The sequence below is a fragment of the Phaseolus vulgaris genome, chromosome 2, assembly GCF_000499845.2.
Source record: "Phaseolus vulgaris cultivar G19833 chromosome 2, P. vulgaris v2.0, whole genome shotgun sequence".
Lineage (NCBI taxonomy): Eukaryota > Viridiplantae > Streptophyta > Magnoliopsida > Fabales > Fabaceae > Phaseolus > Phaseolus vulgaris.
In genome coordinates this window covers 29,875,110-29,947,198 of record NC_023758.2, presented here as the reverse complement: position 1 = coordinate 29,947,198, position 72,089 = coordinate 29,875,110, and the positions used below count along the sequence as shown (strand labels likewise).

At 32.1% G+C, this 72,089-nt stretch overlaps 5 protein-coding genes and 1 non-coding gene across 8 annotated transcripts; 2 read left to right on the top strand and 4 right to left on the bottom strand.

The window, feature by feature from the left end:
• Positions 1-22,267: 22,267 nt before the first annotated feature.
• LOC137811326 (mitochondrial uncoupling protein 5) lies at positions 22,268-23,926 on the bottom strand. Its single transcript, XM_068613019.1, has one exon. The coding sequence runs from the start codon at positions 23,379-23,381 to the stop codon at positions 22,431-22,433; it is 951 nt and encodes a 316-aa protein (XP_068469120.1). The 5' UTR covers positions 23,382-23,926; the 3' UTR covers positions 22,268-22,430.
• Positions 23,927-36,291: 12,365 nt separating this feature from the next.
• Positions 36,292-37,477, bottom strand: LOC137809346 (uncharacterized). The gene has a single exon (XM_068610471.1). The coding sequence runs from the start codon at positions 37,060-37,062 to the stop codon at positions 36,292-36,294; it is 771 nt and encodes a 256-aa protein (XP_068466572.1). The 5' UTR covers positions 37,063-37,477.
• Positions 37,478-38,502: 1,025 nt separating this feature from the next.
• On the bottom strand, positions 38,503-38,584 carry TRNAS-GCU (transfer RNA serine (anticodon GCU)). Its single transcript has one exon. It is a non-coding gene; the product is annotated as a tRNA-Ser (tRNA).
• Positions 38,585-49,916: 11,332 nt separating this feature from the next.
• On the top strand, positions 49,917-58,546 carry LOC137811325 (ubiquitin carboxyl-terminal hydrolase 17). Its single transcript, XM_068613018.1, has 12 exons — positions 49,917-50,816; positions 51,706-51,842; positions 51,921-52,636; positions 52,745-52,833; positions 53,220-53,305; positions 53,396-53,558; positions 53,641-53,755; positions 53,870-54,027; positions 56,511-56,595; positions 56,714-56,926; positions 57,608-57,669; positions 57,785-58,546. The coding sequence occupies exons 1-12, from the start codon at positions 50,521-50,523 to the stop codon at positions 58,440-58,442; spliced, it is 2,778 nt and encodes a 925-aa protein (XP_068469119.1). The 5' UTR covers positions 49,917-50,520; the 3' UTR covers positions 58,443-58,546.
• Positions 58,547-59,164: 618 nt separating this feature from the next.
• LOC137809345 (transcription factor bHLH131) lies at positions 59,165-60,513 on the bottom strand. The gene is given in 3 exon segments (XM_068610470.1): positions 59,165-59,655; positions 60,035-60,354; positions 60,456-60,513. Coding segments are annotated over 3 exon segments (783 nt in total). The 3' UTR covers positions 59,165-59,250.
• A 3,073-nt stretch (positions 60,514-63,586) lies between these two features.
• LOC137811324 (GPI ethanolamine phosphate transferase 2) lies at positions 63,587-71,844 on the top strand. 3 transcript variants are annotated; one of them, XM_068613016.1, is made up of 18 exons: positions 63,587-63,820; positions 63,904-64,000; positions 64,256-64,300; positions 64,401-64,568; positions 64,685-64,769; positions 64,858-64,964; positions 65,171-65,251; positions 66,454-66,506; positions 66,586-66,688; positions 67,978-68,121; positions 68,499-68,595; positions 68,747-68,972; positions 69,065-69,158; positions 69,247-70,224; positions 70,756-70,848; positions 70,975-71,258; positions 71,434-71,564; positions 71,758-71,844. In XM_068613016.1, the coding sequence occupies exons 1-18, from the start codon at positions 63,696-63,698 to the stop codon at positions 71,763-71,765; spliced, it is 2,919 nt and encodes a 972-aa protein (XP_068469117.1). In that variant the 5' UTR covers positions 63,587-63,695; the 3' UTR covers positions 71,766-71,844. The 3 variants fall into 3 exon arrangements, 2 of the variants coding, with proteins under 2 accessions (XP_068469117.1, XP_068469118.1); XR_011081050.1 differs by lacking the exon at positions 71,758-71,844 and having other exon boundaries at positions 63,599-63,820; positions 71,006-71,258; positions 71,434-71,614; XM_068613017.1 differs by lacking the exons at positions 63,587-63,820; positions 63,904-64,000; positions 64,256-64,300; positions 64,401-64,568; positions 71,758-71,844 and having other exon boundaries at positions 64,863-64,964; positions 71,434-71,614.
• The last annotated feature ends 245 nt before the right edge of the window (positions 71,845-72,089 follow it).

The following is a 72,089-nucleotide window of genomic DNA, read 5'->3' as shown; positions in this document are numbered from 1 at the left end:
AATGTGGAGATTAAGGAAGTTAGAGTACAAGTTCCTTTAACTAGTACCTCTACTTCAAGTATTGTTGTTCCTAATGTAGTTGAATCACTCAACGATGAAGAAGAACAACAAATTAATGATCATGAAGTTAACAATGAACCTGTAGTAGAACAACCACAAGAAATAGTATTAAGAAGATCTTAAAGAGAAAGAAAGTCTGCTATTTCGAATGATTATGTGGTTTATCTACAAGAATCAGAAAATGACTTAGGTATTGATAATGATCCAGTTTCATTTTCAGAGGCCATCAATGATGATAATTCTGATAAGTGGTTAGATGCCATGAAAGATGAGCTTAAATCAATGGCACAAAATGATGTATGGGACCTTATAGAATTGCCAGAAGGATGCAAGAAAGTCGGGTGTAAATAGGTCTTTAAGACTAAACGTGACTCTCATGGCAATATCGAACGTTACAAGGCCCGACTTGTTGCCAAAGGTTTTACTCAAAAGGATGGCATTGATTATAAGGAAACATTTTCACCTGTTTCTAAGAAAGATTCCTTTAGAATTATCATGGCATTAGTAGCTCATTATGATCTTGAGTTGCATCAGATGGATGTCAAAACTGCCTTTTTGAATGGGGACTTAGAAGAGGATGTTTATATGGACCAACTAGTGGGGTTCATTGAAGAAGGAAAGGAACACATGGTGTGTAAACTTAAGAAATCAATATACGGGCTTAAACAAGCTTCTAGACAATGGTATCTTAAGTTCAATGATACTATTGTGTCCTTGTGATCGTTTATATTCCTGATTCTGTATGTTGATGATATCTTGCTTGCAACTAATGATCTTGGTCTATTAAGTGAGACTAAGAGGTTTCTCTCTAATAACTTTGAGATGAAAGATATGGGTGACGCATACTATGTGATAAGAATAGAAATATTTTTGTGATAGATAACAAGGACTGTTAGGTTTGTCTCAGAAAGCATATATAAATAAAGTTTTAGAGAGATTCAGAATGGATAAATGTTCAACATCTCTTGTTCCAATACAGAAAGGAGACAAATTTAGTCTCATCCAATGTCCAAAGAATGATTTGGAACGGAAACAGATGGAGAATATACCTTGTGCATCTATTGTTGGGAGTTTAATGTATGTTCAAACTTGTACATGACTAGATATTAGTTTTGCAGTTGGTATGCTAGGTAGATACCAGAGTAATCCAGGATTGGATCATTGAAAAGCTGCAAAGAAAGTTTTAAGATACTTGCAAGGAACGAAGGATCACATGCTTACTTATAAAAGATCTAATCATCTTGAGGTGATTGGATATACAGATTCAGATTTTGTTGGCTGCGTGGATACAGGAAAGTCTACATTTGGTTATGTGTATCTTTTAGCCGGAGGAGCGATTTCATGGAAAAGTACGAAGCAGACAGTCATTTTTGCATCCACCATGGAGGCTGAATTTGTGGCATGCTTTGAGGCCACAGTTCAGGCTAATTGGTTGCAGAATTTTGTTTCAGGACTTGGAATTGTTGACAGTATTGCCAAGCCGCTGAGAATTTATTGTGATAACTCCGTAGCCGTCTTCTTTTCTAAAAACGACAAGTATTCCAAAGGTGCTAAACATATGGAATTGAAATACTTTGTCGTTAAAGAAGAAGTTCAGAAACATAGAGTGTCAATAGAACATATTAACACTGATCTTATGATTGCTGACCCTTTACCAAAAGGGTTATTGCCCAAAACATTTACTGGTCATGTTGTAAATATGGGCATTAGGTCTACTAGTGAATGATGAATGTTGTTATTAATGCTTATTTGACACTCTGAGCTCATTCGTAAATAAAGTTTCTGAAATTCATTAAGGGAATTCGGTATGAAATTTACAAAAGATTTTTCAGAGGATTAAATTTCATTAAGGGAATTCGGTATGAAAAAAATAAGTGTTTAATAGCCAAATTATGTTGAATGGATTGTTAAAAAAGTTACCTTTTTTTACTTATGTTGTTTAAATAATTTTAATATTTATAATTCTAATTTGACTAAATAGATATATTAGTATATTTTGAATGTTTTATTTAACGATTGTAATTCAATATTTGGTGACAATTAACAATTTAAAATAGAATGTGTTGGAGTAATGTGAGAGGCAGTTACTACACCAAGGTGGTAATTGGTTTAGTTAAAGTTTAGTTTGTGTATTGAAGTAATTGATTAAAAAATATATCAAGTTTTACTAATTTCTAAATCACTTTATTAGATACATGTTTGCACGATTCAATTAATTAAATAATTAATATAAACGGTAATTACATAATTATGAATTAAATTAACTGTTTGTATATTTTAATTAATGAAAATGGATAGATATTTAATGTATATTTTATATTTTATAAGAATTAGCTACATTTTCTTTAAATTAAAGGGTTAAATACGTAAAATTGGTTTTCATCTCTATTTATACCTCCCGAATATTTGTAGTAAAGAAATCAGTTAAAATTATCTCAATAGTTTACTTACTACAAATATCCAAGATATATAAAGTTTGAACTAGGAATGAAAACCATTTTCGTGTAAAATTATAGAAAAAAAAACATATTTAATTCTTAATTATTGATTTATACAAAAAAAAATATTGATTTATCTCATCTTTAATACAATTAAAAAAAAATCTAATCTTAGTATAAAAATTAAAGGTTAATTACATTTAATGTTAATTTTTTATTAATAAACACATCATAGTTATTAAAAACCAAACATGTGCTAGTTAAATAAAACTAATAAAATTAAATTTTTTGTTGTAAGAGTGTAATTTTTCTTCTTATTGTATTAAATTATGCAAATACTTGTACACTCTATTTATCATATTAATTAAATCATTAATATAAATCTTAATTATATAATTATGAATTAAATTAATTATTTGTATATTATTAATGAAAATGGATAATTACTTAAAGTATAATTTTAGAAGAGTTACCTTCATGATATTTTAATTAAATGATTTAAGTAACTGACCCTTATCAGTTAAATTAAGAAAAGATTTATGTTGAATTTACGAATTAACTTTTCTAAAAGTTAATCTTAAAAAATATTTTCTATTAGAGAAGTTTTTCTTGTTTATAAATCATGATATAATTCTATAAATGATTAAAAAAAATTGGTCTATAAATAAATTATTTTGGGACTTTTACACAAGTTTTCTAAAAATTAAAGAAAATAATTGATCATTTAACATATTAATTTATTTAATAAAAGTTGCATGACATTTTTATCACAATAAAAAAAATAAAAAAGTCGGAAACATAACTAAAAGTATTTAAGAGAAATATGATTTTATGAAAATGCTAATTTTAAAAGATATTTAGATTAACCTCTTTCTAGTTACATACAATAAATATATATATATATGAAATTTAAAATATATACATATATAGCAAAATAAAATATCAAAAAAAAAAACTCTTTCAAGATTAATTTAAACTCTCGTATAACATATATGATCATCACAAATTTTAAAACCAACACAAAATAGAAATTAGGGTAAATTAACATTTTTAAAAATTTTAATAAAACTTTGAATTTAAAAGAGTGTAATTACAAGCATATCAATCATCATTATACATCCTTAATTCACACGGTACTATATAGCCAAGTGTCTACAATGATCTCAGGTTTCACATCAGTCATGCAAGAAATCTACTAACACCAACATATAGACAACTTGACTTTACTTTTGAAAAACCAGTATATTAAAATTAGACTCAAAGACCCGCACCTATCATATTATCATGTTCTTATCACAACACAATCTCCCATTTAAGAAATTCGTCCTCATATGACACAGGTAAATCCACATGATTTGCTCTTATTCAGTTCTTTCAAATCTCAAACTCAGTCATATGAACCTCATTCGACCCTCATTACCTAATACTCTTTATCTATATGATTTCAATATACTAGTAGAGTCAAGATCGTCCATTTCATATAGTCTCACAAAAGCAATACACTCTCCTAACAATCTCGACACAGTATTTTCTTTCCTAAAAATACTAGATCTTGATCACATTTTCGCTTGATTCACCAATCATTTTACACGTCATACATTCATGAAAGGTCAAATATTTAACTTGTAAATATATGAATAAATATTCATTAAAATTAGCACACACAAAACCATTGTACAATAGCTAAACAAACAAAAAACGAAAAGAAGTTTTGTTTAGTTTAAGTGAAATTTGGCCTCACTTGAACGAGAATCCCCTCGTTTGAGAGAAAATAGACCTAGAGCAACCCAAAATTTCACTCCATTTTGTTTAAGCGAGAATCCTCCTGTTTGAGCGAAAATGAACCCGAAAAAAGGTAATTGTATTATCATATTCTAACTTGAGCGAGAATTTTTCACTTGAGCAAAACTATTAGAATAAAAATTCATAAAACTGAGATTTTTCAAAATTTCATCTCAAAACCAATACTCAAACTTGTATTTTATAAAACATATAAAATCAGAATGATATTACCTTGATTAGAGATGGACTGACACTCTTATTAAACTCCTATATCAACCTATATAACTATAAATTCATGATTTTTAAACTAGATTCATTTAAATTCAAATTCAAACAACTAACATTCATCAATGCATATACTTCAATTTATTCACACTACAATTCAAACACTTTTAAGCATTTATTCCCATCACCATTAACATGTTATCTACCAAATCTATCATCTCTATACTTTCTCATTTAATTTCAATCAAAACACTATAATTTAATTGACAACAAACTTCGTAAGAAAATTTAAAACTTGTGACCACGTCACCTTCACATCCAGATTTTCTAACATAAGATTCTATTGAAAAGTAAAACTAGTTTTCCTTACTTGATTGTAGAAGTAAGTATGCTCACAAAGAGCTCTAACTCCTAAAGACAAAACAAATATAGCTTGACCTACATCATAAAGTCCTGATTAATTATCTAAACATATCATTAGGAATCTGAACTAAGAGAGACTAATTCTACAACTATAACCACCACATGCAAACAAAACTCATACAAATACTAAAACCAAAAGTGACTCGAAAGAAAAAAGAGCAAAAATGAACTTATTCTAACTAAAATTCATAATTTTGCTTTAGTGTCAAAAGTCTATTGATGACCTCTGATCGTTAGTTTCATGAAGGAAGTAGTAGAATCTTAAAGTAAAAATAAAAGAGAAAAAAAATAACTTTCAAAGAGATTGTGATTATATTGAAATAGATCTTGAATAACAATTTTTTTTATTTATATATACTTTAATAATAAAATATTCAGTGTTATTTTAATTATATCAATGTTATTCTTAAATATTTTTTTTATCTTTACATTCAAAATAATTAATTATATTAATATATAAATAAATAAATACTAAAAACAAAAATTTAATTAGTGGTTCAAATTTTTTTGAATCATAGCATTTATCAAGCTTATGTCTTAAAAAATCAAAGATAATTAAATAAAATTTGGGATTTTAAGTGGACTGTTGTTTCTATCAATCCATTATTTAATAAATAATATATTATTTTTTTACCTTTTCATATACCTTCAAATAAAAGTTGATTTTGGAGGATCTTGAATAACGTTAAGATTAAAGAAGTTGTCTCCTGTGTTAATATTCAAGTTGGCAGCTCTTATTTATGAAAATGTGATTTTCTTAATTTAGATTCAAAATGTTATATATATATTACCGGTATTGGGCGAGGCTGGAACCCGCCTGGCTGCCCGATGTCCAGTCAACTTAGCCGAGAGACCGAGAGGTCAAGACCTTTAGAAACTTGGCCGAGCGACCGAGAGGCCAAGGCCTTTAGAGATTTGGCCGAGAGACCGAGAGGCCAAGGCCTTTGGAGACTTGGCCGAGAGACCGAGACCTTAGAAGACTTAACTGAGACGGTCGAAGACCACAGGTATTTGGCCGATGGCCGACCCTCACCATGAGAATCTGGTCGATGGCCGAACCCCATTACAATTAACGCTCAAACCAAGATCAGCAAAGCTAATCCATCATCAAGAATTAGGTAATGCAACCCTAAGCGGTATCCACCTCGATAAACGGGCCCAACAAGGTAGGCCCATTAGAATAATATAAATAGCACGCATTCCAAGGAGTAAGGTATGTCATTTATTACTGTTCACCTACCTGAGAGCTTGGTGAACCAACTAAGGGTTGCACCCTTCAAGGATGTGGGGAACACTCGGCACAAGACGGCGTCGTCCGAGGTGTAGAGACTCATACTAGGAGGGGCCTTTCCGAGTCCGAGAAGTCGCACAAGGAGGAGCCTATCATCTAGAATGGCTTTCAGGAAAAAATATACCGAGGACGTGGAATACCACGCACCTCAAGTTCTATTACAGCTAAAATCAATAAAATCACGCACTCTTTCCTCACCCAACCAGGGAGGTTTTACCGAGGCATTTTCATCAAAGTGCTGGAAATATTCTACCGAACAAGCAATGGCCGACCGCCACCTACACTTGCTCGATTAACATCGCAAGTGCCGGCCAATCGCCAACCAAACTTGCTCGATTAACATCGCAAGTAGTGACCGAACGCCCACTTGCTCGATTAACATCGCAAGTAGTGACCGAACGCCCACTTGCTCGATTAACATCGCAAGTGCCGGCCAACCGATCGCCCACTTGCTCGATTAACATCGCAAGTGCCGGCCAATCGCCAACCAAACTTGCTCGATTAACATCGCAAATTAAGGCCGAATGCCCGAATTTAACGTTCGCAATTAAATGGCCGATCGCCCATATTTTACTTGCTCAAATTTAGCGTTCGCAATTATGGCCGACTGCCCGAATCAATGGGAGACCGATTGTTTAACTTGTCAAATTTCATGCCAAACTGATAAAAGGAAAGATGGACGATATATTAACAAACATAAAGACTGGGCGATACATCAAAAAACTAAGATAAGAAGGCCACGCCTCGGCCTAGGAGGATATCAAAAGAAGGAAAAAGCCACAACCCGGCCAAAGGTATAAGCCTAATCCTGCACTTCAACACACTCAACCTCCTCGGCCTCAGCCTCCCTACCCTGAACCTCGGGCTCCCATCCTTCGGTCCCGGCCGGTTCAGCCCCTCGAGCAGTCAAGGCCGCCACTTCGGCACTCGGCATGATCCGACCCTGATAAACTTCACTATCAAGGTCGAACTCCCCAGTAGATGGCGGCCCTCCATATAGCACATGCGCTTGACGCACGACTCTTTCAAAACACTGCTTCAATAACTCCTCGACCTCGTCATAATTCTCGTCGAGTTCAGCTTCGACTTTGGCCTTAGCAGTCTGAAGGGCAAGTACCTCAGCGGCCGACTCTGCAAGCTTCTCGTCGACCCACTTCTTCAACTGGGCGACCTTAGTAGCCGCCCTCCTCTTCTCAGCCTCAAGCTGCCGCCTCGCCTCGACGGCTTCACTCTGAGCCAACTCCCTCTCGGCCGACTAAATTTGATAGCTGTCGTTTTGCTGTCAAATTAATATGATTCTAGCGTAGACTTGTCTAACACTAGAGAGATGATAGTATAATTGTGGACAAATGTCCCCAAGTCGTCTCCCAACGAACCAATAGTAAAATCAGTTTATCAGGGTTTAAAATCTATCTGCAAGTAATAAAAGTTAGCAATAACAATAAAGATGAAAAGGGGGTTTGAGATAGTTGTGCAAAAAATATAAAAGAGATTAAAATAGCAAATAAAAAGTGGTTGATCCCAAGTTCTTCCACCATTGAATTCTTCACAGGTTCTCTAAAGATTAATCTTTTCTCAATCCTCCAACAGAGCTAAACCAGATTGAACATGCGCCGATCTGATTCAACCGAAACTCACTAATAAAGCATGCGTCTACTAGTTTAATCAATACCCACTTTGTTCCATGCGTATACTCCATGGGAATGCTTACCTCCTCTCCCTTGAATCATGCGCCCAAGAAATTAATTAGAACAATGCGAACTAACTAAGAAACCAAAGTTTAAGATAAGGAAGACTCTCAATCATGCGTTCAAGTACAACCTCTCACAAAAACTAGTTTTCCAGGAGATTAGACAATAAAAACAACTGCTATAGAGAATTAAAAATCGAAACTTTTATTGGAACAAAACCTCAGAACTCAATGGGAAATTACAAAAGAATCAACCAAAAAGGTTTAGCCTTCCATGCGGAGGCAAAACAAAAGAATTACTAAGAAGAAAATAAACTAAGAAAACCCTATGAAGATCCCTCCTTTCTCCTTGATGCTTGTGTCCTTTTATAGGCTTTTCTGCTCCAAGGATCTTGAGAGAATATTGTAGTTTATATTTTGTTAACCGTTTCCAAGTTTCCATCTTTCCAGAATTCTTGTATTTTGCAGAAGATTTGCTTCCATTTTTGTTTCTGAGATATTGTAGATTTTATTTTCTCTTTCTTCTCCTCAAAATTTGTTTTCTGTTTTGGTTCAAGAAGCAACTTGGACTTTTGCATATTTGGCCCATTCACAAAGGTAGATGCTTCCTCCGGATAATTTACTCTAAAAACACAAAATTAACAATAATAATAGTTAAGGCCCAAATAAACCCAATTATAAGAATATTAATTAAAACAATGGATTTATTTATTATTATAGTCCAATAATCTATGAATAAGACTAATGAGTGTGAATAAATATATGCTCATCAAATACTCCCACACTTATCCTTTTGCACTCCCGGGCAAAACACTCTAAGGTTTAAAAAGAAAAGAAAAACAGTGCAAATAACAAATAGCAAATTCTAAGAATGCATAATGACAAATATGATATAATTTCAAGAAATCAAGGAATCAAGAAAAATGTGAATGAAAATTCCTATATTTTAATATACAAGCATGTAATTAAAATCGAAGGTTGAATCAAAATTGACAGAACTTCACTAGACACTCTCCAACTCTCAAGTGTTTAGTAGGGTTTGTATTTACACTCAACACCCATGCAGACAAACACTACCATATGCTTAGCAAGACTCTAATATTCATAACAATCGAAAAAAACATGCAATCAAAGATCAAGAGGTCTTCATAAGGGATGTAATGAGGCTAAGGTAAAGGTAGGTAAAAGTGGGAAAATAGGCTTAAAAACCATAGAAAAACAAAGGAACAATAGAGCATAGGTCTAAAAACAAGTGTAAGTATTATAACAATTCAACTCCTCTTTTTATTTCAAGATATAATTTTTTTTTCATATAATAGACAGTCAATCCAATGTATTAGAGGATTCACTCTTATTTTTCTTTTTCTTGTTGTATTCTTTTTTTTCTCTATCCATTTTTTTTATATCCATTTTTAAAAAAAAAAAAACTGAAGAGGTAAACTATGAAAATGAGATACACCCCCACACTTATTCAAAAACCTATTCCCAAATGATTTCAAAGCTCCTTCATCTTCTAAGGTAGGGACAAACATGGTTTTTCTGTTTTGAGGCTTGTAATGAGGGTTAAAAATAAGAAAAAGGCTATAGGCTCAAAGGGCTAACAAATGGATTATCATAAAGGTAGGCTAATATGGCCAGTGGATTAATTTAAACAAAGAACGTCTCTATCATATCAATTCATGCACGTAAATCACAATTGTAAAACAAAGAATCAAGCTAAGTTCTAGAGTATAAGCAAACATGAGTGAAAACACACTAAAAAGAATATTAAATGATATATCAATTAAGGCTCAAAACTCACTAGGGACATTCTATCAAAAGATTCAACCCAAAATTTCTCATAACCAACTCATTTATCAATTTTTAAGAAAATCCAAACAAAAAATATCAAGAAACCAAGATTTTCAAGAATTATACAACATGTCAGCCATTAGTCAATCCTAAAGAACTTATTTATTTTTAAAAAAAACAAAAATAAATTCAAATAAATAAAAGAAAAACAAAAAACACAAAAACAAATCAACAAAAGATAAATCCTAAACTATCATTCTCCTCCCCCACACTTAAATCATACATTGTCCTTAATGTAAAATCAACAAATAAATGTGTATAATAAAAGTGAGAGAAGAAGTACTCCCTCATTCAGCTTGAGGGAAGTGGCAGTTGCAGCTGTTTCAACCATCCCCTCTACAGTATAAGCCAAGACTCTTCATCCACAGTGGTGTAGAAACACTATTAGCTGGAGCATCTAACCAAAGCATGAAGTACCTTGGTAAACTATGTAACAAAAATATTATGATGAAGAAGCCTTGAAATAGTGGATGGAACTGGGGTAGGTCTGGAGGGCGTGTGAAATGGTACAGTTTCTTCCATGAATGGATGATGGTACTTTCTAGAGTATAGATGGAAGACAAAAATTTATTCATCATAGACGATCTGATATGGTTAGCTGTTTGGGGATCGTCTAAGGGTAGTGATCTAAGGCTAGACAGTCTAGCTAGGGTAGACAGTCTAGTTGGGGTGGGAGATGGAATGAAATCTAAGTTAGGAGGTGGTGGTGGCTGGTAAAGGCTGCTTTCAAACGTTCCAATTATGATAGAAGGTGTAGCCAGTGAAGATGATGGAATGAGTGATATGGGTTTCACCTTAAATAGTGGAGGTTGTACTCTATGAAGCTTTAAGGATGGAAGAATAATATCATCTTCTTCTCCACTATCAGTGTCTACTTGAACGATGGGTAACACCTGTTCTTCCTCTTCTTGTATTACCTCCAAAACTATGTTAGAGCCATTTTCTAGTGCGCAATCTTTTTCAGTAGATTCGGCAAGTATAGCAGCATCAACAACTTCTTTATTAAGACCTGCATGTGTCATAGAGTCTAATGCCTCTTGATTAAGCAATGATTTTTCTTCCATCAGTGGAGGTTGGACATTAGTTGGTAATGGTTCATAGATCCTAACAACCTGCAAATCAACAGTGTCTGCACTGCAAATTATATCATCAGAGGATATGCATTTGGTCATCACAGAACATGTTGCACATGTATCATCAAAATCCTTTGTGTCTTCAGCAGTCATATGCACTTTGGGAGTGTCTGGATAAGGTTTTATTCCTGCAAATGAAATGGAAACTGGAGGCATGGTAGAATTAATCTCAACACATATATCAGGATCACAAGTATAACATGTATCAAAGTTGGAAAGATTTTCTATATCTAAATTAGGATCTTGATGTGAATTCAAACTTTGCTTAGAAATATCTTCAAATTGTCTAGTCAATTGACCAACTTTCTCTTCTAACTTTGATAGAGTAGCATCTATGCTTTGCTGAGATTTCATTGTATTTACCATTAATTGTCTCACCAGCTCCTCTAAAGATGGCTCTTCAAGATTATGAGTAATATTATCAGTTTGAAAAAATGGTTGAAAAGGTGTTTCACTTTCATCAAAATAATATTGCTGATAATATGGTTGCTGTTGAGGTAGCTCATATGACGGCTGACAATATGGATTAAAATGCTGAGGTTGTTGAAAATATGGTTCACATTGTTGTTGAGGCTGCTCATAAAACTGTGAACGTTGCTGCAAATATGGCTCATAATAAATATCATAATTGTAAATTTCTTCAGCTAATTTCTGTTCCATTTTAGAATTGAAAACAGGGGATGTATATTATGGACACCAACAGCTATTAGACGCCTTAGAGCAAACTCTTTTTTTTGTTTAAATTGAAAAGAAAACCAAGTAAACTCCCAGGAAAGAGAGGTGAGTCACAAGTGGACAAACTTAGAAACCAAGTCTTTCCTAGCCAGAGTCTTCCCTGAATTGCTTTCAATATTAAAAAATCAAAAAGTAGCAATTAAAGTGTCTACCCTAAATGCAAGATCCTAAAAAAAAAAACTAATGCAAATGCTACACTTAATGCTTAAAAAAAAGTTAGAGAAAAAAAATTATGTTAAAATAAATAAAGAAATAAATAAAATATAGAAAATAAAAACAGTAAACAAAAACAAAAATAGAAATAAATAAAGATGACAAAAAAAAATAAAAGAAATAACTAAAAACATAAAAGATATAAAATAAAGGCAAAAAAAATAAAGATAAAAGATATAAAGAAAGAAAATAAAACAAATCAAAACAAAATAAAGATAAAAGATATATAGAAAGAAAATAAAAATAAACCAAAATAAAATAAAGGTAAGAGATATCCTAAATATTAGATTTTTTTATTTTATTTTTATTATTTTATTTTATTTTTCGTTTTTTTTATTGCTATAATAAATAAATACAAACTAAAAGGAAGAAAATAAAGGTTAAATGTGAAGAAAATAAAATTAGGAATATAAAAAAAAATATGCAGATAAAAAGAAAAACCTGATAACCAAAATCAAATTGAATTCCCCGGCAACGGCGCCAAATTTGATAGCTGTCGTTTTGTTGTCAAATTAATATGATTCTAGCGTAGACTTGTCTAACACTAGAGAGATGATAGTATAATTGTGGACAAATGTCCCCAAGTCGTCTCCCAATGAATCCAATAGTAAAATCAGTTGATCAGGGTTTAAAATCTATCTGCAAGCAATAAAAGTTAGCAATAACAATAAAGATAAAAAGGGGGTTTGAGATAGTTGTGCAAAAAATATAAAAGAGATTAAAATAGCAAATAAAAAGCGGTTGATCCCAAGTTCTTCCACCATTGAATTCTTCACAGGTTCTCTAAAGATTAATCTTTTCTCAATCCTCCAACAGAGCTAAACCAGATTGAACATGCGCCGATCTGATTCAACTGAAACTCACTAATAAAGCATGCGTCTACTAGTTTAATCAATACCCACTTTGTTCCATGCGTATACTCCATGGGAATGCTTACCTCCTCTCCCTTGAATCATGCGCCCAAGAAATTAATTAGAACTATTAAAAGAAAAGAAAGAATAGGGTAAATCCCTTGTGTATATTGAACACATAGGGTTATGTTTATATAGGAAAAAGAAACATATGGGCTAAGCCCATTACATAAATATGAGATATCTAACAATATCTATAATATCTCATAATATCAAATAATATCTAATTATATCTAATAATATCTAACACTCCCCCTCAAGCGGGTGCATATAGATCATATGTACCCAGCTTGTTACAAATGTAATCAATCCTAGGTCCTCGTAAGGGTTTAGTAAAAATATCTGCTAATTGATTATTTGAATTAACAAACTCAGTCTTGATATCTCCTGATATAATCTTTTCTCGAATGAAATGACAATCAATCTCAATATGTTTTGTCCTTTCATGAAAAACTGGATTTGAGCTAATATGAAGAGCAGCCTGATTATCACATATCAGTGTCATTTGAGTAACCTCTCCAAATTGCAATTCTTTAAGTAACTGTTTAAGCCAAATAAGCTCACAAGTAGCCGAGGCCATAGCTCTATATTCTGCTTCTGCACTAGATCTTGCCACAACACTTTGTTTCTTGCTCTTCCAAGAGATCAAGTTATCACCAATGGAGACACAATAACCAGAAGTTGACCTTCTATCAGATGGAGATCCTGCCCAATCAGCATCTGAATAACAAACGACTTTAGTATGGTTATTATGACCATATAACAAACCTTTTCCAGGAGAGCCTTTAATGTACTTCACTATACGAATGACTGCATTCCAATGATCTTCACATGGAGAATTAAGAAATTGACTCACCACACTGACTGCAAAGGAAATATCAGGACGAGTAACAGTGAGATAGTTCAATCTTCCAACTAATCTCCTGTACTTCTCAGGATCTGAAAGAGGCTCCCCCTGATTGGGTAGAAGCTTGACGTTGGGATCCATGGGAGTATCAACAGATTTCGAATTCATCAACCCAATTTCCTCCAAAATATCTAATGCGTATTTTCTTTGAGAGATAACAATACCAGTATTGGATTGTGCTACCTCAATCCCCAAGAAATATCTGAGTTTGCCAAGATCTTTGGTCTGAAAGTGTTGACAAAGGTGTTGTTTTACTTGTGAGATGCCATGGTGATCACTGCCTGTAAGAACAATGTCATCAACATATACTACAAGATAGATACACCCAGCACTCGAGTGACGATAAAAAACTGAATGATCGCCTTCACTGCGAGTCATACCAAATTGTTGAACAACATTGCTAAATTTTCCAAACCAAGCCCTAGGAGACTGCTTGAGGCCATATAAGGATTTGCGAAGACGACATACCAATCCAGAAGACTCCCCCTGAGCAACAAAACCGGGAGGTTGCTCCATATAAATTTCTTCCTGCAAATCCCCATTAAGAAAAGCATTTTTAACATCCAGTTGATAAAGAGGCCATTGTTGAAGAGCAGCCATAGCTATGAATAAGCGAACAGAGGCCATCTTTGCTACTGGAGAAAAAGTATCACCATAGTCTAAACCAAAAATTTGGGTATAACCCTTAGCCACAAGACGAGCTTTGAGACGATCAATAGTACCATCAGGACCAACTTTGATAGCAAAAATCCACCTGCAACCAACAACAGATTTCCTAGATGGTAAAGGAACAAGTTCCCAAGTTCCATTATTCTGAAGCGCATTCATTTCATCAAGCATGGCCTGACGCCAACCAGGATGGGCTAAGGCATCACCTACAGATTTTGGAATGGATACAGAAGAAATAGACGAAAGGCAGGTATAAAAGGGTTGAGATAGTCTATGGTAACTCAAAGCAGTATAATGTGGAGAGGGATTACGAGTAGAACGTATACCTTTACGGATAGCAATAGGAAGATCAGGTTCAACAGTTGGAGGTTCAACTATAGGAGCCGGAGGGGGATGAGGTGTTGGCACCAGAATAGAGTTTGCTGATGGACGATGAGACGGTTGACGATGACTATACACCTGAAGAGTTGGCGGCGATGGTGAATTGTTAGGTGCACTAGGCACAACAAGAGGAATATTAACTTGATTAGATGAAGAAATTGAAGGAGAAGGACAAGACTTAAAGTAAAGGGAAGATTCACTGAAGGTGACATCTGCTGAAATAAAATAACGGTTTAAAGACGGTGAGAAACATTTATATCCTTTTTGTGATCTAGTGAACCCTAAAAAGACACATTTGTGTGACTTAGGAGATAATTTATCAAGACCAGGACTAAAATTATGAACAAAACATGTGGACCCAAAAACTTTGGGAGGTAAAGAGTGGAGAGGGTCATGTGGAAATAAAATAGAATGAGGAATTTTATTATCTAAAACTGAAGATGGCATGCGATTAATGAGATAACATGCACTAAGAACAGCATCACCCCAAAAACGCTGAGGAATATCACCATGGATTAAAATAGTACGAGTTGTTTCAACAAGATGTCTATTCTTGCGCTCAGCTACCCCATTTTGTTGAGGTGTATAAGCACATGAAGTTTGATGAAGAATACCATGAGAAGCCATAAAATTTTTAAAAGAATGAGAAAGATACTCACGTCCATTATCACTGCGCAAAATTCGGATGGAAATTCCAAATTGATTTTTAATTTCATTGTAAAATATTTGAAATATAGAAAACAACTCAGAACGGTTTTTCATTAAAGATACCCAAGTACATCTTGAATAATCATCAATAAAAGTAACAAAATACTGAAATCCTAAATTAGACTTAATACGACTTGGTCCCCAAATGTCAGAGTGAACTAAGGCAAAAGGAGATGAAGCACGTTGTGAGACACTACGAGGAAAAGAACTACGAATGTGTTTCCCTAACTGACACGACTCACACGATAAAGTAGACACATTAGACAAACTTGGAACAAGCTGTTGCATCTTGGCAAGACTAGGATGACCCAACCGAGCATGAATGAGAGATGGAGAATCCATAATTGCGCCAACATGTGCAGAGATCTGTAGTTGATAAAGTCCATGAGACTCACATCCGGTGCCAATCATCCGTCCCGAACTCCGGTCCTGTAAAGTAACAGAATCTTTGGTAAAAGAAATAACACAGTCAAGGGAACGAGTGAGACGACTAATGGATAATAAGTTAAATGGAGACCCAGGGACATAAAGAACATTATCAATAGATAAAGATGAAAAAAGATTAATAGTACCAACACCATGTGATGGTACCCTATATCCATTGGCCATGGTAACTGAAGGTAAATAACCCGTAGTAGATAGGGAAGAGAAAAAAGATTTATTACCAGTAATGTGATCAGTGGCACCTGAATCTAGAATCCAAGGGCCATGGGAAGTGGAGTGAGTGAGGCCAACAAAAGATGTACCTGAATGTGCAACAGAAGTCGTGGAACTAGGGTTCTGACGATCCTCATACCATTTAAGAAATTCATTGAAAATAGCAGGCTGGCTTGGGGTATCAATTGAAGTATGGTCCATGGTAGAAGGTTGCACAGGGGCAATTTGAGCAACCGCAACAGATCTAGGAGGACGACCATGTAAGGCATAACATCTGTCAATTTTGTGGCCAAGTTTGCCACAATGGTCACACTTGTGACGCCCTTTGCCCGGCTTGTGAGGGCGAGTACGATCATTATGCTGAGATACTAAAGCAGAAGAGTCATCAACATGAGACGTTATATCAGCGGTGTGTTTACCTGGCACGCGCAAAAGGGTAGAACAAGTGGAAGTAAAATTGGGCACAATAGGAGATCCCAAAATTTGATCACGAACGTGAGAATAATCATCAGGAAGACCATGTAAACCCAATAACATGAAGAACTTGGATCTTTGTTCTAGTTCTTGAGAAGGAGTAGAGGCAGGAGGTAATAACTCATTAAAATCATGAAGAAGAGCATGAAGTTTACCTAGATATTCTGCCATTGTACCATCAAGACGTTTGGGAGCAACAATTGTGAGAAGATTTTGACACACACCATAAAGACGTTGAGTATCATTGGTGTATAATAATTTTGCTTGTTCCCAAACTTCTGAACATGTTTCATAGGTACGAAAAATTTGTTTTAAAGATGAGTGAATGGTCGATTTGATAACAATGCATAATTGAGCATCAATTTTCGACCAACGAACAACCTCATTTTCAGGAAGAGTAGGATGAGTAAGATGATCAACATAACCTTGACTCTTAAGCCATAATTTAATATCTGATGCCCAAGTGTCATAATTGGTTCCATCCAATTTGTCAATGGAAAGATGAACATTGACGTAATTAGTATAAATAGATGAATCCGACATAATGACTGAAGAAGAAGCCATAGTGGCAGCGGAAGCGGAAGAAGCCATAAAAGATAAGGACAAATCCAGTAACCGGTTAATTGGCGGGAGCAACAAAGATAAAGGCTCCGACAGCGATTCCGGCAGCGTCTCCGGCGAAGGTCCGGCGAAGTTCCGGCGAAGGTCCGACGAAGGTACGGCGGAGGTCCGGTGAAGGTCCGGCGAAGGTCCGGTGAGACAGTGGGGGTGGTGGCTGGAAAATTCCAGTGAATAGTGGATTCACCAATAAAAATTGAACCCTAAACCCTAAACTCTAACCTTATGCTCTGATACCATATTAAAAGAAAAGAAAGAATAGGGTAAATCCCTTGTGTATATTGAACACATAGGGTTATGTTTATATAGGAAAAAGAAACATATGGGCTAAGCCCATTACATAAATATGAGATATCTAACAATATCTATAATATCTCATAATATCAAATAATATCTAATTATATCTAATAATATCTAATAATATCTAACAAGAACAATGCGAACTAACTAAGAAACCAAAGTTTAAGATAAGGAAGACTCTCAATCATGCGTTCAAGTACAACCTCTCACAAAAACTAGTTTTCCAGGAGATTAGACAATAAAAACAACTGCTATAGAGAATTAAAAATCGAAACTTTTATTGGAACAAAACCTCAGAACTCAATGGGGAATTACAAAAGAATCAACCAAAAAGGTTTAGTCTTCCATGCGGAGGCAAAACAAAAGAATTACTAAGAAGAAAATAAACTAAGAAAACCCTATAAAGCTCCCTCCTTTCTCCTTGATGCGTGTGTCCTTTTATAGGCTTTTCTGCTCCAAGGATCTTGAGAGAATATTGTAGTTTATATTTTGTTAACCGTTTCCAAGTTTCCATCTTTCCAGAATTCTTGTATTTTGCAGAAGATTTGCTTCCATTTCTGTTTCTAAGATATTGTAGATTTTATTTTCTCTTTCTTCTCCTCAAAATTTGTTTTCTATTTTGGTTCAAGAAGCAACTTGGACTTTTGCATATTTGGCCCATTCACAAAGGTAGATGCTTCCTCCGGATAATTTACTCTAAAAACACAAAATTAACAATAATAATAGTTAAGGCCCAAATAAACCCAATTATAAGAATATTAATTAAAACAATGGATTTATTTATTATTATAGTCCAATAATCTATGAATAAGACTAATGAGTGTGAATAAATATATGCTCATCACCGACTCCTTGGCAATCTTGGTTGATAAGTCAGCGTTAGCGGCCAAAGATTGCTCCAAGGACTGGGTGGCCTCCGAGAGCCAATGCTCCAATTGCGACACGATCTCCACGTGTCGGTCTTGCGCCTGGAGTCCGTGTTGGAAGAGCACGACCAAGCGGCACACAAACTCAAGGCCGCTCCTCATGAGCTCTGCAGCGGCGACGTCCCGAAGCGACTCCCGTGACTCATCGGGGAGCGCCACACGCACCCTTCGCGTGAATTGATGGCCGCGCCCCAAGAGATCGAAGGGGGTCGGCCCAGATCTCGCCCCGGCATCAGATGAACCCGGGCAGGAGCGTGGAGAAGGCTGCACCACCTCGGCCACTTCTCGACGAGGAGGAGGGGGCGTCAGCATCGAGCCGGGCGACCGAACGGTAGTTGCAATATTGCTACCCTCCCTCGGCCGCTTCTTAGACTTCCGGGAAGGACTGGCCTCCTCCCGGGACTTGGCCGCCACTTCATGGGCCGGAGGCATCACCTCCAAGCTGCGGCGACCCTTGCGCTCGGCCGCTTTCTGTCGGTGCTTATCAAGCACACTGACGGCATTAGGTCGCTCGTTCACCATGATCTCTGCAAAAGAAAACACAAGTTAGGAAAAGCCGAACGATAAAAACCGACTGACCGACTGAACGCCAAAATAAAAACCCATACCCCAAACGGCCGCCCAACGCCTAGGCTTAGCGTAAGCCCCGATCAGCATCCAACAAGGAAGCCTCCTCGGGAGGGCGTCAAAGAGCGAAAGAATTTCCAGCTCATCGACACCCTCTGTCGGCCTCGGCCATTCTTTGAAACCACAAGGCTCGCGAGTCCAGTAGAGAGGGAACCTCGACCCACCGGACTCGTCAAAAAAGATGGTTGTCGCCTCCGGCCGAATGATGACTAACAAAACGCTCCTTAAATCTTTTGTAGGAGCCGGCAAAAAGGTCGAACAAAACACTACCCGTCCGTCCAACCAACGAATGCCACAAGGCCTTCTTAGCAGGGTAAGAGGCATAATAACAGAGAAAGCAAGAGGGAGAAGGATGAAGGCGCATTATGTCGCACAACAGGCGGAAGGCCTGAAGGGATGCCCAGGTATTCGGATGAACCTGGGTGGGCGCCACGTTGAGCGCTCGAAGAACGCCCATCGTAAACGTGTCAAAAGGCAAAGACACGTGGAGGTCATAAAAGAAACAGGTATACATATAAAAGAAAGGGGGACCGTCGTCCGATCGCCCCATGCACACTCTCTCGGTTGGCCCACAAGGCACAACATCGAAGTAATCAGAGCGGCCGCCCGGCTTTAGGGCTGGGTTCTTAGCAAAGAACGCGGCCACACACTCCGCAGTGCTATAGCTGGATGACTTCTCAATCACGTTGGAATCCACCCAGCTAAAATCCATTAGAGGTATGGCCGAGGGAGGAGAGTCTGACCGGTCGCACGCTACCGACGGATCATCCTCCCTTACAACTTCTACCTGTGACGGCCCCTCGGCCAATCCAACAGACCGGGAGTCGGCAGTAGAAGAAAAAGAAGAAGAAGAAGAAGACGACGATGAGGAGGAAGATTGTCCGATAGGAGAAATCGAACGACCAAGAGGAGACGTAAGATGGGCGGAAGGAGAGGGCGTTCGACCGGACGAAGATGATGTAGGCCGAGACCGGCTCGACATAACTAACCTTTTTTCGGGGGAAGGAAATGTGGGCGACAATTCTCTCGGTTATCAGAGCTAAGGGCGAGAAATCACTAGGCTATCAATTCACTCAGATAGAAAACACAAGGGTGCGACGCTGTGGTGGACCCCTATTTATAGGGCCCATGGGCCTCGGAATTCGAAACGTCGAATCAATCTCAACCGTTAGATCCCTTAGATCCAACGGTCCACAACTTCCCCCGCCCAAAAAACCCCTCATCAATGCACATCACATCGCGCCATCTGAGGTCATGTCACGCCGCCTAGTCAAGTCACACCTCGAGAAACGAAACGGCCGCACGATCAAAAAGGGCCAACAGACATCCATCATCACAAACTCATCGGACACATCTAAGCATATCTGCCCTCGAGCTTGGGGGGCAAGTGTGCCGGTACTAGGCGAGGCTGGGACCCGCCTGGTTGCCCGATGCCCAGTCAACCTGGCCGAGAGACCGAGAGGTCAAGACCTTTGGAAACTTGGCCGAGCGACCGAGAGGCCAAGGCCTTTAGAGATTTGGCCGAGAGACCGAGCGACCGAGAGACCAAGGCCTTTGGAGACTTGGCCGAGAGACCGAGACCTTAGAAGACTTAACTGAGACGGTCGAAGACCACAAGTATTTGGCCGATGGCCGACCCTCACCATGAGAATCTGGCCGATGGCCGAACCCCATTACAATTAACGCTCAAACCAAGATCAGCAAAGCTAATCCATCATCAAGAATTAGGTAATGCAACCCTAAGCGGTATCCACCTCGACAAACGGGCCCAACAAGGTAGGCCCATTAGAATAATATAAATATCACGCATTCCAAGGAGTAAGGTATGTTCACCTACCTGAGAGCTGACCACCCGCTTTACTGACTTGAGCGTCAGAGTGCCTTCGCAGGTACCCCCACCATCCGATGTTCACCCGACGACCGTGTGCCGAGTGCCGAAGGAAAAGCAGGAGGACGAGAAGAATCTCAGTTCATCACCCAGTCACCTGCCCGACCGAAGGAAGGAGAAGAAGACTTCAATAGTTCTCTAGGTCTCATCTCCCTAGCAGGAATATATATATATATATATATATATATATATATATATATATATATATATATAAAAGTGATATTAATTTCTTTATTAAGAAGTAAAATATCTCTTATAATGTTTTAAATCAAAAAAATTAATAAGAAAAACTTTAAGATTAAAATATACAGAAGCTTATTTATTTTTATTGAGATGAGAAAAATAAACACTTTCAGGTTCTATACACTGTAGATAATTCAAAAAAAAAATAGAGAAAGAATAGATTGAATATTTCTTTATTAAAGAAAAAAACGAATTAAGTTGAGTAATAAGAATATCAAATAATATTATTATTATTTGCTTATTTGATAGTTAATGTTTTTATTGGATTCTGTAACGAAAGCTTAATTGATAGGGAAAATTTTCTTTTGAGACTGAAAAAGAAAATAACATATTTGATAACCAATTATAATAAATACAATAATATTTCAAATCAAAAAATAGTTAAAATAATAATTTATTGGGTTATGAAGTCAATGTGTTCAAAGTATCACCATCCTAATTGATGATATTTGGAATGGAATAGAGACAGAAAGGAACAGAGAGAGTTGTTTCAAGTTTTAAACAGCCATATAAAAAAATAAAAGAATGTTAAAAACTTTATAAAGAATGTTTGAAAAGACTAAAATGTTACAGAAAAACATTAAAAAGTTATATAATCCTTCTCATATATAAACAGAGTAATGAGATACGAATATGTTGCACTCTAGCAGGACCCCATTACTTTCTCAATATCTCTTATTTTATCTCTGAAAATATCTTATAGAAGATGGTGTCCATCAATAATTTTGGAAATAAATAATTCATAGTTGTTTGTAGCATTTGGTACCCAACCACCAATTGCAGAGAATAAAGTTGAAAGAAAGGGTTAGAAAGAATGGAAGAAAGATGAACATTAAAACAAACATGAGTTTAAAAGAAGTAAAGAACAATCCTATTCCTTACCACTTTATTTACACCCGGATATACAAAGAGCAAGGGACTTTACGCGTCTCATGGTCCCAGACCCGTGTTGCGTTGGGTTGTGGGAAAGTAAGAACACTCACAAACACAAATTCTAACTCATAATCTAATCCAGAGGAATCAAATTACCTAAACAAAATTCTTAAGGTTGATTGCAAGAAAGAAAAAACAAGATCACAATTTCCATAAGCTATAATTTATGGTGTCAAAAACCCAATTAGAAAACTGAAAGGTACTTCTCATTGATAAATAGGCAAGATAAGAAACAAAATTACCATTCTAGAGCTACAACATCACTATCCCAACACAACGCCAAACATAACAGATCTTATTTGAAAAGGAAAGAAGCATTTTCGTCGTCATCTTCGTCGATCTACCACTCAAAAATCCTTAAGCAGCTTGCGAACCTGTTCCAGCGTCACGAACAGCACAACGGTGAAGGGTCCCTGCCTCGAGATCGTAGGAATGAAACCCTTGTAGAGGGCCATGGGCCCCTCCGCTCGCACCGTCTTCAGAGCACAATCCAACGCGCCGGCGTACGGTGGCGGCGCCCCGGGCTCCACCTTCATGTTCATCACCCTCGTCTTGATCACGTCCACGGGGTTCGACGCCACAGCCGCCACGAATCCCGCCGCGAAGCTCGCCGTGACGTGGGTCCCGAGCCCATCGCGCATCAAGCCCTTCTCGAGAATCGTCTCTTTGAACTGGTCGTACGACGCGAGCTGCGACGCGGTCACTAGCATGGCGCGGTTCACCGTAAGCGATGAACCTCTCCAGAGGCTAGTAACGCCCTCTTGCCGCGCCATTCGCAAGATGGCGTCCACGACGGACTTGTAATTGCGCCGCTCCGCCAGCGGAAGGCGCCCGTCGGCCTGCATTCGAACCATCGCGACGTCGGCCGGGTTTCCGACGGCGGCTCCGATGCCGCCGGCGATGAGGCCGGCCTCGATCTTGCGGCCGAGAGGCATGGTGCCGGCGGCAGGGTCGGTCCACTTGGTCTTGAGGATGTCGTAGAGACCCATGCGGGTGGTGGAGTAGAGTGTCTGGCGGAGGACGGTGGCAGAGACGCCGGAGAAGAGGGCGGCAAGGCCTTCTTGCTGAACGAGGCGGACGCCAACCGCGATGGGGCCCACGCGGGCCTGCGGAATGGCTGACACGTGGAGGTTTGAACCGGTTTGGAAGGCGAGTGCGGGTCGGAGATTGTGAACCGGTTTGGGAGCGTTGGATTCGCCCTGGAGCTGCATGCGGACCTTGATTAAATCAAGTGGGTGCGTTGAACAGCCGGCGATGATGGAAGCGATGCCTCCCTCTACGAAACCTTTGACACCCATGATGTTTTTGTTGTGTCGGAAAATGAGAATGGGAATGAATAAGGGTTATAAGTAGAGTTAGTGGTTTTGTAAAAAGAATGAGATGGGAAAGTAGAGAAATTTGAAGCTATTGGGACCAATTGGAATTAGGGTTCATCTCACTGGAGACCAGGAGATGGGAATGGAGGCCACAGGCTATGGAAGAAGAGTGTGGAACCGTGGGCCTCTGAGACATATGCTGGGACGTTTTGTCTTGGTTTTGGTGTGGGAAAAAAGGAAGGAATGGGAAGGGGAATTTATAGTCCTAGCGTCTCATGTGGGCGCGTGTGTGTAATGTAGGACTATTTCTATTTGTTGGGAGGACGTAATCTAGTTTCTAAACGCGATTACGGGCGCATCAACTTATGGTCGCTTTTGCCAACGTTTCCTACTTAATTCACGCGGTTATAGGAACCCTCCTTCCCTTCCCTCTTTCTCGACTCATCACAACACCTACGCTTCATCATTGTGGGCTCCACTCTATACTTACTAATTAATTATCAAATAAATAAATAATTATATTTTTCATCCAAAATTATCTTTTCATAATTCATTTCTATATCACCACTTTTTCCCATAATAATTGTATGCTATAAATATCTTTCTTTTCAATCAACAATTATCCAGGAAGTAAATTGATAATGATATATTGAGAATCCTATTTTTTTATATAATTAAATTACAATTTTTAATATTATTATTTTAATATTTTCTTATATCATTTACATCTAAATCAATTACATAAAAATTATATATAATTAGGGAAAGTATCATTTATCTTTTAAATTACAGTTCATTTGTTATTCTATTCAGCAATCTATCCATTGTGATTTATTTTTTATTACTTCACATCCGTTATTTCCCGAAAAAAATCCAAGTTTTATATCTATTGATATACCGAGATGAATATATATTTTATATTTGATATAAGTATAGTTAAAATTTTCACTTATTCCATCCCATTATTACAAAATTTTCAAAATAGGCGAGTCAACACCATTATTTAAAAAATATATATAATTAATTAATTTACCTTTTTTAATCTTGCAAAAGTTAAATATTATATAATTAAGATAATAAAGTAGTTTTATCCAGAATTTCAATTCATTTAATTTTTTTGTTTAGAATTAATCTTTATATTTATTTACTTTTATATTTTTCTAAAAAAATACTACTATAAAATTATTAAATAAATATCAATTTTAGAGATAAAAAAATAATTATTTATTATATTGACTAAATTAGATATTATTTTATAAATTAAAATAAATTATTATATATACAATATTTTTTATTATTAATAAAAAAATTAGTAATTAGTTATTAGATTTTAAAGTTAATAATTAATTAGATATTAACTTAGAAATTATTTATTAATAATAAAAATTAATTTAAAAGTCAAAAGTTTTTTATTCTTAAAAATAGTATTTAATTTAGTAAATATAATAGTTATTTATTTTTAAAATTAATTTTTATTTAATAATTTTTTTAGGGAAAGAAGTTGAGTTGTTTTTTTTAATTCACAATTCGTAAAGAATGCTGTATAAATAATGGGAAAACATCCTGGGAAACCTTTTTTGGCAAAATGTGTTATTAGGGAAAACATTAGGGAAAACATCTGGTTCATGTATTGTATTATTTGTTTTATTTTATTGGATTATTGTAACTTTTATCTTGTAAAAGCTAAATTAAGCAACAGACTTAATTACTTTCTAGTCTATTTTTTGTTTTATCTTATTACTGATAAAAAAAAAACAAATTTTAAAAATACAATTATGTGATCACTTTTCATTTAGTAGAAAAAAATAAAAAAAAATATTTATAATTTTAATTTACATACAACATTATCTATAATAAACGCAATGCAACAATTTATAAATTAATAACGTCAATTTCTGCTTATAAACAAAAGTATATTATTATTAATATATTTTTAAAATTTGAGATACTTGATTGAAATTACATCAACTAAATTTTAAAATTGAAAGACTTAATTCAAAAAATTTATTAATAGAGGTTAATAAATAAATAATAAGGAAAAAATATAATTAAACCTAGAAGATAAGTTAAGCTTAAATTGCACATATATATATATATATATATATAAAAGTTTCATTTTTATTCCACAATATCTTTATGTTGGGAATTAATAATTTCAACATTATACACATATATATATATATATAATATTTAAATTTCACATTCTTTTGTATATTATCTTAATTTTAACTAGGAGGATTTTATTAGATTGATATTTTAAAATACTATTTTAATATTAAAATATTGTAAATTTTTAAAAATTGTAGGAATATTTCTACTTTTTGCTTTCTTGTAAGATTTTTATTATTATTATTTGATATTTTAGATTTTAATGAACTTATTTGGTGTCAATTAAAGATTCAAAAATTTATAGATTTATAAAATTTGAAGAAAAATAATTCAGCATTTTAGGAGGACATTCAAAATTAGAAAGTGTCAAATGAAAAAAATAAAATAAAAACATGACAAATTTTAAATAAAGAATAGTAAAATCAAATTTTTCAATCCTTTTACTAGTCAATTGGTTGCAATTTGATGCTCTTCAATACTGGTCATCTATGAATTAATGTGTCAGTTTGATTAAACTTAAAATAAATATCTTTAAAATTATGTAATTAAAAAAATTACTATAAATTTACAGTCTAAAAAGTAAAAAAAAAAAACTTAATTTTAATTAAAAAAGCATAAATATGTTTATTTCATTAAAAAAACACTATTTAAATAATAGTACAACTAAATTCATTCATATATTTTTTTTTCACTTTTATATTCATACAATATACTCAAAATGATTGTCTTCATTATTCGATAATTTTGAGAACAAACATTGATATTGGTTTAATTCGAAATTCATCGTAACAACATATTTTACGGGGGAAAAAATCACATAAACGTTGATACTACCTTACCTTCAACGAAAAGAAAATATATTATATATTAGAGATGTACCCTTTTATAAGAATTCTTAGTAGATAAAAATGGAAAGAATTATTTTTTTCTATAAGTTATATAAGTAAAAAAAAAATATATATATATATATAAGTAAAAAATAGAAAAAAAATAGAAAAATTATATGAAAAAATTTACAAATTTGATGCATAATTTTTTTCGATGGTAAACTGAATTTCATCTGAGGAAAACTATTGTCAAAATCTGAAGAACAAAAAAAATTGCCTTGCAATAAACGTGTTCAAGCAAAACAAGCAACACCTCCAAAAAATTCAACCTAATAACTACTCTCCAACGCAATAATATCATACATCAATGACATAAGCTATAATGTTTTGTACCATTGTTTTGTATTTTATGTATAAATTAATTTTAATTTGTAAAAAATCAACTTTTATATTTTTCTTTTCTATAAGTTTTTAATAATAAAAAAATGTTCACACATGCTTAGTTAAATCTTTGAAAATTTACAATCTAACTTGAAAAATTTATGAAAGTAACAAAATAAATTTAGACTATAAATTTTTAAATAGATTAAACTCATTTAAATAAAACCTTAAGATTTTTACTACAATTGAGAAGAGCGACGAGAATTCTAAAGTAGGATTTCAAAATAATGATAAAGATTTTAATGATAGTGAAGAGAAAAGAGAGAAGAGTGAGTATAAAAATTTACATAGAAAATATATGTTAATTGCAATTAAAAAATTGACATAGTAAATCACCTATTATTATAGTTCTACCTATGTTAATTACAAATAAAATAATTAAAATTGACATAGTAAATCACTTATTATTATAGTTCTACCGTAAATAAACATAGTAGAACTAACATAATAAATTTTAAGTTTCTTATAAAAATGTCACTGTAACATTTCATGAGAAATAGAACTAGAACTCACATAATAAATAATAAATAACCTATTATGATGATTTTATACATATAATAGATACTTATTATTGGTTCTAATTTCAACTGGCATAATAAATATTATATTTATTACAAAAATGTCATTGACAAATGGATTACACTTCTCATAATTTATTATCATTGTTTCCTGTGTTTTGTATTATTGCTAGTTAGCTTATTTTCACTGATAATTACTTGAGCTTTTTATTGTAGAGGACTTTATTTATTAAATAAAAACCTAAAAAAATAAAATAAAAAATATATGGAGAGTTGACAAATATTTATTACTTTTAATTCACTAGAGATTTTTAACAAAAACGTATGAAATATATTGATTACGTTTATTTTCAAAACGGTTTTCACGTTTAGTATACTTGTTTTATTTATTAAATAAAAGCATGCAAAATTATTAATATATGGAGAGTTAATAAATATTTATTAATTTTAATTTTAATTTATTAGAAATGCTTAACAGAAAAACATTTGAAATGTATTAGTTACATTTTTTCAACACGGTTTTTCGTTTACTTCTTCTTTATTAAATATTATTTATCTTAGGATCATTTTGACAATGATTTTAACGAATTCTAGAATGTTATTAAAAATACAATATCTTTTTACTAAGTTAAAACTAGATTAATTAATTTTTTGGAGCTCTTTAGTATTATTTTTTATTTTTTTTTAACTTATAAAATTTTAAAATATTTCATTTTTTATAAGAATTTTTTTTCCAAACGTTCTTTAGTATCAAGTTCACTCATACTCACAAAAAATAAAAACTAATATTCTCATTTTATTACCTAATGTTGAATAAAAAATTGTATATGTATTAGTCCAAATATTTACGAATAAAAGCTTAATGTCTTGGTCCAAAAATTTAAGAATAAAAAATTAAGAGTCATATATTCATGTTTACTTTTCAATTATAACCCAGAAAGTCACCGCTACCCGAAAGGTTAATAACGTAATTTGGTTTGCGAGATATTTTTTTAAAGAAAGACAAAACTCAATTACTCTTGAATTAACACTTGGCTAATACATTTAATTTTGTAGTTGACCATTTAAAGTCAACAATGGTGACCAATTCATTGGAAGGTTTGATTTAGTATTAAAATAGAGTTGAATTTAGTTATTTCTAAAAATTAATTAAAAATTAATATTAAAATAATTATTTATTATATTGACTAAATTAAAGATTATTTTATAAATTAATAAAATTATTTAAATATTAATTTATATTATTAATAAAAAATTATAAAATAGTTTTTAAATTGATATCTAATAATTAATTATCTAAATTTTAGTTAATAACTATTTTATATTTTAAATTAATCTCTATTAATTTTTAAAAAACTTATTTTAAATTAAAATATTAATAATTAAAAATTTATTAACTAATTTAAATATTAATTTAAAAATTATTTATAATTTTTTATTAATAATAAAAACTATTTTAGATATTAATATTTTTTTATTATCTAAGATAGTATTTAATTTAATTAATATAATAATTATTTATTTTTGTTTTTTAAAATTAATTTTTATTTAATAATTATTTTTATAATTTCGTTGAAAAAGATAAAGATTATTTTCTTTTGTTTAAAAAAATGTAATTTATATTACTCTGACCAAACTCAACCTGTTCCGTTATGGATCAAATTAAAAACGAAAAAATTTGCATTAGATCACCACGTACACGTGTTAAAAGTGCTGATTAATTTTGAGATTATCTTATTTCATTTTCAAACATGTTATATCCAGTTTAACAGCTTGTAATCATATGTCACTTATATTCTTAGAAACAATTGTTACGTAAGTAATAACTATTGACTTAGATTTTCTTGGCGTTTTCTTTTTCTTAGAAGCAAGTTATATGAAATGTAATTTTATATTCTTGATAAATAAAATGAATTAAAAAACACGTAAAAAGAGCTTTCAAATAAACTAATATTAATATTTTTCTTTTATTTTAAATCTTAAATCAAACATATACTACCTTAAATCTGATTAAATATATAGCACTTTATTTTGTATTATATATATATATATATATATATATATATATATTATGAAATTATATATAATTTATTATAAAGAGAATGACTTAAATATAATTTTTTTTAAAATTCTTTTAGAATTGTTATTAAGACAATTATTTTTTTATTTGCTGATAAACAAAAACTATATATTTTTATTAAATATGATCACATTAGTCATTATAATAAAATAAGACTAAAATAACTTGCATGGTTAACATCTTTTTTATTTTTGTTATAAGTTATCATAAATTATTATATAAAAAATTTACTTTCATAATCACAATCTACATCACATCATATTCTTAATTAAAGAAAGTGATCCAAAACTATAAGAATATTCAATTGTATTTTATATGATATTAAGGTAACTTGTATTTTCGAATAATCATATCAAACATATTTCCCCAAGATTAGCATGTGACTCATTCTAAATTTCTTTTTATGTGGAAAATTCAACTTCGTAAATTAGAGCAAAATCGTTGCACATATAACTATAAAAGTGATACAATAACTTCCTTCAATATCTCACCAATTGATGTTTTAATATATATGTTTTAGATCAATAATGAAATAAGAGTATCTACTTTAAATAATGAGTTAATATACTTAATATTACAAATTGCAAACTTATTTAGCATACTATTCGAATAAGTATATATGTGACTTATCTCATCATGTGCATTTATACATCAATCCACCAATTTTATATACACGTGTCAATTCAATGTATCCAAATTATTTTCAGTGTTCAAATATAATTATTTCCACTATCTTAATATTAAATGAAATTCACATAATTCACAAGACATCATTATCATATATTGTCAAACACCACATACAACCAAATACAATATTCATATAATATATTTTAACTTCAATAAATCAAGTTGAAACCAATCATGAGAAATTAAGAAAAGGAAAACATTAAAAAGAAAATTTTCATTAATCTTACATTATTGAGCGAGTTAAGGTAACTTAAAGGACAATTTTTTTTTTCAAGGAGTTAATTTCATTCTGTCGTTATTAAGTTAAATTAAAATATTTTAAAACGAAGACAAATGGTTACTCAACCACAGGTAATAATAACGAAATTAAAATATATTTTAGAACAAATCATATAAGTTCAAGTTAAGTTTAACATTCAATAATTTCAATATAATCATTTAAATATCTAAGCATAATAAATTAATGAAGAGGTATCTTCACACTAATAAAACTACAAAACTTTTAGGGTTTATACTCTTTCCCAAACAACGACTCTTGACTAACATGAAGCATGACGTGAGGTATGATCAACAAATCATTTGGTTTTGTCTACTATGGAAGGATTACGTCTTTTGAAAATTACAATGTTTAAGAACTATTTCCTAATTTGTCATATGAACACCCATAGTATTCTTTATGATGTTTTTTAAGTCACAAAAAATCTAAGTAGCTTTCACCATAGTGTAACATGCTATCTCTTGTTCTTCTTCTTGAAAGGTAACTTTACATAAGCTTTAGAAAAATGTAGTTGTTGCAAATCCTTTTAGGGCATTGAGTAGCTTCAACTCACTTGAATGTCATTTATTTCTCTAGCAACTTGATAGTGGATTGTGCATTAAATGAACTCCATACAAATTTAAATGTTTTTTCTTCTTTATATCTCTTAGGTAATTGATAGTACTTATCTTCCTAGGTAGCATAACCTTTTGTACCAAAATATGATAAAAGTGCACATCGTACTAAGCAGATAATTGGATCAAATTTGAATAACGTTTGGGTCATGTTGTTGTTAAAAAAACAATGTTTGTTCTATATCCAATGGATCAATTTATGTGACTTGTGCTTGAATATATCTCTTTGGCAACGGAAAGAATTTCCTGTTACATGTAATAAGTGTATATATATTTGACAAATACGATGTTAGCTTAAACTATTCTTAAATAGTCTAAACATATTGATGTCTTATCAGATGTAAAGTAAGATTGCACAATGTTGTATCATCTGACAGACGAAACATTTGTGTCTTTCATGATCTGTTATTGAATGAACCATTCGTCTTACAATCGATGCATGACCATGTTTTATGCTTTATTGTATTTAAACACTTAATCAAAATTATGGACGTTGGACTTTCTCTAACAAAACCTTGTACTTATTTACAAGTTTTCTTCATCTGTATGTTTTCAATTTCAATATCACATCACCTCTGTTTGGAATATTCCTCAGATAAAATCAATCAAAATAAATCAACAACATTAGTTCAATGATGGCGAGACAAGATGACAACGATCAAGTGAAACGCAATGCACGATATATACTCACGAGTTCGCAAATCCAATATGAAAAGGAGTCTTAAATCCTAACATTAAACGAAACAAACGTCATTTTGGCCATTTTTTTCCATAACTCGTTAACTCAGCCTCCAACCCGCAAGTTTGCACCAAATTCATCAAGTCTGTCCAAGTCCAATCCGAGTTTGCCAAAAAATAAATTTACTCACAAGTTAACTAGTGAATCACTACTAGACACTTAAACTCGAAAAGTTGATGAATGAAACTACTGGTTTAATAACCTTACATGTATTTATATTAATAAATAAAATATTAATGGTAGTACGAATTTATAAAATACTTGAATGAAAATCAAAATAATATGAAAAAATTAAATTAAAAATCATAAAATTTCTTTAAACACACTCTTAAACTCATTAATTACAATCTACAACAACTTAATCCCTTTAATAACTAGCTTCATTTTCAATGAGTTGTATGTGACTAGTTAATTACACCTATTCAATATATAGGTAGTTGCAATGAATTCACAATGTGGACTTTGGAAAATAACAATAATAATATCCATCCAACATAAATGCCATCTACTTCAACATTAGCCCTAGCTTGCCACTTGCTCAAAGAGACTTGGTAAGCAGAATTGAAAGACACTTAATGACCAATGCTTAATGTGTGTCCATTGGGAGAAACCAAATGCTATTCCAGATAGATTATTCACTTCCCCACTTTGCCCTTTTCAAATCTGAATTAAAATAAATTATCCTTTACAGTAAACTTTTATGAATTTTTATAACTATTTCAAAACTACGTTTAATTGATTAGTTGTGTAAATTTTCTATTATAAGATTTAAATATATTTTATAATTTCTGAGTAAGTTTTCATTTTGATACTTATGATTTTTTAGTTTTTATCTGTAAAAATTGAAACAGTTTTTCCAGTCGTATAAAACGTATGGATGTAATTAAAATTATTAGTTTTGATCTTTAGTATTTATTTTATGATAGATAAATTATATATTTTTTTTATATTTGTAAACTTTATTAAAACGTTATTTGCTGATATTACATCAGAATATTAATAAATATTACTTTGAATGACTACTTAACTAAGAATAAAAAATAATAATTCAGACTTTGCGTAATTTTGTTGGTGGCTTATGCATTCATTGTGTTGAAGATCCCAGGAAGGAGTGGTTCAGATGATGGGCAAGTGAATTGTACAGTACAGTCACAGTTGCAACCAATGGTTTGTCTCAGAGAATAAGAATATTGTGCAAAAATAATAGGAATATATTGAGGGATTATTTTATTGAAATTGAATATGAAAAATGGAATTGAACTAACTTTTAAAAGCAATTATTGCATGATATTAATGATTTTTTTTAAATGAAATATCAAGAAGGATTTGAGTGAGAGGTGATGTCTGGTGCAGGCTGAGGATGCAACTCAACCTTCCCCAGTTCACAACTCACACTTGTGGGCCCTCTGCTGCAAATTTCTTTCTTCATAGCTTTAACGAAGTTCAAAACCCAACCAAAGATAGAAAAATAAAAAATAAAAGTGGAAAAATAAAAAATAAAAGTGGAAAAATAAAAAATAAAAGTGGAAAAATAAAAAATAAAAAATAAAAGAATGAATCCTGAGAGAATCGAACTCTTGCGGAGAAACCCCGAGTACTTTAGCAGGCACACGCCTTAACCACTCGGCCAAGTAGACAACTTGCTAAGTCAACCCAATTTTGTGATAGTCTTTAAGAATTAAAATCGATGCAGAATAAAAGTGTATAAAAGTTAATGGATTATTTTAGTTAAATGACATGTTATATTTTGGTATAATGGGTATGCCAAATTTTTAATTTTATGATAGAATTTGTTTGAAAATTTATCTCATGCATTTGTATTTATTCAAATGAATCAATTATTTGTATCAGACCCATTTTAATAGCTGAAAGTTAATGATAATTGACTCTTAAATATATCATAAGCTTATACGTAACATTAATGAAAAAAAATAAAAGAAATTATTTTTAAGTTAAAATTAATTTATAAAAATTCTGTCATAAATTTTATATAAGTTAATTTTAACTTGCAAAAATTGTAAAGATTTAGAAAATAACCTTAGATTAGAAGTAATATATTTTAAATGATACCTAAATATTTTATTATTAAAATGAAAATGACATATAAATAGAAAATTCAGTGATTCAGGTTTTATTTTAAAAGAACCACTTGTTGATCAAGAGTGATCAAGTGCTTTGAATAATTCAAATCCTATTTGTTTGATGCAAGGTTGTTGTTGTTGTGTTTTGGGAGGGATCTTGGTAGAATAGGATGTGATCCACTCCTTTGTTGAATCTAAAACTGATGTGATTTAAAACCTTTTAAAAAATAAAGTGTTTTTCCAACTAAGTGAAAAACAACCTGTTTTTTTGTCGAATCAACCGGTTGTTTTACTCTTATGAGTTTTTGAAAAGGTTGAAAACTTGTTTTAGTTTGGTTGACTTAACTGCCAAACCAAACAATCGGTTGAAAATCCTAATAGAATTTTGTTTTGGTTGTTGAATGTGCTTTAAATGATTTTCAATTGAATACGCTCCTTCATTAAATGCTTTGACCAATCTTTGGAAAATATAAATAGTTTGTTTATATTTTCAAACAGTGAAGAGAAACATGTTTGAGTTTTTCAGTTGTGAAAAAGTTGATTTCAAGATTTGAACATTCAGCTTTGGGTTTTCAAAGAGAGTGGAATAGGATTACAATTGTATTGATTTCAGTTTGTTCTATAAACAAGTGTGATGTGCTCTTGAGGTGGTCAAGATCAATACTCTTGGTGTGTGATTCGCCAAAGGAAGTGTGTTTCTTTAAGGGTTTAAGGTCACTACTTTAGTGGTTTGTGTGTTGTAATCTGGTTTGATTACTTAGTGGATTACCCAGTAGTTTTTTAGGGACTGGATGTAGCTCTTACCCTAAATTCATTTAAATTTTGTTTTAAGCTTTTCTGATATAAACAACTGATTGTTTCGAAGAAACAACAGATTTTTTTTTGTTGCTTTGCTGATTTAGTGCTTATATTCTTGGATAACCAAATTTCTGTTATGGATTCACACAAAGAATTTTGTTAAAAATTGAAAAGTTTTCAAAAACCTCTCTTAAACCATTCAACCCCCCACTCGTTTAAGGCCATATATTCTAAAACCACTATTTCTCTAAAAGTTTCCCTTTTCCTTTTTGTCCATTCTCTCTAAAATTATGATCTCCTCACTCATCAGTTTGATGATCAGACTACTGTCCGATCAGAATCTCTTATAGAGTAAGTTTAGTTTTGTTCCTCTTTTTTCATTTTCTCTCTCTTCTCTCTAAGATTCTAACCTCCTCGCTTATCAGTTTGGTGATCGGAGTCTGCCGACTCCTGGCAGTGAACCCTTTTTGTTTTGAGTTAATTTTGATCTTATTAGGTTTATGCTTTGCATATGATTCTTTTAGCTTCAGGGTTAATTTTGTTAACTTAGGGTCCTAGTTTTAGATTTTTATGAGGACTTTGTGGTGCAGGTTAATTACCTTTAGGCTTTTGGTAGATTTGGAGCTCTTAGTGAGCATCTGCTTAAAGTTCAAGTAAAGGAAGCTACTCTTATTCTTTTCAATAGAACCCTAGGTTAGAAGATCTGTATATGAGAGTGACGAAGTCACCATCTCCAATTTTTGCTTGCATGATTATTTCTTTTAAGAGTAAAGTAATATATATTGATTGAAATGGTTGAAGTTGAACCACTTTATGTAATTCATGTGAGAATATGTTTACAATTTTGCTTCCTTATGAACCTTTGCATTCATGACACCAATTACATGTGGATCTTGTGCTAATAAAGCTGAATAAGAATTTTGGTTAGAGTTGTGAATTTTCTTTACATGTAAACTTGAGGAAAAAAAATCTTGTTTTATTTGGTGAATAGTGGACCTTGTGATAGCTAAGTGGATTTTAGGGTCATTTGATCACATTGCAGCACTTTAAATTTCTATCCATGTATTTATTTCATAATATAGGGAATAATTTGAATTGTATTATTGGATTGAGTTAATATATATTGAAAAACTGAACTTAGTTCAACAGTGATCAAGCTTGCATCTTTCAATCTTATTCAAAAGCCAATGTTTTGGTTGTAAATGCATCTCATTCTTGTAGCTTTGTAATTTTTTCACCTGTTTTTCAGTGTATTTTAGATTGTTATTTGATCGCCTTTCTTCAGGAACAATGACTTTGTGTCCAGTTTATGACTATTTTATTTTCTTGTATGTTATATGACATGGATGACAAGTATATTAAGTATGTATCATTGTTGTAATTAAAATTATGGTATAGTTGTTAAATTACTTAAAAGGAGATGTTCGATGAGAAGTGATTGTTGATTTTAGATGATGAATGATTTAAATAACATATATTTGGAACTTAGTTAGTAAATTTTGAGATATGTTTGGATTGTTTAGAAAAAGTTTAAAATATGATATGATTGAATTGTGTATTGATGTGTTATATAAGATATGGAATGATGTGAAAGTGTAATCAAGACATAGTATTTTCAGAAAAAAAAATACCGTGTTGAGATTGTTATTAAGGTGTATTAATTTGTGAGTATCCTGTGAATGAGTTCGACTTTCGGTTGATGAAAGTCAAAGAAAGTTCATTTACTGAGTTTGAGATCTAAAAGAACTGAGTTTGAGATCTAAAAGAACTGAATAAAATTGCTGAATAAAAGCATCTTTATCAATATCCAATTGGTCATCAATATAGCCACCAAATTCTTCATCATCATGAGTATCGTCCGTATCTTGGTGGTGAGATTCAGTATCCTCGTCATCTGCATGTTGTGCGGCGCTACGTGCACGCATTCCAAGCAAGAAATCAGAAATGGAACGAACATTCAGAAGCAGATAGCAGAATAATGCGGCAATTGGAGCTAGCTTTATGCTCATCTTCATCAATGTCACCAACAAACATCCAACCAAGAAGTTACTCACACCAACTTCGAATCCAAGTTGGAGTTGTCTCGACAAGCTCAAAGCCATCAAGGCAAACGCCCCAGTGGAAGTCAGGTTCATCGTTTTCCCATACCTCTTCTTCACTTTCCCTTCTTCCAAGTGCTCTTCCAAAATCGACCACAGAGAGGTAAGCATTAAAACCACAAAACCAACATGTGCTTTCAACAACAAACTTTTCCCATGTTTCCATCTGCATCTTGGAACAAACAGCATCAAGATAAAAGAAAGTGAGCTTACCACGCCGTACACGACGATCTTCAGCGGGTTCCAGTGTCCGAACATGCCTTGGAAAGAGGGGCTGACACCATAACAGCTGAACCCAACTATGCTTGACCCAAAGCCCGTGAGTCTCCACAGCAAGGGATGGATTAGGAGTTTTGATATTGACTTTTGAAAGGCTTCAATATTGTTGGTCATTGTTGTAAGGAAGAATGGGAGGTTCAAACTGAATATGGGAAGAGTTAGAAGTTAGGAGGAGGATTTAAAGTGAATTAACAATGTGGGGACAGAGTTAACACTGCAATACTATGTTCTTGGAAAATGGCTGGAAGGTGTCTTCTTGACCAAAACGATAAGCTTTTTGGGACTTTTTTATTCTTAAACTTTACCATGGTTACTAGGAACTTGCCCTTAATTTCATGAGCTTTGAGGCAACGGAGTGACAGGGTAACAGGTTTTCAACCAAGAAAAACCTTACCTAGCCTAAACTAGCTTCTGTCAACTATATCTCCAAGAATCCTCCAAGAAAGCTGGAAGAGCCAAGAAAGAATCAACACAAGAATCTTTAAACCTTTGGCCAAACCTTGCCTCAACTAACATTTTCCCTACCTAAAAGTACATCAAGATCTTTTCCCAAGCTTGAGAGGAACATCCTTAACTTCCAGAACCATGATGGTTCATAATGTAAAAAATTATGTTCTTAAAATAAACCAATTTTAAATACGTATACTAAAATGTGTTAGGGATTTTTGTTAGGTTGAATGGAGGTGATTCAAGTCGTTTAACATGTGATCTAAGTTTTATCCTAAGAATTATTTGTACGGAATATCAAGAAATGAAGAATTATTTTTTTTTGTGAAAACCAGAACTGCTCAATTTCACAGAAAAAAATCGTATTATTCCTGTGATTGTTTTCCCCTTTATCTTTGCATTGTTCCTCTATTAATTTCCTGCTGGATTACTGGTCTTCCCAATTCATCTGTAAAAATCTCTGACTGTAAAAATGTTTGTCTGTTGTGTACAAACACCCAAAACTCGCACTTGTGGGCCCTTTGCTGCAAATTTTTTTGGAAAATGATCTAATGACAATCTTGCTCCAGTATACAACTTTCTTTCTTTACCTAAAATTTCAACTTTTGTATGAAATAACAAAAATACCTTTTTTTTTATATAATAAATGAAGAGTTGTATAGTGGAGCAAGTTGTCCATATATCATTGCTCAATTTCTTTCTTCATAACTTTAACCAAGTTCAAAACCCAACCAAAGATAGAAATATAAAAAAAAAAGTGGAAAGTGGAAAAATAAAAAATAAAAGTGGAAAAATAAAAAATAAAAGTGGAAAAATAAAAAATAAAAGTGGAAAAATAAAAAATAAAAGTGGAAAAATAAAAAATAAAAGTGGAAAAATAAAAAATAAAAGTGGAAAAATAAAAATAAAAGTGGAAAAATAAAAAATAAAAGTGGAAAAATAAAAAATAAAAGTGGAAAAATAAAAAATAAAAGTGGAAAAATAAAAAATAAAAGTGGAAAAATAAAAAATAAAAGTGGAAAAATAAAAAATAAAAGTGGAAAAATAAAAAATAAAAGTGGAAAAATAAAAAATAAAAGTGGAAAAATAAAAAATAAAAAAATTAATCGTCGCCTGAGAGATTCGAACTCTCGCGGGGAAACCCCATGTACTTAGCAGGCACACGCCTTAACCACTCGGCCAAAGCGACAACTTGTTAAGTTAATATAATTATATTATTTATAATTTGGTGAGAGTGTTTAAGAATTAAAATCGATGACGAATAAAAGTGTATAAAGGTTATGGATTATTTTAGTTAAATGACATCTTATATTTTGGTATAATTGGGTATGCCAAATTTTTAATTTTATGATAGAATTATTTAAGAATTTATCTCTTATACATTTGTATTTATTCAAATGAATCAATTATTGGTAAGGACCGAAAAAAATAGTCTTAGAGTAGATATGGTACAATTAAAATGACACTTGAATATTTTATTATTAAAAGAAAAAAAAGCTATATAAATATAAAGTTAGTTATTTAGGTTTCATTTTAAAAAAATCATCTCTCTAGAAGTTTCTTTTTCCCACTATAAGAAAAATTGGAATTACATACAGTCAAAATCCGTATGTAAGACCCAAAATCCATATATAAAACAGGTTGTTTGGTCATATTATCATTTTTATTATACTTATACATATTAATATAATTTATACATATTAATATAATTTATACATATTAATATAATTTATACATATTAATATAATTAATAATAATAATAATAAAATAAAATATTTATATTATTAATATTATTAATATTATTCATATTATTCATATTATTAATATTTATTAATATTATTCATATTATTAATATTTATTAATGTTATAATTAATATTATTATTAACATTATATTCATATTATTAATATTTATTAATATTATTATTAATATTATTCATATTATTAATATTTATTAATGTTATAATAAATATTATTATTAACATTATATTCATATTATTAATATTTATTAATATTATTATTAATATTATTATTAACATTATTATTAATATTATTAGTATTAATATTATTAATATTATTAGTATTAATATTCATATTATTATTAATATTATTAGTATTAATATTATTAGTATTAATATTATTAGTATTAATATTCATATTATTAATATTATATTCATATTATCAATATTATATTCATATTATTAATATTAATTTTGATATAAATATACATTTAGATATTTATTGTGTGTGTATAGTAATTTTATTTGACTTGAGTAATATTACTTTTATCCGGATATAGATAGATAGAGAGAAAAAGAAAGAAATTATATAATATTAATATAACTTTAATACTATAAATACATATATATTGATTAATATATTTCTTTATTTAATCATTAATTTTTTAAAACTCATGGTTAAATTTAAATTTACTTTCATATTATATATATATTAATATAAAATTATTTGATATCTTATTTTCAAATATAGGTTATTATAGGTAGTTGTGAAGCTTTTGTTAGATGGCTATATAGATGCTTGTATCTTACACTTCTTTTCTGATTTGAGATTCTTGTATAAGGATTGAAATATCCTTAAAATGTTTTGTTTAATTTTTTTTATTCTTTGTCGATAAAAAAAATCTTATTTTCAAATATTTACTTACATAGATTAAAATTGATATAATGTATAATTTTTAAAATATTTTAAATTATAAATTATTTAATCACTTTGTCATTATGATTTATATATTAGTAGAAAGGGTTATTTAGTAACAACTTTTTACATAGATTTATGGAATAATTAATATAGTTTAAACTATAATGGTATGCTAACTAGTAATCTGTATTAGAGGTTTAATTAATAGTTAATGTAAAAGTCATCATTTTATGTTAAAAGATAATATTGTTTGTTGACAATATTCTTTACTATAACACACAAGTAAAACCAACTACCTATAATGAACTTAATTAAGTCAATATGATCGTAAAATAATAATTAATATGATAGTTGATTTTAATGTAATAGGTAATATGATGACTATGAGTATGACATATATTAAATTTGATTCATACTAATAGATAATATAATAAATTATGTTTAGATTCAAGTAGATTATAGATAAATTAAATGTGATTCATATGTTAATATTGTTAGTATCATTAATATTGTTAGTATTATTATTATTGTTAGTATTATTAATATTGTTACTATTATTAATATTATTAATATTGTTACTATTATTAATATTATTAATATTGTTACTATTATTAATATTGTTACTATTATTAATATTATTAATATTGTTACTATTATTAATATTATTAATATTGTTACTATTATTAATATTATTAATATTATTAATATTGTTACTATTATTAATATTATTAATATTGTTACTATTATTAATATTATTAATATTGTTACTATTATTAATATTATTAATATTGTTACTATTATTAATATTGTTAGTATTATTAATAATAATAAGTATAATAAAAATCATAATAAAACTAAAGAATTTGCTTGGTGTAGTGGTTAAGTTTTACTTGGTTGCTGAAGGGTTGCTAAAGGATTGCTGAAGAACCTGGCTTCGAATCCCATTCACTTCTAATTTTATTTTATGGTGCTTATATCCGTATATAATTACATACGGAAAAAATTTTGATTCCCGCTCCATGACGCCAGAAATTACATATAATCCGTATGTAATACCTGTTTTGATAGAGTAAGTTTATTTTTGTTCCCTTTTTCCTTTATTCTCATTCCCTCTGAAATTTTAACCTTCTCCCTCATCATTTTGACGATCAGAGTCTGGCAGTGAACTCTACGAGATTGTCTAATAATGGAAACTAGTTTTATTTATTTTTAAATAGAACCCTAGGTTAGAAGATTCTAGATGTGGGGTGACGTTGTTACCAATGTCAATTGTTTTTGCTTGCATTATTGTCTCTTTTGAATAGTAAAGTAATATATTGATTGAAATAATTAATTTTGAATATTTTATATTGATTTTAAGATGAATAAGTTGTTGAAGGTGTTTGTGATTGAGAATTGAAAGTATTTGAATGATAATATAAATGAGTTGAACTGTTTTAAATATTTTGTTGAATTACTTAGATGAGATGTTTGATGAAAAGTGGTTGTTTGATTTTAGAAGATGATTGATTTAGAGAGCATATATTTGGAACTTAGTTATGTGTTTAAGTGAATTTTGAGATAGATTTGGATTGTTTAGAAAATTTAAAATATTTGGTGTGATTGAATGGTGTATTAATGTGTTACATGAGATATGGAATGATGTGAAAGTGTGATCAAGACATAGGATTTCCAGGAAAGGAAATATCGTGTTGAGATTGTTGTTAGGATGTATTGATCTGTCAGACCCGTAATAAGACATTCTGACTCTACTGATATAATGGAATCGCATAAATGAAGTTATTAAGTTGGTGAGAGTCGATGGAGGTTCATATGACTTTGTCTGGGGTTTGAAATATAATATGGTCTTTCAGGTCATATGAGTTTACCTTGTCATACTAGATAATGAGATTGAGATGTTTATGTGCATGGTTGTGTGGATTCACAGCGAGTAGTATGACAGGTGCAGGTCTCGGGATTCTAATTTCAATACACGAGTTTTTCGGAAGTAGAGTCAAGTGTCTATGTTTTGTGAGTCAGTAGAAGTCGAACATGTGAAAGATGATTTATGAATTTTGATAGACACTTGATGGTTATGTGAAATGTTTGAGAAATTGTATGAGAATTTGTGAATTTTGTGTATCAATTTGAAATTTAAATTATATAGAAAATTTTGTTATAACTAGCTTACCCTGTTTCTTTATCTGTTATGATCATGTTGTACACGGGAGCATATGAGATTGCAGGTAATAGAGCTCCTAAGTGAGCAGCTGAAGGATGTGATAGTTTTAATTTTGAAAAACTTTGTTTGTTTTTAAAACTTTCAAAGTATATATTAAAATCTCTATGAAGAGGGATATTTTTTTTAGATACAATTATGAGATAGTTATATATATTCATATGTTAAATAGATAATGTTGGTTTTACTTTTATTTTATTATATATGGGTAACAAATTAAAACTTTTGAAGTATAAATTAAAATTCCTATGAAGGAGGATATTTTCTTTTAAATACAATTATGAGATAATTATATATATTCATATGTTAAGTAAATAGTATTTCTTTTAAACCCTAAACACTAAATAGTATTTGTTTTACTTTTATTATATATGCATAAAAAATTAGGGATATTACATTATTTATATAGTATCAGAGCACATTCTAATAACTAAAAAAGTCATGTCAACCTTTCATTATTAATAATTGGCTCTTAAATATATCATAAACTTATACGTAACATTAATGAAAAAAATAAAAATAAAATATTTTTAAGTTAAAATTAATTTATAAAAATTCTGTCATAAATTCTATATAAGTTAATTTTAACTTGCAAAAATGATTTATGTTATTATGACAAGTTTGGTATGAAGTAGTTATATGAGAACATAGATTATGAAAGTAGATCCAAATATTCACTTAAAATAATAACTTGCATAGAGATGCTACAATAATGCCCAATTCCATAATCAAAATTGTCGGTGATTCCTGGGAAATCAGCTTCAATCCAGGTGGAAGAAAACCTAGAAAAAGAGTTTGGAAGAAAAAACGTGAGACAAAGTTTTCTCTGCTTAATTTTATGTTTTCAAAATTGGGAAGTGCGTCGAAGTTTAAATAATCTTAAATGAGTACTTATAAGATATTTTTAATATTAATAATAAATATAGGAGTTGCTTAAAATTTAACAAAGTCTTTTTAATATAAATCTAAAACATGACTTCATTAAAATTAAAGAAGTTTATTTGTGTAAATAATTTTTAAAATTTTATGAAATTCATATACTTAAAAACTTCATTAAAAAGATATTTTATTAACAAGAAACTTTTATAATCTATTATTAGAGATATTCAAAGATCTTATAAAATTCCTTAATGAAATTTTATTTTACTTCAAGTAATTTTCATCATGTTATATTATTTCTAAGCTTTTTTTTTAATTTATTAATTTTGACAAAGAATTTTTTTAAATAAATATAAGAAATAAGATTTAAATAAATTTCTATAAATAGGTCATAAATGTTTTTTTTTTCCATTTTATTATAAATGTTATTTTTTAAATATTTTCTCTCTCTAAATTTTATATTATTAAAAAATATTTTTCTTAGATCCAATAGACCTCACAAATCCCTATTTCCCTTCCTTTGTTATCTTCAAATTTTCAATCAAGATTATATCATTCTTCTCATAGTAAACTCCTTATATTTCTGATATACTCATGAAGATTACATTGTCTACAAAAGATACTTTTGACACTTAAGTCAATAACTATTTTATGTAAGACAATAAATGTATAATAATGTCGTATTGAATACCTTTAGATGTATGGACCTAGAAAATAGTTTTAGAGTAAAAGTTGTATAATTAAAATAACACTAAAATATTTTATTATTAAAATGAAGAGTTCATATAAATAGAAAATTATTCAGGTTTCATTTTAAAATAATCATCATCTCCCTATAAAAAGAATTCTCTTATCCTTTGTCTTCTTTCTAGAAAAAAATCTCCATTATATTGACGATTGAAGACCACCTTTGGACTCTTAGCAATGATTAGAGCAAAATTGAACGATCAAAATGTTGATTAGAGTAAGTTCAATTTTGATCCTTTTTCCTTGGAGACATTTTTTAGTTTTCCTGGTTACTTAGGTATATGTGCCTTACATATGAGATATTTGGTCCTATGATTGGTCTTTGTTAGTTTAGGGTCCCATTGATATGTTCATATCATTGATCAGTACTCAGTGGTGCAAGTTAGGTTATCCATGTTTTCTTTAGGAGTTGAAGCTCCTTGTGAGTACTCATAATTGTATTCAAATAAGGGAAACTAGTTTTATATTTTCAATAAAACTTTATACTAGATGATCTGGATGTGAAGGTGACATTGTCACAATTTGAAATTTCTCTCGAAGGAATGTTATATGATGAAAATTGTTTGATTGATATCTTTTGAAAACATAGAGATTGTATTTTTTATAGTTTGGTATTTAAAAGTTGATGTTGATGTTGAAAAGGTTATTGAATGTTGTCGGGTTGTGTTATGAATTATTTGAAGTTTTAAACAGTAATGAAAGTTGGTTGTGTGAGCTTGAATCTGAGTTGAATCCTATTTAAAAATCTTGAGCATATAGATTTGTATGTTGACATATGAGCTAAATGAGAGTACAAGTCAAATTCTCAACAAGGTAGTATCCTATTAATTTTGTAGGTATTACAAAGTACAAAATTAAGCATTGATTTTAGGTAAATATTTGAAATTTAGTTAGTTATATTATTTAAACTTATGATATTTTTTCTCAGGCGACAAAATTTTGCTCAAGCTACACATTTTTGCTCAAGCGAAAATATAACCAAAAACTTACCTTGCTCTCGGATCCATGAAGCAAAAAGGAATAGAAATTGTCTCTCTTTTCAATCATATTTTTGCTTGAGCGAAAATAGTACTATAATTGAACACTCTTTTATGGTTAATTTTTGCTCAAGCAAAGAGATTTTCGCTTAAGTTAAATTTTTTTGTTGACGTTAAAAAACTTATGATTTTGTTTTTTTGGTTATTGCGTAATGATTTTAGTTTATTTAAAAGTGAATGTTTGTTTATACATGTAAAAGTGGATATTTATTTTCAATAATTATATGATATGTGAAGTGAACTATGAATCACGTGGAAATATGATGGAGACATTATTTTCAGGAAAGAAAATATCCTTGAGATGTTTAGGTGGTGTATTGATTTTGAAACTTTGTGAAACATGATCTTACCAAGAATTTAATGTGAATAAGATAAATATTAAGGAAGGAATTTGCATAAATCTTAAAATAGTGTCAAATAACATTTGTATAAATGTAAATGAATTATAGATAAGAGTAAAGAGTTAGACATAATTGAATTTAAGTACAACTACGAAATATCTATTATTTTTGCAAATGTTAAGAGAAATAGTACCTTGAGGATATGAGTGAACTTAGTGGATATCAAATGAGATAAACGGTTGAATAAAAAAATGTGTAACAAAAAATATTCTTTAAATGAAACGAAACTAAGAACCAAAGAAAAAAATAAAATATACATTTTTTAGATTACTTAATAAACTAATGGTTTGCACAATTGAATTCTCAAAATTAAGAGTTGGACATCCTCCCATGATAAAAAATAAATAAATAAAAATATTAAAAAGAAGTATAAATGATCAAATGTGTGTCATATAAAAATGATTTAATTCAATGATTGTGAGTTTTGCGTTTCCCAAAATGCATTACATCATTTGAACAAAATCACACAATAGTGTAATTGAGATTGTGCTTAAAGAAAAAGTATCTCGAGGATCTAAGTGAACTCAATGAATATTGAATAAAGAACTTTATTTGAAAGTTATTTCCCTCCGGTACTTTAAGCTTTCGATAGAGATAGAGATGACTTGCTTTATTGGAACTTCATATGTGAGAAGGCATTCCCCCAAACAGCGCATGAGTTTGATTGCGTGCTACTAAGATAAGAACCTAACAGAACTTTTCAAACAAAAAGTTACAAGTCCTCTTTTCTTTTCTTCTTTTTTTAGTTTTTGTATTTTTTTATAACCTGGATATGGGGTCCTATTATAAGCCGTAGCATTTAAGGCTTAATCACTCTGTATAGAGTTTGTTCTTATTTGGGTGGTATAGAAAGAAAGATGATTCGCTTATGTTCCTTTAGCCTTTCATGGAGATCGAATCCCGACTTTTTCTGACTGATGAACGAAATTAGTGCATGTATCTAGCAAAATTCTGATTCAGAACTGGCATGGACAAAGTCGTTCTATTTCTCATGTAGCAAAAAAATGGTTCTTTAAATGAAACGAAACAAAGGACCAAGGAGAATAATGAAAATATTTTTTTAGGTTACCTAATAATCTAATAGAGTTTTAGTAATTCAAAACGAGGATGAATTTGGGCACTAAAATGGGAAGATGTACCAGGTAAATATGTACATATTTATTCCCATCCTATACTTGATTTAAAAAATTTCATACTTGATGCCATGATTCTAGTCAATTTAAGTGAAACATCTTGGTGAAAACAACTTTTCGACAAAGAAAGAAACAACAATTTATGAGTTGAGCTCAATCTCATTAATGAAATTTGAGAAAAAATGCACATATTCACGAAGAAGAAGTAGAATCATTTTATGTTAAGACATAAGCTCAATCTCATTAATGAAATTTGAGAAAAAATGCACATATTCACGAAGAAGAAGTAGAATCATTTTATGTTAAGACATAAATTGTACAAAACAAGTTTTCTACAAATGTGATCTTATATGGTTAAAGGTCGATGAAAGTCAACAATATTGAAATGATTGAAAACTAACCATAATTTTGGACAACTTGAACAATGTTGTCGACTCTTTACAAAATAAACCTACAAATTGGAATAATTGTTTGAAAAATTTACGAGAACTTGGAACGAAACACATTTAAAAACTTATTATAGTTTATTCATGATGGAATTATGTACTCCTTTTTCTTCACCAGGTTTTTATCCCATAGAATTTTTATTAGCAAGGTTTTGATAAAACATATTCTCAAAGTAACATCTTTATTTTTAAATAACTATATTTTATCCATATTTAATTTTGAATATGTGTTAGAAAATCTTAAGGTTAAATTCATTAGAACCTTTGTGTTTTATCATATAAAGTTTAAGCATAAAAAAATAAATAATTTTTTTTTGTTTAAAAAAAATAAAAAAAGATAAGAAAGAAGTGTTGGGACTTACTTCAACCAAAAAAGAAAAAAGAAAAAAAAACTACAAATACCATAACCTACCCTTTCCTTCTTCAAACTTTTTTTTTCTCCCTCTCTCCACTATCTCTCATTTCTCTCTCTATATATCATCTCTCTAACTTTCTTTTTCTCTACCATATCTCTTTTCTTTATATTTTTCTTTCTTTTTCTACTTGTTATTTAGTTGTGCAATTTATATAATTTCTTTGGATATTTGACCACAAAAAGTTGAGAAAAAAATAAGGTTAAATCTTTTTTTATAATAATCTTAATAGATTTATGTGTGTTTTTTTAATATCCTTGGATGACATGTTTGGAGAATCAAATATAATTTCAAGTTATGATATTTGGTATTCACGAAACATCTTTTAAAAAAATATTAATGAATCATTCCTTCACACAATTACTTATAAAGAATAACATTAAAGGGATATTGTACAATAATTACTAATAAATGCAATAATTGTTGAATGAAGTCATTAGATTCAAATATATCAAAATAAAAGACAAAGTTATTACAAATTTGTACGCTCATCGTAACACATAATTGTAAGAGTTCATACTATGTAATTTTGTCATATCGACCATTTATAACTTAATCACAAATAGTCGACTTTATATAATTTGGTCACAAAAGGATAATCAATTCTAGTAAGTAACATCTCAACTTACCCATGAATTGCATGGACTACAAGAAACACAATTAAAGAAAAACATTTTTTTATTGTTTGTTGATAAGTGTTTTCAGCAAAGCAAACAAATATCAACATTTTATTTTCACTGTTATTTGTGTTTTTATTAAATTGAAGGTTGAAAAGTCTTCTACCTATATATTTTCATTAAGTACTTAAATATCATTATTAAAGCTACCAAAACTTAACAAGAAGATTTCACCATTTTCAACAATTTATTTTATAAATATCTGGTAAAAATATAATATTTTTTAATATTTTTAATTTTTTAACCAAGCAAAGACTCTGTTTAGAATTTTTCGAATTAAAAATAAAACACCTTGCTTTTCTATAAGTGTATACTTTATTTTTTCTATAAGTGTATACTTTGTTTTTGTCACCCACTCTCTTTTAATGACGAGCTTCAACCTTATATTATGTAATAATAAGTCTTTATGAACAATTTTTTAATGGATTCATGGAATGCAATCTCACATGTACATTGATTGAAATACCTAACTGACCCTTGTATTATGGTCCACAAGCAAGGTCCAAAAATGTTAGGAAATTATTCTTAGTGTAGCAATTGTAAAACATTGAATAATTATTGTGAACGTAATACAGTGAGAATTATTCTAGCTTTCCTCAATTGGATCCGATGCTATTTATCCATTCATTCTAACTAAATAATGGTTCAAATAGTAACATGGCCTTATTTGGTGATATATGAAGAGAAAAATGACATGCATTGTAAAATATAGATCATTGCTTTCCATTTTGTGTGTAAATAAGATATACCAAAATAAGGTTCTCTGTGGTGTTACAATCTAAATTAACAATTCCGAGTACATTAATTTTTATCATAGAAATGTGAAAAATTTAAAGATGTGACGTAAAAAAGGAAAGATAAGGTTAATTCAATAGGAACATGCTTCATCTGTTTTCATTTTTTATCTCCTGGAACAAGGCCTTGCATGATTCAGTTTGGAAAGAAAAGTCTTGCATTTAATGATTTTTTTAATGGTATGCTTCGAAAATAAAAGAAGTAATGATTCATGTATATGGACATGACATTGATTGGGCCCAAAATTATGGTAGCCCATCATATGAAAACTGAAGTGATTGGTCTACCAATGAACAAGAGATGCTCTTTTACCCGTGACAGTTAAAGTGGAGAATGTTGTTCAGCAATAAAAAAGGGAAGAATGTTCCCTTCTTAATTCTCCCTCAATAGTCCAAAATAAAGTTCCTATCATTCTGCAGTAACAACTTAATCCAAACAAACATATACTATTCTTAACTGAGATACTTAATACATTAAACTATAATTACATTTTATTATTCATACTAAATATTTGACATTTTTTCAAAACTTTAAAAATGTAACTTTTTCGTACGTTTACATTTGTTTAGAAAGTAAGGTGTCGTTTATTCTCTTGCTACCTCCAAGAAGAACACGGACCTACATTATTGACCAGCAAAATTTATTCGTTAAAAAACAGACACAAACTAAACATAGTAATAGTCTTTTCATTTTCACTCTCCCAAAATATGAACATTAACTACTCAAAGGTATTATAAAATAATCTGCGAATTCACACAGCTGATATTCATTCTTTAAAATCACACAACCACCACTATGGTATTTCAGAAAGCTAAATAATCATTTTACCATTTAAAATTATTAAAAAAAAAACACCCAAAAATTATCGATGTTTGCATTAAATTCGAAACTCACAGTTACATATCCTAAACTAAATTAAGAAAAAAAAAATATGTATTTGGTTCTTACCGTGTTGGGAATACATAGGACAAGGCACAGGCAGTGAGTGACCCACTTCTTGTGGCACTGAACTGGCATTAATAAATAAAAATAATAGCATTTGAACAGTGGTAAACTAGTAGTGATAATAATAATAATGATAATAAAAAAAATAATAATAATAATAGTGGTATTATTAGCAGACGCAAAGAGCAGATAGATGTTTTTTTGGTGTTATGATGTGAGTTTGGAAGTACAAGATTGTATGATAGTAATCCGAGGACCATAAATTGAATGTTGAGAAACAGTGGTAGACAAACCCTGCAACGTTACCACTAGCATTTATATTTATCATCAACGTAACGTTTGGACATTTAAAAAAAGAGAAAAAGAAAAATAGTAAAGAGAAGAGAGAGTTGAGACGTTACTGTAGAATGATGCAAGGAGAGAAGGATGTGGAAACGGCAAGTCCCGGAGTACATGAGAAACGACAAACAGATCCCTGTGTCGCATATTCGCAATTCCACAGTCTGAGCTGAATCCAAAACCATTTCAGACCCCAAAACTCACCGCCGAATCAACTCTTTTCATTCCGATGCTCACGCTCATGCTCCTTGCGTTACTCATCCTCTCAGGATTTTGATTTTCCTTTTCTGCCCCTGCCGGGAATCTCCTCCTCCCGCCGCCCACCGCCCTCGCCCTCCCCCTTCTCGGCGGAGGCTATCTATGTGTAGCAGGATTACGACGCTCTGGATCCTGTGTTCGGGGCTGCTCCTGGGTGCGGGATAAGCAGTGGGAGAGAGCGATGCTGGTACCCGGGATTTTAGGGTTTCAGGGTTTGGTGTACGTGGTGTTGGCCTTTGGCTTTGCGGTCATTCGGCACGTGTGGAGGAATGCTGAGGCCAAAAGGGAGGACTCCATCATGATGAGGTTGCCGGAGGATGCTGGCGTCGAGGAAATGGAGGTTGCTGCGGCGGTCGCGCCGTCTCCGGTGGAGTACTCTTCGCCGGTTCCGGTGAATGTTTCTCGGTGGTACCAATGTGCGGTGTGTTATGCGCCTACCACCATGCGCTGTGCTCGCTGCAAGGCCGTCAGATATTGGTTCGTTTTTCTTCTTCGTGATTATGTATTGGAACTGCTATGCTGTGTTGTTACTATTGAGTAGCAAACCCTGATTGAAGAAATGGGTTGCCATTAATAAGAAATCTCTTCTTCTGTTGCTCTTTGTTTGAAAGGGATTATTAGTTTTGGAGGGGGGAGGGGGTTCATGAATTTTGTCATTTTGTGCTTTGGTTTCAAGGGGCATTGAGATTCTACTTGTGTATTAGTTTGGAAAAAGCTTTATTGTTGGACGGGGACTTGAGTTCAATGTTATTGGTTACCTTGTATGTCGTCTTATGTTTAATTTGGCTTGTTTTCTCAACTCTGTTAAGTAATTTCATGATTGAATACTCGTTTAGAAGAGAAACCATGCCGATTCTACTGATATCATGTTAACCAGCCATAGACATGTATCATCAAGTAGAATACGTTATTGTGAGCAATTTGACGTGAATTTATTATATAGAACGAGGGTCACCAAATAAGATCCAAACATGCACTATAATTATTTGGTTTTCACTTATAATGACAAACCACTTCCCCATTGTGAGACCAAATATGCACTAAGGTGTTTGCATTGCCTCTGAAGTTAGGAGCTATTGTTCTTTCTTTTCCTTTAGCTTGATGACAAAAAAAAATGATGAATGTATCGAGGGGGGGTTGCTTTTGTATTTTTGAATTTTTTTCTCTTTTGTGTTTGAAGTTGAAAAGGCTTGATTTGTCATCTTTGTAATTAGAAGTTTTACTAATGATTTTGACGTAGCTGGCGTTCCTGAATATATTTCTGTGACTCTTCTCGGTTCAGTGATATGTCTCTCTAGTCATCATTTCAGCGTCTTAATATCTTACAATGGTTGTTATTCATTCTCACAAGCGTACTTTCTTGTAGTTCGGGTAAGTGTCAAATTAGTCACTGGAGGCAAGGCCATAAGGATGAATGTTGTCCTCCTACTACTACCATGGAGATCAATGACGACAATATTTCTTACAGAGCATCCGTGTCCGGAACCGAGTCTGGTCACCATGGTACTGGTTTTATTATTACAAGTATCGTTATATTATTTCATGCACTTACGGTTTATAATTTGGTTAGATTTTCTGCAGAAATTAAAGGAACACATGCTGGTATCTCATCTTCCAATGACTCGTATTCCAGTCTTGATCCATCGGTTGGTGCAAGAAAATCATTTGATGATAACTGTTACAGCAGATTTACAAACCCTGTCTGCAATGATACTACTGCTGATACAAATGTCGGTTTCGCTCATAACAAAGATTTGACAGTTAACATGAAATGTAATGCGAGTATTGAAGTTAAGGATTCTAATGCAATTAAAAGAACCAAGACAAATCCTAGCAACACTAATGATGAGACTCGACTGAAATCGAAATTTCCCAAAACTAAATCCGATACATCTCATGATGAGGCAGCAAATTTAGGTAGCCATGAACGCAGAAGAAAAGTTGCGATTCTTGAAAAACCAGTAACAGATACCTCTCAATGCAAAACTATTCCTTACTTGAGTGGCTCTAGTAAATATGCTGTAATTGAGGATGTAGAAGAAGAATCACATTTGTCCAAATTCAGAGAAGCGCGAAGATTGTCATCTAGTTCTCGTGATCGGCTATCCTCAACTACCAAGGGCGATTTTCTTTCACAGTCCAAGATTGTGAAAATTGACAATTGTCATACTTTACACACAAAAGTTAGTGCTATTCCAAATCTGCCACAAAATGTTCGCAGTGGTCTGAAAACATCAATGCAGAAAGTTGTCCAGCAGTTTAGAAGTTCAAAAGATTCAAGATCTGCTGAAAATGAGGTTGAAATATTTTGACTCATTTCTTTAGGGATAACTATTATTATTATTATTATTATTATACATAGTAACTTTGTCTTTGTTGATTTTGAAATTGTAAAATTTTGGCAGATGGGCTTTCCTTATGAACTCTTTGTGGAACTTTACTGTTATGACAAGATGAAGCTATTCCCCTTTGGCCTTACAAACTGTGGGAACAGGTATTGTTGAGTTCTTTTTTACTCCTATTGATTGTTATAATATGTTATAGGCCATGTAGCTTCTGGTAGGGAGAAGGAAGGAAAGAGTTTGGATTAGTTTGATTTGGAGCATTATGTTTCTTCAATTTTCTTTGAATACACTCATGAGGCACAGTCCTATAATTTTGAGAATAGGATGTGGTAATTGAGATGAAAGAAACTTTTGAGAAAACGTCAAGGAAACATTCTAGTAGCTAATGCTGGCTGGCTACTTTCATACTGATATTCAGTTCTTGTTTCTCTGCTGTGTTTAATGTAGTTCAAGGGAGGCACAGGCAGTGCGTGTTTGTGTAGCTTTTCTCTATTCAACATTTATTACCTTGCTAATTGAAATGCTTCATCTGCAGTTGTTACGCTAATGCTGTTCTCCAGTGCTTGGCATATACTCGGCCTTTGACTTCGTATCTTTTTCAAGGCTTCCATTCAAAACGATGCAAGTTCCTCTTAATAATATCATCATGCTTCAACTTGTCCAATTATCAGGACCTTGTAATTAATTAAATATTCATAATGCTTTCACTAGGTCAAAAGAAGGGATGGTGTTTTACATGTGAGTTTGAATATCTAATTCAGAAGGCAAAAGAAGGGATTTCTCCACTTTCACCAATTGGGATATTATCTAAGATACACAAGATTGGAAGCCATCTTGGGCATGGGAGGGAAGAAGATGCGCATGAGTTTTTAAGGTGAGGCAAATAATTGCTTAAGCTGCGTCGTCATGAATTTATACCTCAAGTTTTCTACACGATTAATTGCTCAACTGGGCAGGTGTGCAGTTGATACAATGCAATCTGTTTGCCTCAAGGAAGCCAGTGTTTCAAGTCCGTTGGCAGAAGAAACAACTCTAGTTGGTTACACCTTCGGAGGTTATCTTCGATCTAAGGTTGTTACTACTAAAAAAGTCTATTTTTTTATTAGGTTGACATGTTTCAACTTTTACAGAGTTGTAAGAAGATAGTTTTCCTAAAAATTAAAATATATTTTATGCAAATTGCAGATAAAGTGCTTACGATGCCTGGGGAAATCTGAGAGGTATGAGAGAATGATGGATCTTACTGTTGAAATTGATGGTGATATTGGAACTTTGGAGGAGGCTCTGGGACAATTTACTGCACCTGAAATCTTGGATAAAGATAACAAGTATAATTGCAGCAGGTTTGTTAATATTTCCGTTTTCACATTTATTCCAATTCCAGTCTATCCTATAATTTTTACCTTATAATGTTCCCGTGCTTGTTATTCTTTTCTTTCCTTTTTCCTTAGCAAATATAATACATTGTTTGTATTATGGCTAAGTTTTGTGGCAATTTAATTTTGTTTCTTTTCTCTAATGGTAGATCATAGATATTAAATTTGACTACTCTATTAATTAATTTATGTTTTGAAGTTAAAATTCATGATAAAATCTTCAAGATTCAGATTCTGAGTTTATAAATTATAACTAACGAGTTAAATTCCTAAACTGAATGAGCAATTACTGTAGTTTTACTATGTAATTCATCCATTTGGTGTACAAAGTGATAAACAAAGCTGTGTGCAGCTTCGAAAGTAATAGAAGGAAAGTTCCTAAACCTGTTGAAAGGCTAAGTTTGGGATTTTATTGAGAGAACATTAAACTTACTAAAGCTATTAAAATTTTACCAGAAGCTGTAGAAATGTGCAAGTATTTTTCAGATGTGTGTGAATACTATATACATTATAGTATAGCTGCCATTCTGAAGTTCTTTTTATAGTTTATATCATGAATACTATATACATATAAATTCTCAAAAAATGCTGCAGAGAATAATAATAATAATGTACAGAGAAAAAAGAGGCAGAGAAACCAGTTGCCGGTGAAAAGAGAACACTGACAGAAAGTGATAAACCAGTCGCCAGAAAAGGGAAACTAGTCTCCAAAGTGCTGGGTGGGGATAGATAGTTGTACACGTAAGTGTTGGTTGAGTTGAGAGATAAAATGAGAAATAACAGCCTTTTGATTGATTTTCAGGCTTCTATTTCACAAGTGAAAGTTTCTATACTGAACTGTCTTCTATGGCAGTCCCTGTAGCAGCCAGGGTCCACTCAGCTACATGTCTGTAGCACACTATTTAAAATCCTGGTTCTACTAGTGGCGTTCTGGGCTTTTGTGAATCCTGTCAAGTTGATTTAAATGACTCATCTTTAGATGGATTTACAATCCTCTCTGATGGAATGCCACTCTTGCAAGAAAAATGAGAAGCTTCCACAACATTCTGTGTAGTGTGTGGAAGAAGAATTCTGTGGGACCTTGTGGTTGGGCTTAACTATGATGTAGTTTGTTTAACGAATTTCTTGCATCAATTTAGGTACATACAGTTTTTGTTCAGCTAATTTTATTTCATTAAACTATATGTCCAATCATAGTCATGGTTTAAACTCAAGATTCTAACCAGAATTTGGTAAGGTGAACATTAGTTACTCAATTCATAAGATCCTCCATTCCTACCTAAAATGAAAAAAAGTATACTTACATATGCATTTGCATAAAAACAGATATAAAGAAAATAACTGCTAAATGACAGCATTAAATAAACTTAAATTGAAAAATCACAATCATAACAAGTCATAAAATCCAAATATAATTTTAGATTAGTCCAAAATTATCAAGACAATAAAGAAGGGAGCAGAGACTGAGAGTGAGAGAAGGCACAGTGAATAATAGAAGGTAGAGACTAAGCGAGAGAAGAGACTGAGTGCAGAATCAGCTGTTTGCACTTTGTACAGCCAAAGGGTGGGCAGGGTGGTGGTGGCAGCACGAGAAAGAAGTTCGAGGGTTGTTGGTTGCAGATGAAATGTAACTCACAAACAGAGAAAAAGGATATTAGGGATTTTTAGAACTTGGTCAAAGAGATCCAATCCAGAATCTGGGAATAGAGATCCCATGAGTTCACAATGAAGAATTGTGATTCTGCTGTGGCCCTGCTTGCTGACAATTCCTGCGAACAATTCACCACACCAGGGTCCAAGAGAGGAGCGGTTGCTGTTGGCAGCAAGAGAGAGAAGTATGAGGGTTGTTGGTTGCAGATGATGAAATCAGAATGGGAGAGTCCTAGAGGGGATCCCAAATGAAGAGAAAAGGAATTTAGGGACTTTTAGAACTGGGTCAAAGGGATCTGACCTAGAGTTTGTGTCTTTGTCTTGCTGGGAATTGACAGTCCTGTAAGTTGACAATGAAGATTGTGGTCCTGCTTGTCTACGATCCCTGTTAACAATCCTGCACGCCAGGGTCTAAGAGAGTGGTGGTTGGGATCCAACCCATCGTCTGGGTATTTTCCTTGCTGAGAATTGACGATCCCACAAGTTCACAATGAAGATAGTGAATCCACTGGTTCTGCTTGCTGACGATTTCCTTTAACAACTCAGAATGCCAGGGTTCCCTCTTCTCATAGGATCATACAATCAGAACTTACTAGGTTGTCAGAACTTTAGGTACTGAGCACAATGCAAAGTCTGTCATCTGGATTTTTTTATTCCAGTTTTATGTAGACTAAAGTAGTGCTACAAATGTATGCAGTTTAAAGGGGCAAAACTGGTATTTTGAGGATTACTTTTCCTTTTTTGTGTACGGCGCAAACTCCATATTAAATCACTGAATTTGTTTCTTTCTTCTTATACAGGTGTAAAACATATGAGAAAGCGCGGAAGAAGTTGACCGTATTGGAGGCACCAAATATTCTTACCATCGTATTAAAACGATTCCAGGTACATCTCTCCAGTATTAATTCTGAAGTTTTACTTGTTATCTAGTTACTTTGCTCTATAGTGTTACTTTACTTCTATATTTTGTACCTCATGCATATTCTGATGTCTACTTTGGCAGTCTGGTAACTTTGAGAAGTTGAACAAGTCGGTTCAGTTCCCTGAGGTCCTGGATATGGCTCCGTATATGAGTGGAACAAAAGATAAATCTCCATTATACAGCCTGTATGCAGTGGTTGTCCATTTGGATATTATGAATGCAGCATTTTCAGGCCATTATGTCTGTTATGTGAAGAACATTCAGGGAGAATGGTTCAGGACTGATGACAGCAGGGTGACTTTTTATTCTGATTTACCTTTTGTGTCTGAAATCTCCTCCACCCCACCTTCCATAAAAAATTAATTATGCAATTGATTTTTGGCTTTGATTTTCATACGTGCTTACTTTTTCATATGACAAGAAAGCTACTCATGTCTCATCTTCAATATATGGAGAATCAATTTAAAAAAAACTAAAATTAGGAAGAAATCTCGTTTTGTTTGTGTTTTTTTTTTTCAGAAGTGGTTTCCAACAGGAGATTAGTCCTAGAGTCTTTATTTGAGAAAAAAAATGCTTTGTGAGCAGCAGCTTCCACAGTTCTTCTTGTAAATTATAAGATTAAGTTTTAAATTTGAAGCATGGCATAGTACAAGGTTATAAGGGTTTTGTCAATTGCTAATAAGTTTTTTTATTAAAAGCACTTCTTTAATATTTTTTAAGTTTCAGAAGCATCATAGAATATTATAAATTCTTATTTGTTATTACTGCCTTTTGTTTCTGAAATTTTAAATAAATACCTAAACCTTTCTTGAAAAATATCTGTGATATACAATTTGAATTTTATTTCTTAAACATGTGTTATTAATATTTACGATGCTCATTTTGTGAAAGTGATGGCAATATAAATCTGCACAATGTATTTATTAGGTGAATTTCTGTATGTAAACTGAGGATGCAATCTGTGCTTCTATTTAGGTAGAACCTGTCGAATTGTCCAGAGTCTTATCGGAAAGGGCATACATGCTTCTTTATGCAAGGTAGTAGGCCTGTGGATGTTGATGTATAATTTCTTGCTAGATATGTTTATTATTTCTGTAGAATATTTCAGCATTAATAATATCATTGTTTTATGCTAATTTTAAAAATCTTCAGGCACTCTCCTAAGCCACTGGGTTTAGTAAGTAGCAATGCAATATCTTCTGCTGGAAAATTCAAGAGGAGGAACTTGGAAGCTATTCCTGCTACTTCTAAAACAAGATCAAATTCCATGGCTACAAGCGGTAATTCTCACTACCTACAGCAGAAGCATGGCAAGTACCCGAACTGGAATGATGTCGAAGATTCCTTGAGCCATGATTTTGTATATCCAGAAGAATGGAGATTCCAGCATGGGGTAAGAAATACAATGGTGGATTCTTCTAGTGAAAGCTCACTTTTCAGCTCTTCAGATGCAAGTTCTTGTAGTACTGCAAGTATCAAGGACTCAGCCAGTTCCGCTGACTTCTCGGATTACATATTTGGTGAGGTGGGACCCAATTGGTATAGCCACTATGGGCTTTCATCTAACATGGTGGCATCTTCCTCATATGATAATTTGGATACAGATTTCTTTGTGGATAGTGGTGCAAGTAGAAGGCTCCGGCAGGACACAGAAGATAAAGCAGTTTTATATGCTAACAAAAACAAAAATCACAGTGGCAGTAGGGGAATTGACCTTAAAAGATATATCACTGCTAACCATTATGACAAAAATTCTGGTGTACATGTGAGAAGAACAAGTGGAGATGCATCAGCTCAAACGTTTTATTGAGTTTGAGTTGAGATTTAAGCAATCATCTTGGATATTTTTGGTGTAGTGAAGAAAATCAGTATTTCGCTAATCCAAATAGAATGAGGATTCCTGTTCAATGTTCATTCTGTACTCGAATGATTTTATTTATTCATCAGTATATAGAACAACTATAAAAAAAGATGAGGAAACTAATAAAGAAAAATAAATTGAGTGATAATTCACCAATTATAATCAAGTTTGTGCAGTTAATAATTACTTAGTAAGTATCCTGCATTCTGATCTGAATCAACATTACTTCGTGGAGTTTCAGAATTTAGCTTTTTGTACTACGGAGCTCTGTCTGTTGGCACGTTAATTTTGTGATCTGTAACTATGCATTTCTCAGGATTTCCTTCCCTATTCTACTAAGGTAATGGCGGCTAGTGATTACTACCAACTATTTTCATGGGCAAAATACCAAAGAATTACATCATAATTTGTCACGTTATTATGAACTTCAGTCTTAAAGTGGTTGCCATGTGTTTGTAAATACGTCCTGCATTCAATAAATCACTTCATCCATGATAGTAACAAACTTGAAGCTTCCATATACGTTATCAAATACATTACATTAGCATATACTTTATATCAAGATTGGAACATGACATTCATACACATACCAACTGTAAAAGCTAAATTTTGCTTGCAAAAGGAGACAAAATAAGCTCCTAAAGTCATTATTATTCTACAACCCTCAAAACTGTAAGTATTGTTATTAGTCCTTGTTATAGCTCCTAGCTGAGTCAACATTCCTCCATCGTTAGAAGTCATAATGAAGAACAGAGATTTAGTGAGTAGAACGGCGCATCTTAAAGGCTGGCTTGTGCATGGCAATCTTCAAAGAGCTCTTGAGCATTCCCATACGATCTTTTCCAAGACCTTTGACCCACAACACACTTCTGTTTCTCCCACCCACACTCACTATCTCAGCCTTTACCACTTTGGTTTTCACTGACCCTACTGCCCTTGATATTGCAGACATCAGTCCCAAACTCTCCTCGCAACTCAATGTGGCCTTCACTACGCCCTCCTCATCATTACATCTTTCCAAGTTCAACCTGTCTGCCCCACTAGGAAACTTAACAACATCCTTTGATGAGTTACCACAACTATCCTGTTCCAGTTTCGATACCTTTCTCTTCAGCTCCTTCACTTGCTTTATAGTCTCTGCCAACACTGATGCCTTGTCCTTCTGTTGGTTCATAACACAATCTAATTCACCATGCTTGTAAAAATAAATTTCAAATGACACAATTCTAATCTCACAACTTATAAATAGCCCCAAAAACATCTTTTTAGTCTTTCAAAATATTTCTAAAACTTTCTTTTTGGCTCCTCAAATTGTAATATGTCTTTATCACGTCACTTTTGGTAATAGTAAGATCTGAAAAAGTATTAATCTTTAATTCGGAATAAGACTCACTTTTTGGAAATTATTTAGGAATCAAAAACAAATTTAAAATGAATGTAGGAATTTTCAGTTTCACATGGTTAGTTCGTTTTTAGGAATGCCAAAGAAAAATCTAAGAATTGATAAACTGTTTGATACTTGTGTTGTGTCTGACACTTACTTTGATCAAGTTGGGGAGGATAGTTCGGAGGGTTTCATATTGACCATTGATTCTCATTCTACGTCTCTTTTCAGCTTCACTGTGTTTTTTTGCGGCTACAACTTTGATCTCTGCATTTGATCTTTTCTTCAAGAAACTGGTTTTGTATGTCCTAGAGATGAATGGCTGAGGAAAGCCACCTCTTATCATTTGAGCTTCTGAGTTATAGAAACTTCGAAACGGTTGCATGCCCTGTACTAACTATTTTAGTAAAGCACAATAAAAAAAAACAGATTTTAATTTAACTACAAACCATTTGGAACATGTAATAACTTTGTTACCTGTAAAAGGAAAACCATGGAGTTTGACTGATTTGCCTCCTGTGGAAGATTGTATGCAAAAAGAGACAAGGAAACAAGGAAGATTGCTATATGTTTTTTGCCTTTGATCACAACTTTCTTATAACAAGAGAATGGATCTTCTTTAATGTGTAATGGCATGTTCAAAGCATATTTTTGCAATTTAATAAGATCATGCAAAAATTTCCTTCTAATAATAGCAAATTAGAAAATAATCACAGCATTATCAAAATTTAAAACAGGTATGATATAAAATTTAATTTTAAGATTCTTACAATCCCACTGTAATAATATTAATATCTGCGGATCTTTTTGAGTAAATTTTTGGCTTGTTGAGAAGTATCCAAAAATTTTATACAGGTTAGGGGAACATTTTTTCGATTTTTTTTAATTCAAATAATATAGTTTTAAAAAGTGTAATTCTAAAAAATTATTTAAAAATTAAGGGAAAAATGTATAGATTAATTATTTTAAGTGAAAAGTTACCTAATTATATTTGGAAAGAGAAATCGCACCATTACGTATTTTATTAAATGAAAAATTTATTATTTATTTGTTAATTACTATATAATCAGAGATTAGGACTTATCTTGACTACAGAATGTTTTACAGCAGTAGAACCTTATGACCAGTGTCGGACCAAAACGATTTCGACGGTAAACAGGTACATATTTTCATTTTCATAAAATTATAATTAAATATATTAAATTTTTAATTTGTACCTTTAAATTTATATATTAACTTCAGTATTACGTGAGAAATATATATATTATATGATAATAATATTCATTATTTTTTAAATAAATTACCCTCTCACTGATATAGAGTGATATATCTGGTGACTAGTTATGATGATGGTAACTTTATTTGAAGCATTATACCATGCTGCGACTTGACGATGATTCCTGCACCTTAAATACACGTGCAGACGTCAAAATCTGAAATGGTGGGTCAGTACATGTCTTCTCTGTTTACAGTAATTGTTTTAAAAGATTTATGTAGTATTTATTCTGTTAATACAAAAACTTATATATCATAAATTTACACTGCTGAAATAAAAACTTTTAAATTTAACTGCCATTATAAATTCTTATTCCTTCCTACTCACACCAAAAAAGTAAATGATAGAATTGTTTTGATGGTTAAAAGAATTATAATTTGGCAACATTAAGAAAGAAAGAAGTGAAATTAAACAAACTCAATTTTATAAATTCGATTTATAAGGTGAAGTTTGCAGTCACAATATCCTAATTCGTGCGTGGGACAGTATACTTATGGATGATCCAATAACGGTCCAATAACGAGTGACATGATAAGCCCAACAAACTCTCACTTGGATATGTTTTAAATGACCTGATACTGTATTAAAAAATAAATTTTAAGTTTAACTCAGTCTCATAAAATCGGCTTGTAAAGTGAGGTTTGCACTCACTTATATACTATGAAATATCTTAATTTTTAGTCGACGTGAGATTTTCAACAGGAAATAATGACTTTTTTTACAATAGGATAATGTAGTTTTAAAAGGGTTTTTCTTACCGAAAATGAATTATGAGAGTTACAAATGGAAAAGAAAAGAGAAAACTTTATATCTGATTGAGTTCAATTACATTTTTTTTTCTTCTGAAAGTACTCACTCAACTCTTCATATTCTTTTATATTCACATATATTTTATTTTCTTACTTATTTAAGTGTCAGATAAGTTTAGGGTTTAGGATAATTTTAGGATAATAATACAGGTGAATTTCCATTATATAATGAGTGATGATATGTTGACAATTAAGGATGACAATGTTGGCTCACTCGTCCTGCATAAGAGTTGGCCCGCGGACCAACTCATATAAGAAATATTTTTTTTAAAAAGTAATGAAAAATGATTTTTTAAATATAAATTATGAATAAATTTAATTATTTTTTTATTAGTTAAATGGTTTCACAATAGTATTCTCACGACATATGAATAATAAGATATGAGTAAAATTTACGAAATGTGAAATTTAGATACTTACGAGATTATATAATCTAGAAGTTAAAATTTGTGTTATGGATTGTACTATATTCTAGATTACACAATCCAGAATACAAATTTATATTCTAGATTGTCGAATTTGAAATGAATAATTTTAAAATTGTGTAGAATATGACGTTGCATGAAGAAAATATGTAAAAAGAAATTTTTAGATTTTTAAGTTGTACAGATTATGCGGGGCACTACTCCACACTTAACTGCGAGTTATGTGGGATGGATCAACAAATTGAAAAAGACAGCGTCCCACTTTATCATTCATAATAACAACTATGCACCAGATTACAACTGGATAAAGAAACAACTTTTTGTTAAAATAATTTTAAAATTATATTAACCAAATCACAATTGTAAACTTGTGTATTTTAATCCAAAATTATCAAAATAACATTTTTTTTATATAATTTGGTGAGAATATAGGATTTTGTCTAGAACTCAATTTTATAAAGATAAAAATAAATAAATAAATAAGTTTATAGAGAGTAAATTTAAAAGGTTTGAAAAGAGACAAGTCAATAAAAAAAGGAAAATCCAATAAACATTTTATAACTCACTCATCAGATATGATTATATTAGTTCATAATAATAATAAGGCTTCTTCTTCCTGCACCCCTACATTTTTCTTCTTGCACCCCCACAATTTTCTAAATCTCGAAATTGGCCTTAATATTTTATTTGAAAAAAGGCACCATGATTACCGGAAATAGGAATCTGGGAGTGTGCTACGGATTCAGCAATCCGGAACTGAATTTTTTTTTTCGGATGAGGGGTGTTTCGGAAGCAATTTTTGCATAAATTATTGATTTTTGGATTGCTGAATCCAGAAGTCTAATTCTATTACGGATTCATGGATCTGGAATGCTTTTTTTTTTTTAAATTACGAATTTTTAAATCCGGAATGCATATTTCTGTTACGGATTGGTGGATCTGTAATGTTTTTTTTGAATGATGCATATTTTGAATTACGGATTGGTAGATCCGAAATTTTACTGGAAGTGCCAATCTGAAATTTTTCCGTATTCCATAATCCATAATGCAAAAAATAAATATAGTTCAAGTTTATTTTAGGGTTTTTAAATAATAATAGGGACAATTTGGTCTTTGCATAACATTGTGGGGGTGTAGGAAGAAAAATGTAGGGGTGCAGGAAGAAACTGCCTAATTGAAATGACAAAATAGCCCACGGTGGCATTGTAGAATTTTCCTTTTGCACCCAACTCTCTTTCCGACATTCTCCCCTGTGACTTCACTGTTCTCTGCCAAGCGTTGTGGATTCCACAACGGTCGATAAACGAAATGTCCTCAATTTCTTGCACTAAGCTGACACTGTTCACCATTGCAGCAGTTACGGTTCAGTTCATCGGTCTCTCCATCTTCGTTTTCGGCTTCTTCCCCGTCAAACCACTTCTCACTGGCCACAGGTAACACTATAATAATATCATTCCATTTTCTTAACCAACCTTTTCCATTTATTTATTACTCTACTTTCTTCTTTCATTCCTAGTGGCTCGAAGAGTTTCCGACGACCGACCTGCGATATCGAAGTCGCAAATCAGAGCGATGCGTCTCTGCCTCCTGATCGCCTTAGGTTTTTGTATAAGGTTGTGGTGAATCGTGAACGCGTATTCTCTTTGTTTGACTTTGATACTTAAATTATGTTTACTTGTTACGAATGATCGCTATGTTTGATTTCGCATATCAGTACATGATACATTCATTTCGTTAGTAGTTTCCGCAAATTGGAGATCTGTTATGATTGTTATAGAGTAAGCGATTGATTTGATGGAATGCAATTCTCCTTTCTGCTTCTAGTTTTGTTGCGTGTACTGATGGATTTAGAAAATGTTGCTGTGTAGGAAGTATCTGAGGTTCCTCCTTTGTATGACCGACTTGTCTTAATGGTATGTACCTTTTCCGGAAACCGTCGTATTCGTTGAGGTCTAATTTGGTTGTTCATGTGTTTTGTTTTTTCACGAGCTTCGGTCTATGGTTTTGCTGTAGGTTATTGATGGTCTTCCGGCGGAATTTGTGCTTGGCAAGAAGGGTCAGCCTCCTAGCAAGGTTTTTATGGAAGCTATGCCGTATACACAGTCATTGTTGGCAAATGGTACGGCTGTTGGATATCATGCTATAGCTGCTGCTCCAACTGTTACAATGCCTCGTTTGAAGGTTAGTGTCCTATCCTGTTTCCAACGTGGAAGTAAGGAAGGAAGATATGTGGTTTATTGATTTTCTTTCCTTTTTCTGATTTCTATTTATCATATATTTTTTGTTTCTCTTTCTAGGCAATGGTTTCTGGAGCAATTGGGGGTTTCCTGGATGTGGCTTTCAACTTTAACACCCAGGCTTATTTAGAAGATAATCTTCTTGGTTAGTTGTATTATTATAGCAACCAATGTTGGAAAAATCGACCACTTTTTTTGTTAGTATTGATGTCACCATTACTTGCTTATTGCAGCACAGTTCTTTAAGATTGGTAGGAAAATGGTTATGCATGGTGATGATACATGGCTAAAGTTGTTTCCTGGTTTATTTGAAAGACATGATGGAGTTACCAGCTTTTTTGTAAGTATTTTTTTTATTAGTATATAATGAAAACATTTTATCTGACCTCTCAATCCATTAAGATTTCTCATTAATAATTTCTTATGCCTCAGACAAGGACAAGGCAATGTGTTTCTTTACTTGGCATGTTGTTTCTATGCTTTTATGTTTATATACAAAATAGTATGATTGCTTTATTGTTTTTCTGAATCTTCTTTCTACTACAGGTTAAAGATATTGTACAAGTGGATCAAAATGTGTCTCGACATCTTGCTGATGAGCTTAGTAGAGATGATTGGAATTTTCTGGTAAATAATTGTGTCTACTTCATATTTTGGTTGGTTTCCAGCTAATATTATTTAAATTTCCAATTTTTGATAATTTTCAATTTACAAACTTGTACATATTTTCTCCGCACTTTATCCTTTTTTTTTCAGTCAGTAGTATAGAACCTGAAAGTTTTAATTCCTCCCCTCCCTCTAACATTTGCATGTTCTCTTTGTTGCCAGCTGTTGCTTTATTGATGTCATATTACTGATGAACATATGGTGTCATGTATACTTTGGTGTACTGCTTATTGGATTTCTATTTAAGTTTCACTTTTAGTGTGCATATGTTGTCTACCTTTCCAAGTGTGCTTTGGCATATTTCTGAGTTTTTTCATGCTTTCCAAAACTTGTTCATATCCCCTGGTTTCTTTTGGAAAAAATAACTATTTCCATACAAATAAATTTCTTGAAAAAGATTTTAATATGATTTTATTGAATGTGTTTGTAAATTTTTGAAGATTAAATAAGAAGAGACTTGTGGTTCTTTTTAGAACTTTAACAGTTTGATTACATGGAGACAGTTTCCCTTCATTTCCTTCCATTCTAACCATATATCAATAGTCATTTCTAATAGATGCACTTCAGGGATCATGTGATATTTGAACTGTGTCAACTTTACTGTTTTCTTACTATTATAACTAGTGCCAACTGCCAAGTGTTATTATGCTGTTAGATGAACTTTAGTGAAAGCTTACAACAGTTAGTACTACCTTTTATTAACTATAAGTTGGTTAGGTTGATTTGCTCTATCTATACATAACAAGCACTCCTGATTTTATCAACTATAATATAAGAGTTGGTTTGGCTCCAGTTGTGTGATTACACCTAATAGGCAAATAAAAGGAAGTATATTGTTGTGGTTCTATTTATTAATACTTACACCATATACTGCATCATTTTACTAGTTGCTCGATTACATACTTTGTTTTCTTCTCTGTTATCAACTGACTTCTTTCAACTCTTGACTTTTATGAATATACTTATGCACTAAATTGATGTCTTTCACTTTTCAGTGAAAGTTAAGTCTTAAGCTTTATTTGTAGTATAAGGATTGCTCAAAATTGTATGTTAACTAGTTTCACCATATATCAAATGTGGATATTTTGTCTAGTTTGAAATTGAATGATGCTTTATAATGAAGATATAATTTCATTAGATACATTTTACTACATTTATTATAGATACTTCATTATCTAGGCTTGGATCATGTTGGACATCTTGGTGGGCGCAACAGGTATCATCATTTTGTCTTCACTCTATACGTGCAATATCATTCTGTTCTCTTTGCTTAACTTGGACATCTACTGTTTCAGTGCATTAATGGCTTCTAAACTTTTTGAAATGGATGAAGTAGTGAAGACGATTCATATAAATACTTTGCAAAATCTAGAAGATGATCAAAGGAAGACACTTCTGGTTTGTGACAACCCTTTTGTTGCTTGAATCGTGTACTACAGAATTGATGACTTGTTTATTGTGGTGGGGGCATTTCAAGACATTAACATTAATAGAGTTTGAGATGGTGGAAATATTGATGAGAGGAATATCCAGTGCAGCAGTGTTAATACTCTAACAAACTAACCATAAGAGAACTACAACTACTAACTAGAGTTAGTAAGTGACTAAACAGAAAAGAAAAGAAAAGAAGTATAATCCACTTATGAAGTAAGACTACTCTAATAAATGTGAACATGATTACGAAGAAAGTTATTTCATACAAACACAGATGCATTATATATAAAAAAGGAAGAAAATTTTAAAAGAAAACAATAAATAGGAAATTCCCAAAATTAACTAGGAGTCAAAATTACAGAAATGAAATAAAATTAAAATAGTTTATTGTAATCCTTCTAATTAATGATATGCTGTTATTCTCCTAAACTTAGGATTGATTCCTGACACTCCCACCCACCCCAAGCCGGGGAATAAATTTTAGTTATTCCTAGCTTGGCAAGAGTAGAATCAAAGTCAGATTTTGACAATTTTGTTGGAATGTAGTGTAGGGTAAATGTCCCATTTTCAATTTCATATTTGATGAAGTTGTCAATTCTTACATGCTTCATCCTATCATGTTGAATAGGATATTGAACTATGCTGATGACCGACTTTCTGTACCAAAGGATTTGGTAGGAGAATTGGAAATATACAAACCTTCAAGTAACCAATTTGATTCAAGTGGAAGATAACATAAGTGCCTTTATTGTATTAATTCTATTTAGCTTCTTTCTAAGGTTCTGGTATAATTTTAATTTAGGAATGATGCATTTCCATGTTTTAGCTTGTACAGTGAAAGAGAGACAACAAGAGACATGTTATAAATTCCTTCTGTTTAAATTACACGGTGGACCATATATTTATATTAGGATATAAATTAATGTAATTACACATAATTTCGAGAATGTAATTTTACAGCATTACCTAATTAATAAATAGTTCTTCCCTTTTACATTATTCTATAACTACTTTAACACATGTTCTTGAATAAGCAAAAAACAAAGCATGATGGGGTTTCAAGTCTCCACTTTTTGTTGTATACTAAACATATCTATAGTTATTTTAATTTTCATTTGTAGTCTTATGCCTCTAGTGTTATTTATTCGGAAGTGAAGTTTATGTGTTCTATTTATCTTTCTGTGGCTATTATTTGTTAATTATTTATTAAAACTGTAATTATCTATTAATCTCTTCAGCAAATGGATGTACAGGTTGTAGTCAGTGACCATGGAATGACTGAGAATGGTAATCATGGGGGTTCATCCTACGAGGAAACAGACTCTATAGCCCTATTTATTGGGCCAAAAACCCATGCCTTTAACCATTCTTCATCCAATCATGACACAATTTTCCAGGTAATAATACATACTCAATGTTTGTAGGCTGTAGCACACAGGAATAACCATTGTTGATAATTTTCTTAACTTCTTTGACTCTCAATGTATACCTTTGTTTGCAAACCATGAAGGAGTCTTCTTGCATTCAGTGCATTAGCCTACTTCTGTTGCCATGCATCCATATGTAATGAAATTCTCACATTTTTACATGATTTTCTCCTTCCCTGTTGAAACTTATTCTGCTATCTCACTATTCACCACTCTCTGCTTCTTGTTTTTCAATCTTGAACCTATCATGCAGTTTAACCAGAGTCAATGACAATATACCATTTAACTAGAGATCATGGGTAGCAGTCAAATATGTATGCAATTTACATCTTATTACTGTGCACCAGGTTGATATTGCACCAACATTAGCTTTACTTTTTGGCGTGCCAATTCCAAAAAATAATATTGGTGTTTTGATCTCTCAAATGGTTGACTCTCTGACAGGTTAGTTCTCTTTCTGTCTAAGCTTGTCTATTTATCAGAAGAATAAAGCAGGTAATATGACATTTTCTGATATCTGCTTTCATCAAGCATATTATATTTTTTAACCGTAAAATTATGTGATTTTATCCTTTTTGCTTCTTTGGGGAGTTAGATGACCAAAAGCTGAGGGCACTGCAGTTGAACTCATGGCAGTTGTTCAGATTACTTCAAGCACAGTTGCCTGGTTTGTCGTGTAGAAATTTTCTCTGTGACACCTTCATCACTAATAGTGAGCCCACAATCAGTGAATGTAAAGGTAGGGAGGAGAAGTTGTTTTGTTGCTTGTATTTAAATGCTGCTACTCTCCATGATGCCTGGAAGGCTAATGTATTCTCCAGGTATGAAACAAATTTGTTGTGCTTAGATTTAGTTTTTAATCAATTCCACTAGAAATATTTTTGAATATTTTTATTTGGCGTTTGTTTTCTAGGTCTAATGGTACAGAAGGTTATAACAGCATTGTTACCGCATATCATGAGTTTCTGAGTTCAGCAAGTGAGTGGCTATCACACAAAGCAATTGATGTATGTGTGATAACCAGTTTTTCATGTTAACTGATTTCTGTCTTTGTTTCTCTCTCTGTTCTTTTTCATCACAATTGTGTTTGTGCAGAAACCAGTTAATTTACTTGTTCTTGGAGTTGCTGCTTTGATCATATCATGCTTGACACTTTTGGGACTTGTGTTTGTCATCCACAAAGAAATTCCTTCTTGGGAGACGCAAGATCATGAAAATTATGTGAAGCCATGGAAATTTGATGAGGTGTTCATTTTGTTTGGCATCCTGATCCTTGTCATCAGTATGGGATCAAGTTCCATGATTGAGGAAGAACATTATATTTGGAATTTCCTGACATCCACAATTAACATGTTATTTTTTCGTAAAGCAATGCAGTCTTTGGATCTTAACAAAGTACATGATATATCAGGATGCCAAATAAGTTCATTGTTCCTTATTCTTTTTAGTGGAAGAATTTTGGGGGGCTGGCATCAAGGTGGTGTAAATTGGACTAATCTTCCTGACATTGCCAAGTGGCTTGAGCAGGCTGGCAACCAATATATAAACTGGATTCAGATAGCATCATGTGCAATGGTCATCATTTTGGGCATATCTATATTGTTCCTAATGAAGTCTAAAACAAAAGTTTTAACAGTGATTGGGTTCAGCTTCCTAATGTCTGGTTTGTTGGTATTACATCATTTTGTGAAACATCAGGACATCTCTGCCTCCTACAATAAGGATGCCAACTTATCAATACAAATATTCTATGCTGTTCTTGGAATCACCACTATTGCAGTTGTGGTGATTTTGCCATGGATTATGACTATGCAAACTCCTGAAATATGCTCAAGGAAAAACATATGCATGTCTGCTTCTGTTCCTGTTGAAATTCAGAACATGACACGTATTTTGGTCTTGAAAGATTCCTTGTACATAGTTGGATGCTTGTACATAACTTTCTGGTGTCTTCTGCAGTTGTTGCTTCAACAATCCATCAACGCGATGCCTGTGTTGCTGCTCTTTATTCAATTCTTGGCCAGCATGCTTACTTTTTCTTCCAGTGGGTCATGTCATAAGCAGTGGGTTGAGGTTAGTTGCAAGATTTCATGGATAAATGTTGGATTTTGATAGCACATTACATTAGTTTTGGGTCCCAGAGTCTGGTGCCAACTCTAACAGTCATTGACCTGGATTCTAATATAGGGTAATATAAGTTAACTTTTTCTATCTACCAATTATTGGGCTTAATAGGCATGCACTGTCAATGTAAAAGTTTTTACGTTATCAACTAATCAAAATCATGTTTTGTATGATTTTTAAAGTAGTTATTGTAAAAGTTAATAAACTTATTATATATGGTGATTTGTGATTAGATGATAGTGTAAAAAAATCTTTCTCTATTAGAGCATATATTTTGTATTCTTAAGAAATGATGTTTACATTTTTTACTCTCCTTTCTACTAGAATTAAATGGTTCTAAAAATATAAATTTGCTTCGGTTGAAACTTTAGTAATTGTACTATGACGAGGCCATGTTATATGTCCTTGCTCCTTCACATCTAGCATTTCCTTTTAATGAATAATGAGTGTTTAAAATGCTGATACTGTGATTTTTTTTAGGTTACTGCTCTGTACAATCTGGGAATGGCAGGCCATTTTGCTCTTGGGAACAGTAATACACTAGCTACAATTGACGTAGCTGGAGCATTTATTGTAATGTCTCCAATTTCTCTTTTTGTAATTATATTAAAGAAAAATATATTAGTTTCTACTTTACAATTAGGATTTTAATTGTCCATAAATATCTATTTCCTCAGCAAGGTTACCTTTCATTGGCAGGGAATTTCAAGTCACTCAACCTTCCTTTCAGGTCTTCTAATGTTCATCATTACCTATGCATCCCCAATGCTATTCTTTCTGAGTATGGTGCTGTACATCTCTGTGAAGACCACAATCTATGCACCGGTTATCAGGAACGGAAACTCTGGACAAATTCTCAAGACTCTTCTTGGATTTCCTTGTTTAGTACCTCTGACCATAAATTCTGTTCTCTTGACTGTGTACACAATTGTCCTGCTGTTGATGAGGAATCACTTATTTATTTGGAGTGTTTTTTCTCCCAAGTGAGCCTTCCTTGAATCCTATGTCTAGAAGTTTATGCATGAATTAATCACAGAATTATCCCTTGTGATTTTTTGAAATTGAAGTTATAGGGATTTGTTCTGATTTTCTGACCTTGTATTTGTAGATATCATATAACCTGCAAAGTAACACTTTCAATTTGTTCAATTGTTGTAGGTACCTTTATGTTTGTGCTGCCACTGCATGTGTCTATATCGGCGTCATCATTGTAGTTGCTACCGTGCTTCATACATACATTGTTCTATTTTGGCTGAGAAAGAGTTTCTCCTTAAGCAGCAAGGATAAGGGTACGTGACGGTCATCTGAGTTAAGGACAAATTAGTATTAAACTGTCAAAGAAATTTTGACTCTTAACTAACTTGATTAATGAGTAAATTTTGCTTTTGCCTTTTTTTTTTGTTTTTTGAGGGGGAGTGTAGTTATAATCTGATTGTTCACTATACCAGCTCCTGCATCTTTCTAATTAATCATTTACTGTAGAACTGTAAATCTGTTGATGAGGATTGAAGGAGGATGTAAATGATTGGCATATTTTCACTCTTACACTCACACTGACTTAGGTATGCATATCTTCATTGCAAAATGGGAAATCTAGAGAAGATCTAGAAGAAAATGCAAAATTTGAATAGCTCTCTGGTGGGGCAATTAATCTGTTTTGGAAAACATTAAAAGGCTAGTTTGATTTAGCTGAATCAAACGAATAGGAAAATGTCTCAGTCTGTCATGAGTAATTCAATTGATTAAATTAGTGTTATAAATTAATGGAAAGAGCGTGAGTATTCTTGTACATTAAAAGATCAAATTGGAAATTT

Excerpts from the sequence above, each read along its gene's own strand:
- LOC137811326 (XM_068613019.1), bottom strand. The coding sequence starts at position 23,381 with ATGGGTGTCAAAGGTTTCGTAGAGGGAGGCATCGCTTCCATCATCGCC.
- LOC137809346 (XM_068610471.1), bottom strand. The coding sequence starts at position 37,062 with ATGACCAACAATATTGAAGCCTTTCAAAAGTCAATATCAAAACTCCTA.
- LOC137811325 (XM_068613018.1), top strand. The coding sequence starts at position 50,521 with ATGCTGGTACCCGGGATTTTAGGGTTTCAGGGTTTGGTGTACGTGGTG. Across the intron at positions 53,559-53,640 it reads GATGCGCATGAGTTTTTAAG|GTGTGCAGTTGATACAATGC; the intron begins GTGAGGCAAATA and ends TCAACTGGGCAG. Across the intron at positions 53,756-53,869 it reads GAGGTTATCTTCGATCTAAG|ATAAAGTGCTTACGATGCCT; the intron begins GTTGTTACTACT and ends TGCAAATTGCAG.
- LOC137811324 (XM_068613016.1), top strand. The coding sequence starts at position 63,696 with ATGTCCTCAATTTCTTGCACTAAGCTGACACTGTTCACCATTGCAGCA. Across the intron at positions 65,252-66,453 it reads GAGATGATTGGAATTTTCTG|ATACTTCATTATCTAGGCTT; the intron begins GTAAATAATTGT and ends CATTTATTATAG. Across the intron at positions 70,849-70,974 it reads ACGTAGCTGGAGCATTTATT|GGAATTTCAAGTCACTCAAC; the intron begins GTAATGTCTCCA and ends TTTCATTGGCAG.